This window comes from Dama dama, chromosome 2, assembly GCF_033118175.1.
Source record: "Dama dama isolate Ldn47 chromosome 2, ASM3311817v1, whole genome shotgun sequence".
NCBI classification, from domain to species: domain Eukaryota; kingdom Metazoa; phylum Chordata; class Mammalia; order Artiodactyla; family Cervidae; genus Dama; species Dama dama.
The window spans coordinates 23,210,216-23,282,304 of record NC_083682.1 but is presented as its reverse complement, the minus strand read 5'-3'; the positions used below and the strand labels follow the sequence as shown (position 1 = coordinate 23,282,304).

The 72,089-nt window shown below is 37.3% G+C and overlaps 5 pseudogenes; all 5 read right to left on the bottom strand.

Annotated features, from left to right (window-relative positions):
* Positions 1–23,108: 23,108 nt before the first annotated feature.
* On the bottom strand, positions 23,109–24,422 carry LOC133068106 (olfactory receptor 8B8-like; annotated as a pseudogene).
* Positions 24,423–38,280: 13,858 nt separating this feature from the next.
* LOC133066676 (olfactory receptor 8B3-like) lies at positions 38,281–39,214 on the bottom strand (annotated as a pseudogene).
* Positions 39,215–48,031: 8,817 nt separating this feature from the next.
* On the bottom strand, positions 48,032–48,941 carry LOC133068099 (olfactory receptor 8B3-like; annotated as a pseudogene).
* A 7,508-nt stretch (positions 48,942–56,449) lies between these two features.
* Positions 56,450–57,150, bottom strand: LOC133068098 (olfactory receptor 8B3-like; annotated as a pseudogene).
* A 12,742-nt stretch (positions 57,151–69,892) lies between these two features.
* Positions 69,893–70,826, bottom strand: LOC133066668 (olfactory receptor 8B3-like; annotated as a pseudogene).
* Between the last annotated feature and the right edge of the window lie 1,263 nt (positions 70,827–72,089).

The window sequence follows — 72,089 nt, the reverse complement described above, 5'->3', positions numbered from 1 at the left end:
CATCACAAACAAAAATTTATGAAACTTTGCTTCAATTTATTTTCTCTCTCTACCTTCCACAACATGCTGAGGGTGCTCAATATATGTGTTGATTAAAAGGCTTAATTACACAGGATCATTATCTTTGGGAACACATGAGAATAAATATCTTTTGAAATCGCTTATATGTGGAATCTAAAGTATGGCACAAATGAACTTATTTGTGAGACATAAACACACTCACAGACATAGAAAACAAACCTGTGGTTAGCAAAGGGGAATGGAGGTAGGGGAGGATAAATTATGGGTTTGGGATTAGTAGACATACACTATTATATAAAATGGATAAACAACAAGGCCATGCTGTATAGCACGGAGAATTATATTTAATATCCTGTAATAAACAACAAAGGAACAGAAAAATAAAGAACATACGATTAAAAAAAAAAAAAAAAAAAAAAAACATGTTTCTGAATTGGGAAAATTAGATAAAATTTAAGAAAAGAGAATCAGAGTTTCCAGGATAAAACTCAAAGTAACCAGATTAGCAAAGACCATGAAATTTAAACATCTCCAGGTAGATGCTCTGAATTTGTCCAAACAGAATTAAGACTGAAAGTGGAGGTTTTTGTTATTCAAACCAAACCAAAACTCCATGAAAGGGAGAGAGGTGGGACATTTTGGATTGAGATTCACTTTGGGTTGAGTACTACAGTTTTTTAATAGGCCCACACATAAACTGAGCAAAATTCTTTTTTAATCCCAAATAATACTAAAATCATTATCAGAAAGAAGGGTTGTCCAGAGGTCAGAAGCAAAAAAGATTGTTCTCCCTTTCCAGATATTTGTGCTGATGTTGAGACTAAAGTTGCTGGTCTGTCAAGTCAACAAAGCCCATTATTGGTTTATGCTTTGATGGAGTCCGGTAGAATAAGAAAAGCAATATAAATGCACTAACTCTTCACTTATTTGGAGATATTTATCTAGTAACTTACAACTTACCAAGAAACTGAATGTAAGTAAAACTACTTTGAAAAGTGAAAGTCATTCAGTCATGTCCAACTCTGTGACCCCATGGAGTGTACAGTCCGTGGAATTCTCCAGGCCAGAATCCTGCAGTGGGTAGCCTTTCCCTTCTCCAGGGTATCTTCCCAAACCCAAAGATCAAACCCAGGTCTCCAGCGGGTTCTTCACTAGCTGAGCCATAAAGGAAGCCCAAGAATACTGGAGTGGGTAGTCTATCCCTTCTCCAGTGGATCTTCCTGACCCAGGAATCAAACAGGGTCTCCTGCATTGCAGCCAGATTCTTTACCAACTGACCTATCAGGGAAGCCCCAAATACCTTGAAGACACCAATATAAATGTCACAATATCATTTAACAAAATTTATCCATTTGCCAATCCACTTAGGTTTCTCTTAGTGCCCTGTTATTCTTTTCCTTAAGAAATACTTCTAACAAATGTGGATGAGATCAGATTGAAGGCAGAATTTTAAAGGAGGGGAGGGTAGACACGAGAAAGAAGGCTCAGGATAGCAAGAAGAGCAGTTTAACAGCAAAAAAGGAGGCCTCCAGAAGAGTGCTTAAAAAAAAAAAAAAGGAAAAAATCCTCAAACTGCATAGGTATATAGGACTCGAGAAAATTTGAATGTATCAAAATGCAGATACATGCACAAAATAGTTCATGTGCATAAAAATAATTGCCCTGAATCACCAAAAGAAAGTTAATTTTTAATACCTTTAACTCAAAATGTCAGGGAAACATGAAATGCAATATTTAATATTCCTATCAAAGTAATTCAGTAAATGAAGCAAGAATAGTAAGATATTTATATATGTGAGATTTTTACTGGAAGTGAAATATTATTATGCCAAATGAAATGAAAGTGAATAACTACTATATATGTAGGTAATATGCTTCTCTGTGGGGAAACAAAAAAGACAGTACTTTGTTTCACTCCCAATTTTTTTCCCCCATAGCTAGTGGTCTAGGATGCTACTGTTTTTAAACTTTTATAATACAACCAGTAGTGAAGGCAAGAAAGTGCCAGCTCCTATCCTTGGAGACCATAAATGGAAGTAGCATCATCAACTACTCAAGGATGTAACAATATTGCTCCTTATATCCTTCATCAAGTTACCCATAAAAGATTCAGAATTAAAATTTAAATATGTATACAGTATAAGTGTGCTTCCCTGTGGCTCAGCTGGTAAATTATCCACCTGCAATGCAGGAGACGTAGGTTCCATCCGTGGGTTGAGAAGATCCCCTGGAGAAGGGAAAGGCTACCACTCCAGTATTCTGGCCTGGAGAATCCCGTGGACAGTAGCATTTGCATATGTGTATGTCTGTGTGTATGTGTCTGTATGCCTAATTAATTTTTTTTAATTCTAAAGTTTTGTTTCTTTAATTTAACAGAGATACACAAATCTAAGAAAACTCTTCTTGCAAAGGCCTACTTTTCTAAAGTAGAACTATTTTGCTTTGTTATTTTCTTCTCTGAAAGATAACACTAATAACATTTTCCTAAACTAATTTATTGCAGGATCTAGAATACAGAGTTATAGTTATGGGAGAAATCCTGTTCTTATTCTTTCTATGATGTAACTTTATTTGAGAGAGAAGAATAAAATTGTCTTGATACCTGAGTCTCAAATACTACTGGGAAAGTAGATGCCTGTCCCTTTAGGATCTGATGAAGTGGGTATTTTTGTCAAAAAAAGTGTAATTCATAAAGTTTAATCTTTTGGGTAGAGAATGAAGCTTAATTCTTCATAGAATTCAAATATTGTGGAAAGGAGATACTCCTGTTTGTTTCTTTATCCAAAGCAAATGCTATAAAACATCTGCATGATATATATAAGAATAAAATCTTTGTTAATTTCAAATCTTACATGCTATGATTGTATAATGAAACAAAGTCTGAAGAGGGGGCTAAGAGCACTTTGCATAGAGTCTGTGTAACTAAAGCAAGTCACTTACCCTCTCTGAATCTTTGTTTCCTCAACTAGAAAAAGAGTAGCTATGAATATAAAGACTTGTACTGAGATTTGAAAACTTTATCCACTGTGTTACCATTTGTTATTTCTTACACTTACAAAACATGTTCTGAGTTTACTTTACCTGTATATGCCAATGTTCCCCAAAGTAACAGGCACCCTTACCCACGTAATGAAAGTATAGGAGTATTCACCAAGAAAAGCAGTGTTTGTTCCAGGGTCTCATCAAGAAGGGCACTCTCTTTAACCATGAAAAGCAAAAAATTTTTTTAATTATAATTTAAAAATCAAAGCAGTCAGGAGATTCCAGGCATTTCTACAGTGGCTTTGGGAGAATTTTCAAGGGTTTGATGCACATTCAAGGCTATGAATAATAGAAAGTCAGGATTCAGATTTAAGAAGGAGCTCTGTTAGCCACTATGTCAACTCTGCTGTTGCTGTTTTAGGAACATATTGCAGTAAACTGGTCAGAAAAGCACTGGGAGCAACAAGAGGCTGAGAGGAGGTCATTAAATGCTTCTGATCCCCGAGGTTCTGTAGTCCATGGGGTCACAAAGAGTTCAATACAACTTAGCGACTGAACAACGATAACAATATAGCTGAGCATTCTGACCTTTTCATTTCATTGTTAAACTTGAACATTTCATTGTTAAAGTTTAACAATGATGGTTAACAGCCCAGCAACTTAAGTTTGATAATTTAGAGCTGCATTTGCCAGTTCTACCTTGGATAGGGCACCATTTTGCTAGCAATTTCCATATACATAAGAAAGATCATTTAGTGTTCAGTTAAGCCAATGTAACAGATATCAGGACAAGAGGGATTTAGAATATTGGGCTCTGTGAAAATTGTTTGGCTCATTGGAGCATCTGATAGGAAATATTAAAACTGAATTGCAGACATTGGGTAATTAAATCAAGAAAATTATCATCTAGTTTACAGACTGACAAAAAGCAAGTACATTTAAAGCACAGGATTAACCTTTCTCCAGGCAATTTTTCAGAACAGCTGGTTTGTCTTGAAATGTATGTCTTTTTTTTTCAGTCATTGAAAACTTAAATGAGTATAATCTCAAAAAATAAAGGATAGAGTAACATAGTGATTAGAGCTTTAATGCCACTCTAGCCTCAGTCTACGTAGAATTATGCGTTGATTTTACCACTTAAGATTTGTGTGATTTGGGACAATTATATCACTTGTATCTCAATGTCTTCATCTGTAAAACCTGTACCTTAGATTTTTGTAGTTAACAGAGATTAACAAAAAAAAATGGTACACATTAAGTACTGAATAACTATTTCATACTATTAACCTAATATCATGAATAAAAAATGATTAATTAGGCTGTTTAAATAAAACCAATTCAGACATCACTTTGAACTTTTTCTCTGCAGAGAAGTTGATATCCACTCACCTTAAGATATTGGATCTTGATATTGTTTTCAAATATTGTGATGGGGCTTAGAAATACACAACAACTAATTCCCAAAGGTCTACAGATCTCTCAAGATTTGGCCCTATGTGCATTAGGCAATCAATTAAAAAAAAAAAAAAAGAAACAAAAAATAGAAATTAGGTCTCAAAAAGATTTCATCACCCAAGGGACTGGTCTCTGTTAGTAAAACACAATAATAATGCAAACATTGTCTTCTGTAATACCATAGAATTTACAAACTGTTTCATCAAATATTATTCCTCCTAGCAAAATTTTTTTGTCTGAATCTACTCTAGTTGTTCTCAGACAGCCCCAAAGAGATGTGTTGTCTGGGAAAGCTTTTGAATTTTTTCTGATAGTCCATCTGTTTTCTGTTATAAGATTAATAAGGGGTCATAGGGTTTCAAGTACAGTTTTTTCTGGAATAAATTTAATTCTTTTGTGTAGTGTATGATTTCAATATTTTTATTACTTTGGGTCACCAGATCAAATCTCAGCTTCCTAAGCTATGAAATAATGCTAGATAATTTAAGTATTTCTGTAGCATTACAGCAAAAGTAAACTACTGAGGCTTCTAAACAGGTTGAAAGTGAAAGTTGCTCAGCCATGTTCAACTCTTGTGACACATGGACTCTATATAGTCCATGGAATTCTTCAGGCTGGAATACTGGAGTGGGTAGCCGTTCTCTTCTCCAGGGGATCTTCCCAACCCAGGGATTGAACCCAGGTGTCCCACATCGCAGGTGGATTCTTTACCAGCTGAGCCACCAGGGAAGGCCTCCAAACAGGTTAGGTTGCCTTATTAATAGTTCTTTCTTATACTATCATCTTTTAGTGAGATCTTAGTGTTATTGTTAACAATTTGAGGGAGCTATCCCTCTAGTTCTTCTCCACAAAAATGTTCACATAAATTAGAGATAGCTATGTTTGAAGTTATTTTAGAATTTATATGTAAAAACCATCACAGCATTTTTGTGAGGACAAAATTTTAAGATTTTAAAATACTGTTTTGATTTCTTTATTGTTTAAAAATTTATTCAGACTATTTTAAGCTATTTTTAATTGAAAGATTATTACTTCACAATATTGGTTTCATTTCTGCCATTCATTAACATGAATTAACCATAAGAGGGGACATATGCACAGATGATTTTTTGAAATGAGTTTCTAAGATTTTTTTTTACACAAAGTTACTGGTTGCATCTAATCTTTCAAATTTATGTAAAATTATTCATATTTTCAGTATTTTTTTTTTAATTGTATCTGACATTTTAAGTTTGTAACACTTCCTAATACACGATTATATAGTTGCTATTCTGGTCACCACGCTTAATTCTCCCTGCAGTGGGAGGGCCTGATCTTTGGGATCGAGGATCACAACAGAGCACATAAATGCCAAAGAACTGATGCTTTTGAACTGTGGTGTTGGAAAAGACTCTTGACAGTCCTTTGCATTGCATAGAGATCAAAACCAGTCAATCCTAAAGGAAATCAATCCTGAATATTCATTAGAAGGACTGATGTTGAAGCTGAAACTCCAATACTTAGGCCACCTGTTGCGAAGAGCCAACTCATTAGAAAAGACCCTGATGCTGAGAAAAATCAAAGGCAGGAGGAAGAGGGGATGACAGAGGACGAGATGGTTGGGTAGTATCACTGACTCAATGGACATGAGTTTAAGCAAACTCCAGGATATGGTGAAAGACAGGGAAGCCTGGCGTGCTGCAATCCATGGGGTTGCAGAGAGTCGGACATGACTGAGTGACTGAACAACGAAGGAAAAAGGAGAAGAAGGTAAATATTCTTTCCAATCAGGTAATGGCTGGCAAAAGACGAGGTGATTTCACTAATGCTCCTACTCCATATGGAAGGAACCTCCGAGGGCAGAGAATAAGTATCCCCTTATCCTCTTTTCTTGGAGTCCAAATAGTCCCACAATATATTTTACAGATTAATATTCTACTAATAAAAATTGTTGAAGTTCTAATGTGTCTGTTTGTTGTTTGTGCTACTTCCCACTCATACTGAATCATTCCCTTTTCTGTTTAAGCATTTAATTTCCCCTGAGAAAATCCCCTACAGACTGACATATGAGAAATTTCCACCCAGAGAAGTTTTGCATATTTTTTAGGCACCCAGTATTATTACCTAAGATGAAGGAACAATTGAATTCAAAGAAGGGGAAGACATTAAGCAAATATACACAGTTAAGAGATATTTGGAATATTAGTGGGGAAAAGTGGGTTTTTGGGGGGAGGGACTAGAAGGAGGCAGCATACCAAGAGAAAATGCTATAGCTTTGATAGAGGCTAAATTACCAAAGGCAGTGTTATTATGGTATTTACTTTGAAATATACATATATAGTGGCTATTTTTAATTTTTCCATATTATCTTATTCTGATAATTTAATGTAACCTACAAATCTCTACATGGCATATTAGTTGATCTGATTTTGAACAGATATAAGACAGATTTTGTAAAAATAAATAAAGTGTAACTATCCTGGATGATAAATTTAGAAGCATTGGGACTTCTGAGATAGATTTTCAAAATCATTTTCTTTTACCCAGTGAAATACATCAGCAGCATATTTCTAAAGCAACTAGCTATATTTGTCCTTGAGATATATTCTTAGAAATTGCTACCAATGTTAACAAAACATCTCGAACTGTTCTAAAGCTCTTTTAATTTCTTTCTGGTTTTCATTTATCCTCAATAAAATTCCTTGCTTTCTATTTCACTGCACAATTTCTCTTGGGAATGAGAAAAGCAATATGCTTTCCATGTTTTAATATTTGAAAATTGACTTCTTATTTCAAAACAACCTCTAAGACAAATATTCACCTAACTCATTGTCAAATCAAAGTGGAATTGTTTGTTGTCAGAAGTTAACAAATACTTTCATATATCTTATTTATGCCTTAAGATATGAAACTGCAACCACTTTTATAATGGTTTTTAATGAATTCATGCTCTAAAACTACAAAAATAAAATATATATGCATCATTTATATTGATTTTCTGAAATTTTTAAATTAAAAAAATCACTAAGATTAGATGCAAAGATAGACACTGCAGAATTTTTAAGCATTTTAAATATCTCTTAAAATTTTATATTAAGCAGTATCTTCTTCATACTGAATGGTTGAAACACCAACTTTTATGCTTTAGAAGCAAAAAGTATCATAATTTATTTTATATTACAATATAAAGAATATAGAATACTGAATGATTTCCAAACAAAAACAGTGTCAAACACCAGGAATATAAAGATTTAAAAAAAGAAAAAAGTCTGAGTTTTATAGGATTTCATAATCTATTAGAGGTAGCAGAGAAATAATTATTTTTCAAGATTAACTGTGTCAAGTAGTATAATAGGATTAACAAAGAACACTTAAAATGATGAAAACCCAATTGTTGCTAGAAAAGTTGATGGAAACCAAACTGTGAAAGACAGCATTCACCATAGTACTTATTTTCAACACACATCTACACTGACTGCCATTTTATATTTTTTCATCTAATAATTTCTAAAGACTAATAGAAGTTGGCAAAAATTTTGCAAATGTTAATAAAACCAGAAAATAATGAAAGTAGTAAATCACAAAAGCTCTTATTTGCTGCTTTTTCTTTTGTTAACAAATTTGAAACAGTATCTATTTCATATGAATTCTATTACTGACACCAAAGGCATACTGGCACTAAGTCCTCAACTTATTACACATACAGCTTTAGTGTGTAGATAGATATTTTGTGATATTATTCTATTAATTTATTACATAACTTTCAATATTTTCCCCAGAGATAGATATCATCCCACATAGCAAAGACTGAATAATATTAACTTCTCTGTTTTCCTTAATGTTACAATTACATAATTACAATTGTAAAAGCTAAGAGATGAGGGGAGAGGAAATGCTTAGAAACCTCAGAAAGAGAGAGAAAGAGAGAAGGAAGAAAGAAAAGAATGCTAAAAAAGGAAGGAAAGATGGATGGAAGGAAGGCAGAGACACTGAATTAAAGTAGAAAATGTATTCCACTTCCATTTGATTAAGGTGAAGATCCAGTCTTGAAGAAATCCAAACAAAATCAGCAGAAAAATCCAGTCTTAAAAATTCTTCACACAAATTGCTGCCCAAGAAAATACATTTCTAATGGGGTTCAAGATGGGCCCCAAACTTGTATGAATGACTGAAGAAATATTTCCCTGACCCATAGACCCTGCATTAGAAGCTGAGAGGTACATGAATGCTGTTGTCCAGAAGAAAAGTGAAATAATCATTATACCGGAACCTGAGGTACTGAATCAAAGCTTTAGCTCTGCTCTCTGTGGAGCTGACTGATGATAAAAGTATAGGTGAAAGTAGTGCTGGTGAACACCAAAATGTTCATCCTATTAGAAGACAGACTGCAAGCTCATTGCTGCAAGTAGTGGTACAGGAAAGCTGATGCACAAGAAGAATATCACAAAGATGGTGGTTGACAATGTTGACATCATGGAAGTTCAGTCTCGCCATACAAGGAATGTGGGCTCTTGTTCCCCTTGGCAATTTTCCAAATATATTATTGCACAATTCAGTGTATATGATATCTTATACAAGATCTAGCTATTTTGTAGAAATGGGGCCCAACAGAATATCTAATTCAGCATACAGAAAAAGGTGAAAGATGGTATCTTTTATTCTCTATTTTTATATTTACAGAAGTTTTCATTGTTAACTTTTGGGGGGGAAAAAAAAAGATTTTCTTATAGTTTCTTCTTCTGCACTCACCCTGAGATTAGAATACTTCCATGAGTAATCTATGAATATTTTCTACTCCCTCCCTGTCCTCTACTCCTTAATGAACTGCAATCAGACTTCTGCTTCTATCATTTCCATAATGTTAACTTCCAGGGTTTATAGATCCCCAGTGCAGTTCAGTTCAATCACTCAGTTGTGTCTGACTCTTTGCAACTCCATGGACTGCAGCAAGCCAGGCCTCCCTGTCCATCACTAACTCCCAGAGTTTACTGAAACTCATGTGCATTGAGTCAGTCATGCCATCCAACCATCTCATCCTCTGTTGTCCCCTTCTTCTCCCACCTTCAATCCTTGCCAAGATCAGGGTCTTTTCAAATGAGTCAGTTCTTCACATCAGATGGCCAAAGTATTAGAGTTTCAGCTTCAGCATCAGTCCTTCCAATGAATATTCAACACTGATTTCCTTTAGGATGGACTGGTTGGATCTCCTTGCAGTCCAAAGGACTCTCAAGAGTCCTCTCCAACACCACAGTTTAAAAGCATCAATTCTTCTGCACTCAGCTTTCCTTATAGTCCAACTCTCACATTCATACATGACCACTGGAAAAACCATAGCCTTGACTAGATGGACCTTTGTTGGCAAAGTAATGTCTCTGCTTTTTAATGTGCTATCTAGGTTGGTCATAACTTTCCTTCCAAGGAGCAAGAGTCTTTTATTTTCATGGCTGCAATCACCATCTGCAGTGATTTTGGAGCCCAAGAAATTAAAGTCTGTCACTGTTTCCCCATCTATTTTCCATGAAGTGATGGGACCAGATGCCATGATCTTAGTTTTCTGAATGTTGAGCGTTAAGCCAACTTTTTCACTCTCCTCTTTCACTTTCATCAAGAGGCTCTTTAGTTTTTCTTCCCTTACTGCCGTAAGTGTGCTGTCATCTGCATATCTGAGATTATTGATATTTCTCCCAGTAATCTTGATTGCAGCTTGTGCTTCATCCAGTCCATGTACTGGATGTATTCATGATGTACTCTGCATATATGTTAAATAAGCAGTGTGAAAATATACAGCCTGACGTACTCCTTTCCCAATTAGGAACCAGTCTGTTGTACCATGTACAGTTCTAACTGTTCCTTCTTGACCTGCATACAGATTTCCCAGGAGGCAGGTAAGGTAGTCTGATATCCCCATCTCTTTTAAGAATTTTCCAGAGTTCGTTGTGATCCACACAGTCAAAGGCTTTGGCATAGTCAATAAATTGTTGGTCCTTCATTGGACCGGAACCTGGTGGTCCAGAGTCGAAGATGAGAGAGTGAAAGAAGGAAAGAGGCTAATATTCCCTGGGTTACGCAGCCGGCTTCCGCGCTCCAGGGAATCAGCCAGAGAGAGAGAGAGAGAAGGGGACCCAAGCTCTGATGGAGCAAAGGTGTTTTAATCAACATGGCGTGGGCATATATACTGTCTTACAAGGTAGTTATTCTCAGCAAAGATAAAGATTAAAATTCCAGACTTACAAAACACAAGGCAATCCCTATGAAAGAGAGAAAAGCGTAATTATCACCATAATGAGAAACTAACAAAGTAAATGCCTGGATTCCTCAGCCCCAGGAAAGGCGTGCCTCTCCTCTTTATTCCTGAATATTCAGGAATTAATAAGGGCCAAAGATTTCCTGACAGATACAAAACAGCACACAGGAAGCCTCCTGTTAAATGCATCCTGACATTTCCCCCTATTTTATTATATTTGTAAAAAAAAAAAAAAAAATCCTGACCAAATAAGTTTGGTTAGTATTAACCAATGTTATAGAAAGGTGATGATAAACAACAAATATAATTTCCAAGACAATCACCAAAGTTACAGTTCCAGACCCGATGTTGTGGGTAATACTTTGAAACCATCCTCGTGGGCTTAGCCTGGATAATTTGTTCAGCTAAAGTTTCCAAATTAGTGGAAGAGGGCAGATGTTTAGAAAAAGTTTCAAAGATTTTCTTTTGCAGTAATTGTACATTCAGAGAGGCATTATCATGTAAATGAAATTTGATTTGTTCCCAGTTGGAGGTACTATGGTTGAATTGAACAAGAGTAACACAAAATTGGCAATTAATACAAGTTACAGAATGTAAAGACTTATTAAATTGTACATTTCCTATGGCCATAACAAAAGGAAGTGGGAAACAGGCCTGTATAAAATATGACTGATTATAGTGAAAGAAATAGTTACTATGACCACGACTGGTCTCTGTGAAATGTTTAGTCCAAGTTTCAAGTTCTTCAGTGCTGGCAGCAAGTTTCCCGATGTCCCATTGTTTAGGCCCAATTTGTTTATGGAGGACGATGCTAGGAGGAGGGGGGGGGGGGGGTGCCATTCCACCGTCAAGCCAGCCAAGAAGTCCTTTGTCATGGTAATGTTTCAACGTAGTGTTAGTAACGTTTTACATAATATTTTTTGTTCTTTCCCTAATTCTTTCCCTATAGTTTCAGTAGTAAACATGGTACACAGACAGAAAGGGCAGCAATGTCCAAAAGTCTTCTTTTGGAGGTAGGACAAAAGTCCAAGTTTGTCGGCCGGCCGACGTTTATACGTAATTTTCCTGGGCCCAGGCACAGTGGAAGACCTAAAGGAATGTTAATTGGTTTTCCCTCTTCCCCAGGGTATGAGGGTTTCAGGGAGGGGACATATGGGTGAAGTCATTGGTTGATACAATTGGTCTTTTCTCCGTCTATTTTATGACCTGTAATAAAGGGGGGTTGGGTAAGTAAGTTAGTTAATCTGGCTGGAGCAGGGGTCGCACAGGCCAACAGAGCATAGCAATAAGAAGGTTTTCAGGACTCTGAGGCATTCTCTGTTGAGAAATCAGATTTTTAACTTGATTAGTGAGGGTTTTTATTTGTCCCCAAGTGGGGAGGTCGTAGGGTTGATGTCGCCGAGGGCAGTGCTTTTTGGAGATCTTTAGAGCCACCATGGCCCATATTAGAATTTCTTCCTCCTGGGGTTCTTGTTGTTTCATCTCCATTTTGATTGTCAGGGGCCCCCTTGGGTCAAATTTTCCAGAGAGAAAGCCATGTGAGTTCGTTGGATCCGTCTGGGGAAATACAAGCATATCCCTTTCCCTGTAAGATTAATTTCCCAGATTTCCATTGTTTAATGAACCCATCTTGATATCAAATGGGCAGAGGAAGAGAAATGTCCTTCAATTCCTCAAAATGTCTTTCTGCTCTTATTAAAATATTTCCCTGTGATAGGTTTAAAAACTTTAAAACAAATAAAGCTGTATTAATAATTATAGGTTTAGAAAATATCTTATGTTGGAATCTAGTAAAGTCTGCTTTAGATAAGGAAGACAGTAGTGTACCTGTGTATCCCCCTTCTTTAATTTTTTTTTTTTTTTTTTTTTTTTTTTTTTGTAATTTTAGTGTGTGATGTGTTCGTTCGACTATGTGTTGTGTCTATGGATAATAAGGAATACCTGTAATATGTTTATTAGAAAAAGATTGTAAAAATTGTTTAAAGTATCTAGAAATATAGGCAGGGCCATTGTATGTTTTAATAGAACTAGGAGTTTATGGTGGAGGTTTCTATATTTTTTAATATAAAAACTGAATATATAGAGTCAGAGACTATATTAATGGGGTAAGGATGTAGGCAAATAACTTGAATAAGAACATATAATTCATTTTGTTGATCAGAATGAAATTTAGTATAAAAGACTTTATATTTTTTAAGAGACCATAATGAAGCTTTGGCGTTTTTAGTCCCATCTATATAAAAGAAATGTGAGAAATAATAAAGTCAGTGTTTTTGAAGAAATTCCACAGCTTACCAGAAGGATAATGAAATGATATTTCTCCAAAATATTTTAGAAAAGCTAATTGGAAATCGGTAGAAGTTTGTAATGTGTTCTCAAATTGAGATTTATTTGTAATAAAGTTTTATTAAAGTATAAAGGAGCTAGAGAAACCTTCTGACATAGGCATCAGAAGGGGGCAGAAAGAGTGCCCCTCTGTTAGTCTTTAGCCAGATGTCATATAACTACTAGCAGTCTGCTAATTAGAGAAAGGAAATGTCTCAAAACTGAAGAGAATAGCACCAGGCCGTCACCCACAACATGCATTTTGAGATAACCTTGGCACCAGGTGAGTTGTCCTGGGCCACAAAATGATTGATATGAATCTTGAAGAAAGGCAGGTTTCCATGCAAATACAGTTTCATTAACATAGCTTAAGAGAACATTTGCATGAGTAAAACATACCAGTTTGTCAAGTAGGTTCTGAGCCATTAGGCGGAACCGACTTGAAGACAGATTCTGGGGTAAACTTATAGCACATTAGCATAGCTTAAGACAAACATTTCCATAAGAAAAATGTATTGGTTAACTCAGGGTTTGAGAATAGTTAATGTCAAGTGAAATCAGGTGTCATTGTGGCAACACAGTATTTTAAGAGAAACCTCCTTTTAAATTTGTATAGAGAAAGAAAAGAAAAAAAAAGGAAATATCTCTAGTTTGCTTCCTCCTGCCACTTAAGAGGGATAAAAAGGTCTGACACTTGCAGCCTATTTTCTCCATTTGGAGACCCCTGGCCTTCCTGCCTGTTAAGTCAAACTAGATCGGCCAAGTAAAAGACTGAAGGTTTGTGGGGGCATGGGCCCAAAAAGTCCAGTAGGTATTCTAGAGGGGACTGCCTGAGGGTAAAGGAGAAAGTCATTTAGGGCTGGTATACGACGTCAGCACTGCCGGATGTTGAGGGTTTGAGGGAAAATGTGGAATTTGCCCCTGGTTTTTGTTGAAGGGGACCTGGGGGATCTCCTGCGTGGAGTTTCCTGGAATAGGTTTCCCTTCAATATCAAATTTATATTTACACTCTTTGGCCCAATGCATTTCTCTACGGCAGCGAGGGCAGATTTTTGGAGGTTTTTTATTAGCTTTCTTAGGACAGTCCCTTTTTAAATGGTTTTTATCACCACACGTAAAGCATCCTTCATTTTCTTTTCTTAAGGAAGCAACCATTGTTTCAGCTAGCATTTACATCTTTTGAGTTTCTGGTCTTATATGGTGACAAACCTTCAAATAATCAAAAATAGTCCCTGTCTCACGAATTGGAGCTATAGCCTTTTGACATACTTGATTTGCATTTTCATAAGCAAGTGACTTTTTTTTTTTTAGTTGTCTTTTAGCTTTTTTTTTTTCTTTTTTTTTCCAAACTAGAGACTTTGGGATTTGTGCCCGCTGGCAGGGGAGGAGCACTTGGAGCTACCGGGCAGGGTTAGTAGGAAAATTCCGAAATATCTTCAGTTCAGTTAGTTCAGTCGCTCAGTCTTGTCCGACTCTTTGCGACACTATGAATTGCAGCACGCCAGGCCTCCCTGTCCATCACCAACTCCTGGAGTTTACTCAAACTCATGCCCATCGAGTCACTGATGCCATCCAGTCATCTCATCCTCTGTCGTCCCCTTCTCCTCCTGCCCCCAATCCCTCCCAGCATCGGGGTATTTTCCAATGAGTCAGTTCTTCACATCAGATGGCCAAAGTATTAGAGTTTCAGCTTCAGCATCAGTCCTTCCAATGAATATTCAGGACTGACTTCCTTTAGGATGGACTGGTTGGATCTCCTTGCAGTCCAAGGGACTCTCAAGAGTCTTCTCCAACACCACAGTTCAAAAGCAACAATTTTTCGGCGCTCAGCTTTCTTCACAGTCCAACTCTCACATCCATACATGACCACTGGAAAAACCATAGCCTTGACCAGACGGACCTGTGTTGGCAAAGTAATGTCTCTTCTTTTTAATATGCTATCTAGGTTGGTCATAACTTTCCTTCCAAGGAGTAAACGTCTTTTAATTTCATGGCTGCAGTCACCATCCACAGTGATTTTGGAGCCCCAAAAAAAAATAAAGTCTGACACTGTTTCCACTGTCTCCCCATCTATTTCTCATGAGGTGATGGGACCAGATGCCATGATCTTAGTTTTCTGAATGTTGAGCTTTAAGCCAACTTTTTTACTCTCCTTTTTCACTTTCTTTTTTTTTTTTTTTTTTCCTTTTTCACTTTCATCAAGAGGCTTTTCAGTTCCTCTTCACTCTCTGCCATAAGGGTGGTGTCATATGCCTATCTGAGGTTATTGATATTTCTCCCAGCAATCTTGATTCCAGCTTGTGCTTCTTCCAGCCCAGCGTTTCTCATGATGTACTCTGCATATAAGTTAAATAAGCAGGGTGACAATATACAGCCTTGACATACTCCTTTTCCTATTTGGAACCAGTCTGTTGTTCCATGTCCAGTTCTAACTGTTGCTTCCTGACCTGCATACAGGTTTCTCAAGAGGCAGGTTAGGTGGTCTGGTATTCCCATCTCTTTCAGAATTTTCCACAGTTTATTGTGATCCACACAGTTGAAGGCTTTGGTGTAGTCAATAAAGCAGAAATAGACGTTTTTCTGGAACTCTCTTGCTTTTTTGATGATCCAGCTGATATTGGCAATTTGATCTCTGGTTCCTCTGCCTTTTCTAAAACCAGCTTGAACATCTGGAAGTTCTTAGTTCACGTATTGCTGAATCCTGGCTTGGAGAATTTTGAGCATTACTTTACTAGTGTGTGAGATGAGTGCAATTGTGAGGTAGTTTGAACATTCTTTGGGATTTTCTTTCTTAGGGATTGGAATGAAAACTGACCTTTTCCAGTCCTGTGGCCACTGCTGAGTTTTCCAAATTTGCTGGCATATTGAGTGCAGCACTTTCATAGCATCATCTTTCAGGATTTGAAATAGTTCACCTGGAATTTCATCACATCTACTAGCTTTGTTCATAGTGATGCTTCCTAAGGCCCACTTGACTTCACATTCCAGGATGTCTGGCTCTAGGTGAGTGATCACACCATTGTGATTATCTGGCTCGTGAACATCTTTTTCGTACAGTTCTTCTGTGTATCCTTGCCACCTCTTCTTAATATCTTCTGCTTCTGTTAGGTCCATACCATTTATGTCTTTTATCAAACCCATCTTTGCCTGAAATGTTCCCTTGATATCTCTAATTTTCTTGAAGAGATCTCTAGTCTTTCCCATTATGTTGTTTTCCTCTATTTCTTTGCATTGATCACTGAGGAAGGCTTTCTTATCTCTCCTGGCTATTCTTTGGAACTCTGCATTCAAATGGGAATATCTTTTCTTTTCTCCTTTGCTTTTGGCTTCTCTTCTTTTCACAGATATTTGTAAGGCCTCCTCAGACAATCATTTTGCCTTTTTGCATTTCCTTTCCATGGGGATAGTCTTGGTCCCTGTCTCCTGTACAATGTCACGAACTTCCGTCAACAGTTCATCAGGATCTCTGTCTATCAGATCTAGTCCCTTAAATCGATTTCTCACTTCCACTGTATCTTATGTTGTTCTAATTGGACCTTTTGTAAGGCTTCATCATCTAATTCATATTCATGTAATAAGTGTTCTGCCTGTTGCCAAATATCAGGAGGGCTAGAATTACCTTGAAATGGCAGAATCACAGCTTCAGTGAGAGCCCATAGCGGCCAGAAATCTACTGGAATATTTTTCCCCTGTCTGATGGCTCGTTCAACATTTTTTTTTTTGACCCGATGCCAAATTCCTAAATCAAAACTACTTTCATCAGGGAAGCAAGGGTTACATTCAACCACTGTCTGAAGGCAAGTCTCTATTTGCTGGCATGAAACCAAAAATCCCTGAACTTTAAATAAGTGATAAAGTAAAGTAGAAAGGTGAGGGGGCTTTCCAGCTGATTGACCCACGTCTTAGTACTTACCGGCCTCAATAGGCCCTCTGGGTTCACTCTGTCTGAATCCACGTATGCCAAGCCCCTGTTTCTGGGCACCACTTGTTGGTCCTTTATTGGACCAGAACCTGGTGGTCCAGAGTCGAAGATGAGAGAGTGAAAGAAGGAAAGAGGCTAATATCCCCTGGGTTATGCAGCCGACTTCCGTGCTCCAGGGAATCAGCCAGAAATAGAGAGGGGGGGGGGGGGGGGGAGAGGGAGAGAGAGAGAGAGAAAGACACAGGGACCCAAGCTCTGATGGAGCAAAGATGTTTTAATCAACATACCGTGGGCATATATACTGTCTTACAAGATAGTTATTCTCAGCAAAGATAAAAATTTAAATTCCAGGCTTACAAAACACAAGGCGATCCCTATGAAAGAGAGAAGAGGGTACTTATCACCATAATGAGAAACTAACAAAAGAAATGCCTGGATTCCTCAGTCCTGGGAAAGGCATGCCTCTCCTCTTAATTCCTGAATAATCAGGAATTAATAAGGGCCCAAGGATTCCTGACAGATCCAAAACAGCACACAGGAAGCCTCCTGTTAAATGCATCCTGACAAATAAAGCAGAAGTAGATATATTTCTGGAACTCTCTTGTTTTTTCAATAATCCAACGGACGTTGGCAGTTTGATCTCTGGTTCCTCTACCTTTTCTAAATCCAGCCTGTATATCTGGAAGTTCACAGTTTCATACTGTTGAAGACTGGCTTGGAGAATTTTGTCTTACTTTGCTAGCATGTGAGATGAGTGCAATTGTGCGGTAGTTTGAGCATTATTTGGCATTGCCTTTCTTTGGGATTGGAATGAAAACTGACCTTTTCCAGTCCTGTGGCCACTGCTGAGTTTTCCAAATTTGCTGGCATATTGAGTGCAACACTTTCACAGCATCTTGTTTTAGGATTTGAAATGGCTCAACTGGAATTCCATCACCTCCACTTGCTTTGTTCCTAGTGATGCTTCCCAAGGCCCATATGGCATTGCATTCCAGTATGTCTGGCTCTAGGTGAGTGATCAGACCATCCTGATTATATGGGTCCTGAATATCTTTTTTGTGTAGTTCTTCCCTGTATTCTTCAACAGCCCCACTCTTCAACAGAAAATTGGATTAAAGATTTACTGACATGGCCCCACCCATTAGAACAAGACCAGGACCCAGAGATACCACAGAGACTGAGACAACTGTGTTTGACTGTCTCCTGAGGAGGTATGTTTCAGCAGTGAACTGCTGCAGGGGCAGGGGCTCTGGGTGCAGCAGACCCATGTATGGCATAAGCCCTTTTGGAAGAGGTCGCCATTAAGCCCACCATAGAGCTGTCAGACCTTACACAGTACTGGGGTAACAGACTCTTGGAGGTCACAAACAGAACATTGTGCACACCAGGTCCCAGGAGAAAGGAGCAGTGACCCCACAAGAGACAAACCCAGACTTGCCTCTGAGTGTCCAGGAATCTCAGCGAAGGCGTAGGTCAGTCCTGCCCTGCTGCAGGGTTGGGAACACTGAGCATAGTAGTGCATCCATGTCACCTTTGAAGGAGGTCGCCATTATCTTCATTACCTCCACCACAGTTTGGCCTCAGGTCAAACAACAGGGAGGGAACACAGCCCCACCCTTCAACAGAAAATTGGATTAAAGACTTACTGAGCATGACCCCACCCATCAGAACAAGACCCTTTCCACCTCAGTCAGCCTCTCCCATCAGGAAGCTTCCATAAGCCTCTTATCCTTCTCCATCAGAGGGCAAACAAACTGAAAACCACAACCACAGAAAACTAGCCAGTCTGATCACATGGACCAGTCTTGTCTAATTAAATGAAACTATGAGCCATGCCATGTAGGGCCACCCAAGACAGACAGGTCATGGTGGAGAGTTCTGACAAAATGTGATCCACTGGAGAAGGGAATGGCAAACCACTTCAGTATTCTGGCCATGAGAACCCCAAGAACAGTATGAAAAGGCTAAAGGATAGGATATGTAACTCCACAGGTTGGTAGGTGCTCAAAATGATACTGGAAATCAGTGGAGAAATAACTCCAGAAAGAATGAAGAGATGGAGCCAAAGCAAAAACAACACCCAGTTGTGGATATGACTGGTGATGGAAATAAAGTCTGATGCTGCAAAGAGGAATATTGCATAGGAACCTGGAATGTTAGGTCCATGAATCAAGGCAAATTGGAAGTGGTCAAACAAGAGATGGCAAGAGTGAATATCAACATTTTAGGAATCAGTGAACTAAAATGGACTGGAATAGGTGAATTTGATGATGATCATTATATCTACTATTATGGGCAAGGATCCCTTAGAAGAAATGGAGTAGCCATCATAGTCAACAAAAGAGTCTGAAAAGCAGTATTTGGATGCAATCTCAAAAATGACAGAATGATCTCTGTTCATTTCCAAGGCAAACCATTCAATATCACGGTAATCCAAGTCTATGTCCTGACCAGTAATGCTGAAGAAGCTGAAATTGAATGGTTCTATGAAGACCTACAAGACTTTCTAGAACTAACACCCAAAAAAGATGTCTTTTTCCTTATAGGGGACTGGAATGCAAAAGTAGGAAGTCAAGAAACACCTGAAGTAACAGGCAAATTTGGCCTTGGAGTACAGAATGAAGCAAGGCAAAGGCTAATAGAGTTTTGCTAAGAGAACACACTGGTCATAGCAAACACCCTCTTCCAACAACTCAAGAGAAGACTCTACACATGGACATCACCAGGTGGTCAATACCGAAATCAGATTGATTATATTCTTTGCAGTCAATGACAGAGAAGTTCTATACAGTCAGCAAAAACAATACTGGGAGCTGACTGTGGCTCAGATCATGAACTGCTTATTACCAAATTCAGACTTAAACTGAAGAGGGAAAACCACTAGACCATTCAAGTATGACCTAAATCAAATCCCTTATGACTATACAGTAGAAGTGATAAATAGATTTAAGGGATTAGATCTGATAGAGAGAGTGCCTGAGGAAATAGGGACAGAGATTCCTGACATTGTATAGGAGACAGTAATCAAGACCATCCCCGAGGAAAAGAAATGTGAAAAGGCAAAATGGTTGTCTGAGGAGGCCTTAAAAATAACTGTGAAAAGAAGAGAAGCCAAAAGCAAAGGAGAAAAGGAAAGAATTTGAATGCAGAATTCCAAAGAATAGCAAGGAGAGATAAGAAAGCCTTCCTCAGTGACCAGGGCAAAGAAATAGAGGAAAACAATAGAATGGGAAAGACTAGAGATCTCTTCAAGAAAATTAGAGATACCAAGGGAATTTTTCATGCAAAGATGGGCACAATAAAGGACAAAAATGGTACAGACCTAATAGAAGCAGAAGATGTTCAGAAGAGGTGGCCAGAATATAGCCAGTGCAAAGGTTATCTAAACTCTCTGCAGCTCTGAATACTACTGACTACTCTTTCCTTCTTGAAATACCTAGTTAACTTTCTTGATACCATGAAACTGCTTATTATTAAAGTTTATATGTGCCCACATATCTCCTTGTCCAGAGATAATTTTAGAATCACAGAACATTAGAAGTGGAAAGCTCTAAATTACTAGTTAACCAAACAGTAGCATAATCATTTGAAAAGAGTTTTAAAAGTGCATAATCTTGAGCCCTGATGACAGATCCATTCCAATACAGTGGGTCTTGAAATGGAAAAGAAGATAATAATATTAATTATTATTCTGAGTGGCTCCAACACACACCCAAATTAAGAATGATTAAACCAGTTCAGTCCTATTGGCATATGAGTCAAGAAATTGAGACACAGTGATTGCAAGATTTTTTTAATAGAACATGTTATTGTCCAGCCAAGACTCTTATTTTTCAGATTATTAAACTGAGACTCTAAAAGTGAAATGATACTACTATGTAGGGTCAAATCCAGGACTATACCTCATTTACTGTAGCTTGAATCCCAAGCAAATAAATAACAACCTTCACAAAAATCCTTTTAAGTTGATATTATTATTTTTCTAATTTTGGAAATGAGGAAATAGATATTCTGAAATGTTAAGTAAGTCTTTCAGAGTCACATATTTAGCAAATGACAGAACTGAATTTTAAACACAGGTAGTAAAAATTTAAACCAGAAACTGTAAGCTTACTCACCCTAATGGGCTTCTAGGAGTCTGTCCAACTCATAACTTCATTTCCTGACTCTTAAACACACAAAACAATCTACATAAAAATAAATCAATCTTTGTTTTCCATCACTGTGCATTAAGAAAAGCACCATGGAAGTTAATTGTTACAAAACTCATTCCAGAAGGAAGTGGTAATAATTCTTTGACTCACCTTCTCCCCAAATATCTCTTCTTTATGACTCAAAATTTAAAATCAAATTGAAGGACTCACTTATTCCAGACATAAATTACTGAGCCTTACCAAATAAGTTAAGCCCTAGAGATATAACTGAGAAGACACCCAAGGTGCTTTCCCTCACAGGGAAGACAGATAATCAGATGATTAGAAAAGCATGTGAAAATTGCTCTCATTACTCCATGTCAGGCCTGACTGCTACACTCTGGGAAATTAAAAAAAAAAAAAAGAGTACCTAAACTTTACAAGGTGGGTTACACAGGTTTCCATTCAACTGATACCTAAAATATCAATAGAAAATAAAGTGGGTTATGAAGATAATAAGAGCATGCTAGAAAAAGGAAAGTACATAGAATATAACCAGGGAGGAAGCCTCATTGTTCAGTGAGCAAAATGAGTTTTCATGGAAAGGTAGGAAAAAGAAAACAAGAGAAACCCTTTATGTTCTCTATAAGTTATCATGTGATTCTCTTCCCAGTTTTGAAAATCCAAGTTGAATAAATAAACATGTCTTACTTTACATATTCCTTTGTATTGAACTGAAATTTTTCCTGCAAATAAATATCTCAAAATTTTCTTATCTTTAAATACATAGAGTGAGATTGAATATTTAGGAAAGAAATTTCAGTACAGTGGAATATGTACCACAACAGGGTAAGCATATGCCTGAAGGTCATCTACCCATCTTTCTGTCCAGGAAAGACCTCCTGGAGTTCTGGATAACCTAATACCTGAAGGATAAACAGGCTGTGTAAGACAAAGGACTTTTTCTTTGTACATGAAGGTGTTCCAGGCTAAGAAAAGAGCTTGTGGAAATGTATCCAAAGGAACAAGGGTTTATTTAATTTGGGAAAGTTCAGTATAACTTTAGCAGAGTACTGGGAAGAAGCAGGGAGGAAGGAGTTGCAGTGACAGTAGATCAGACTGGAGAGGTGAACAGGGTTCAGACCAAAAGATCCTTGTTTGTTCTACTATGGAAATTTGGTTTTACCTTGAAAGAAATTCCAGTGAACTGAGTAAACCAAGGTAAATGTGATATTATTGGAAGCAAGGAAGGAGCATTTCAGTTGCAGTGTGGAGAATGGATTTTAAGGGGAAAGACCAGAAAGGGAGAAGCCAATTGGAAGGATGGTGTCTGGATAGAAATGAGAAATGTTTATGAGAAGAATAAGATTTATTAGCACTTGATAAGTTGGGTGTGGAGGACAAGTAAAGAGAGGGGGATCAAGGAAGATACCAATTTGGGATTTGAGCAATTTAAGTAGATGGTGCCATTCACAATGACAGAGACCAAAAGAAGAGAAGAGAGCTTGGTAGGCTTGGTGATGTTTCTGTGATTAAGTTGATTCTTACAAATTAAGTTCAGATGCCTATTGAGCATTCTAACAGAGATATTAGGCAGTTAAACAGGTTTGAAGTTCAAATGTGACTTCAATCTGTGTTTTCTGTGTAGAAATTTTCTCTAATCAGAACATTCTTATCTGCTATGAACTAGTCAACTTACATTCAAAAGGTGTGAATATTCTTTCTGATTTTTAAGAGGAAAACACTGGGAGGGAAGATAGAGATATATGAAGAAGAGAAAGGAAGAAGGAATACATTTCACAACTGTGAGAAGCCTGATTCTTTGCTATAAATATTAAGTTGCATCAATTTCTTCCCAATAATCCTATAAAGTAACAGGATGCCAGTATTTTGCAGTGTTCAGCTCAAACCTTCTATGTCAAAGCCTTTCTATTATACCTCTTTCTATTACACCTCACTTCTTCCTGTGTGAAAAAACTCTATACAGAAACAAAAATAATTTTGAAAGAAAACTGTATTGTATTATAATAACTAATACTGCTCCAGCTCAGAAAGATATTTTTCTACTCAAGGTTTTTTTCAGGGCAACATTAACCTCCTTGTACCTGACTGTAGATCAGAGGATTAAGCATGGATACCACAATGGTATAGAATATGGTGGACACTTCCTTCTGGTTCATGGACAAAACAGAAAAAAGATGAAGATGCATGAATGCCCCTGGCCCAAAGGAAACAGGAATATGTGAGCTACAAGTACTGAAGGCTTTGGACCTTCCTTCCGTGGAACTGATGCAGAGGATACTGGAAATGATAAAAGCATTTGAGACAATGATGGCGAGGCCAGGCACAGCAACATCCAAGCTGACAATGATGAGAACCACCAGTTCACTGATGTGAGTGCTGGTGCAGGAGAGCTCCAGGAGGGGGAGGATGTCACACATGCGGTGGTTGATGGTGTTGGCATCTCAGAAGGTCAACTTCAACATGCATCCTGTGTGGGTCCAGGCAGCAATAAAGGCCCCCAAGTATAAAATCACAGCCAGCAGAGATCAGACATGAGTGGACATGGTGACCTTGTTCAGCAGGGACTTGCAGATGGCCACATAGAAATCATAGACCATCACTGTCAGTACATAGCACTCTGGTTTGGCAATGAAGCAGTAGAAAAACAGCTGGGTCATGCATTCTGCATAGGAGATGGTGTTCCTCTTCAACATAAAGTTTACCAACAGTTTGGGGGTGATGACAGAAGAGTAACAGAGATCAATATAGGATAAATTAAAGAATTGATGCTTTTGAACTGTGGTGTTGGAGAAGACTCTTGAGAGTCCCTTGGGCTGCAAGGAGATCCAACCAGTCCATCCTAAAGAAGATCAGTCTGGGTGTTCCTTGGAAGGACTGATGCTGAAGCTGGAACTCCAATACTTTGGCCACCTCATGCAAAGAGTTGACTCATTGGAAAAGACTCTGATGCTGGGAGGGATTGAGGGCAGGAGGAGAAGGGGACAACAGAGGATGAGATGGCTGGATGGCATCACCAACTCGATGGACATGAGTTTGGGTAAACTCCAGGAATTGGTGATGGACAGGGAGGCCTGGCGTGCTGCGATTCATGGGGTCGCAAAGAGTCAGACATGACTGAGCAACTGAACTGAACTGAACTGAACTGAAAGAGGAAGAAGTACATAGGAGTGTGGAGGTGAGAAGTCAGTCTAGTTAGAGTGACCAAGCCCAGGTTTCCTGCAAAGGTGATGATGTAAATTCCCAAGAAGGGGAAGAACAGGGGCACCTGGATCTCCAGATGTTTAGTTAAACCCACAAAGATAAACTCAGTGACTAATGAGCCATTTCCAATATCCATTCTCTTCCAGTGGGATCTGAAAGATAGGTGAATAGAGTCATATTTGAGGCAGAACCCAGATTCTCCATGCAATCCCATGCCCATTCTGGAGCCAAGAAGCCCAGAGACTGCTGAGGCTTAATTATTTTACAGAAATAAATAATAAATGGATCTGTCTCTGCTCATATGGAGAAAGATAAGTGCATGGGAGTCATCAGCATAGTAATACTGGGAGAATGTAAGAGTACAAGAGAATGTAAGAAGAGCAATCATTTCTTACCTTTTCTCCCCTCAATTTGTCGCTAATAATTTTTATTCCTTCACCTGCTAAAGTTTGTATTTGTTAATATTTACTCACCACACTTCATCTACCCTGTGCTAGCTACCAATCCAGATTGGACTCTATGTAGGGGCTGATCATAATCACTTGTCCACAGCAGAGTTGTGGAAACAGAGATTGAGAGAGAACCTTTGGCTTCTCAAGCATACACAACAAGGAAGTCATTAAGTCAGGCCTAGAACCTGGGTCTCCTGCATAAGAAATTCCTTAAAGGGCACAAAGCTTAGAAACACTGCAAACCCACTGATCTCAGCACTACCTTTAATTTCTAATTTCCTCCCCCACAGACCCGTTAGTCATCTCTATACAGGGCCAGAACCACAGGAAGCGGAAAAATCTATTACTTTCCAATGGCTATGGGTTGTGGAAGAAGTAAAAACAAAAAGGATTCAGTGCTCACTCTTCTTTGCCTACAGGCACCAGAACTGTCTTTATGGTTCCTCCTCCACCATGGCTCTCCAAAGAGGAAGAGCTCTTCTGTTGCAGCAGGCAGCAGAACCGAACTCACTCCTCCATCTCCTCCATTCCTGTGGAGGGGCTCAGAGCATTTATAAGTCTCAGAGTTTCTTTTGCTCTGAGAGTCAGTCAGATGAAGATCATGATTTTTAATTAAGGTTTTGCCCAGAGGTGATCATTAAACCACAAAAAGAAATCCAAACAGCATTCTTTGTTTTCAACATAATAATACATATTTTATTCTGAGCTTCAAGGTCTCAGGGATTTGATAAAGAGATTTTCTCAGGAGCCTCTGCATAGTGCAAATCCTTGAGGAAATATAGATTTATGAAATTGTTTACACAATATGAAGATAATTTAACCCTGGTGTCTTTGGAAGCTCAATATTTTACTCAAAATTTCACATTAGGGATTGTACATTCTCCCAGGTAAAAATATTTTCTCTTTCCTTGTCTTTCTTCTAATGCTTCTTTGACTTTTAGATACAATTGCTAACACATAGCTAATGATATTTTAAAACCTATAAAAATATGACATGCACATGCACATCTTCTCACATATACATGTTTTTAGCATTATGGCATAAATGACCATATAATGCCTATTTTATATTTTTAAAGCATAACATTTCCTTTTCCTTAGCACTCTCCTTCCTATATGATCACCTGTCCATCAATCACCCTCAATTATCCATGTTTATTTATAACCAAGAACACCTTTCTATATCTTCCTACTCACTGATATAAAAATAATTACAACTATAAAGACTTTATAAATGATTACAAACCTCATATTTTTGACCCTTTGCTTTTTTCATCTAACAGAACTTTACTAAAATATCTCCAAAAGTCTATGTTGTGAACATATTGTAATACATCAAACCACTCCCCATTGATAGACATCTATAATTTCTATCCAACAGCAATGCTAAAATATTCAACATTGTACATACACTTGATATTCCAGTACTTTTATTTTAATGGGATAAATTCCAGAATGTCTCCCATGGGATTCCTCCTTAAGTTCAATTCATCAGCTAGAGTGGCTCACAGAACACAGGAAAAGTTTATGTATAGTTACCAGCTTATTATAAAATGATCTGATATAGGATACAGATGAATATGCGGATAGAAGAGATGAATAGGTCAAGGTCTGCAGAAAGAGTGTGGAGCTTCCTGCCCTTCTCAGGTACACAGCTCTCCCAGCATCTCCACACTTTCACCAGCCCAGAAGCTCTTGGAATCCCATCATTCTGAGGGTTTATGGTGGCTTCATTGCACAGGCATGATTGATTAAATCACTGACCATTGGTGATTGAACGCAATCTTCAGCCCCTCTCCCCTTCATGGAATTCTAGAAGTTTTAAGAAGAGACTGGAAGCTCCAACCACCTAATAACAAGGTTGGTTCTTCTGGCAACCAGTCAGCATCCTTAGATGAGGCCCCAAAGTCACCTCATTAACATTACAATGTACACTTTTATCTTTGTCATCCCTTGAATTCCAAAGTCTTTAGGAGCTCTGTGCCACAAATGGGGTGGGAGATTGAATGTATTCAATACATTTTATATTATAAATCTGACAATAATAGATATTAATCTAATGTTTGTCACCATCATTAAACTATATATTTTTCTGATCTATTATTAGTCCCCTGGTTTGCTTAAGGTATCTCTCCCCAAACAAAAGTTTTTAAATATCATGCAAAATAAAATATGACTACTTTTATATTCATAATGCATGCATAATTATACTATATATCCCAACTCTGATACAACCACCTAAATTTGAGAAAATATTATTTCTTACTTTTATTACTACAACATAAGTCCTCCTGACTAAATCCTTTATTCATCCATTGCCTCATACAGTCTATTCCCAACACAGCAACCAAGACCATCTTTTTAAAGCATGTTACTGTGTTATAAATTCCTGTATTCCATTTCACTCAAAGTCCCAAGCTTTACAATGGCCTACAGGGACCAACACACTACATCTCTGTCCTTACCATCATCTCTTTCCCTCACTCCTGTCAATAAATAACACCACTATGTTTTTCTCAAGCATGCCAAAGTATCACCTTAGATCCAGCAACCCTATTCCTAGGCATATATCCAGTCAAAACTACAATTCAAAAAGATACATGTTCTCCTATATTCATAGCAGCAATATTCACAATAGCCATGATATGGAAACAATCTAAATGTTCTTTGACAGATGATTGGATAAAGACGTGGTGCATATATAAACAGAATTCGGTGCTGTGTGCTTAGTTGCTCAGTCGTGTCCAACTCTTTGCAGCCCCTTGGACTGCAGCCCACCAGGCTCCTCTATCCATCAGGATTCTCCAGACAAGAATACTGGAGTGGACTGCCATGCCCTCCTCCAGGGGATCTCCCCAACCCAGAAATCTAAATCAGGTCTCCCACATTGCAGGTGGATTCTTTACTGTCTGAGCAACCAGGGAAGCCCATGAATTACTGGAGTGGGTAGCCTATCCCTTTTCTAGGGGATCTTGCTGGCCCAGAAATCAAACCAGGGTCTTCTGCATTGCAGGTGGATTCTTTACCAGTTGAGCTACCAGGGAAGCCCACAATATAATACTACTCAGCCATAAAAAGGAATGAAATAATGCCATTTCCAGCAACAAGGATGGAATTCAATGATCATACTAAGTGAAGTCAGACACAGTGATATGATACCATATGGTATCACTTGTATTAAAATCTACAATACAATACAAATGAACTTATCCACATAACAGAAACAGACATAAAGAACAGGCTTGTGTTTGGAAGGGGGGAGGACTGGTAGGGTAAAGATGGAGTGGGAATTGGAGTTACCAGGTGCAAAGGTTTATATATAAATGGATAAACAGTAAGGTCCTACTATATGACATAGGTGACTATATTCACTATCCTGTGATAAACCATAATGGAAAAGAATATTTTTAAAAATGTGTGTGTGTGTGTGTGTGTGTATAACTGAATCACTTTCCTATACAGTAAAAATTAACACAGCACTGTAAATCAACTATGTATGTGTGTGTGATAGTCACTCAGTCATGTCCAACTCTTTGCAATCCCATGTACTGTAGCCCTCCAGGCTCCTCTCTCCATGGAATTCTCCAGGCAAGAATACTGAAAAGGGTTGCCGTTCCCATCTCCAGGGGATCTACCTGACCAGGGATTGAACTCGGGTCTCCCGCATTGCAGGCAGATTCTTTACTGTCCAAGCCACCAGGGAAGCCTATACTTCAATAAAAAATAAATTATTCCATTTGAAGAGTTTGTTAAGAGCTGCTAGTCAAATAATATATTTCTATTTTAAATGAAACAAAATCAATGGTAATAAATGTGGTTGGATTTATAGATGAACACAACATATCTGCTTCATGATTCACCTCTAAAGGAAACTGGCACTCTGATATTTTCTTATGTGAAACTCTACTGCAGAAGGAAGAGAAATATAGAAGACAAGTATGGTTGATTTTCATTCCCTGTTTAATCTCCTCTTCATTTTGATTATGTCACATGTAACCTTGTATATCTCAGGAAGTTAATTTTTTAAAGATGGATTGTATTATGACTACAGTTCTGTCCTTAGGGATGTCAATCAAGATATTATCAATAGTTCTAAATCAAAATGAGTGATGGAAAATAGTTGAAATTAAGTAATGTTTTAGAAATAGAAGTTATGAGTATTGATTAAAAGCAGTCATAAGGGTACTTAATGGTGCTTAAATAAAACCCTAACTTTGAAAGTCATGTTTTTTTCTTTCCATTGCATAGGTTTTAAGGATTTTACCAATGCTTACATGTTTGAATAAAATAACATATACTGATCCTAAGAGGAGAATTCCTGATTTAATTCTGATGAAACTCAGTACTTACTTAAAACTCCCAAAGAATTCTAATCTGCCAAGAAAGACAACCCAACAGGAATCAATCATTAAGCCACTGTATTAAACTTCCGGTAAGCATATATCACACTTGGCAGCAACATACTTGTAGCTCAGCCACTAATTATTCAAATATTATTCAAATAATACTAGTTGAGCAAACATGATATACTAGAAACTAAGGATATACCAGTTAACAAAGTAATGGTATACCCCTAAAGATCTTACATTTTGGTAAGGAATGAAGGTACATGCTGGGCAGAGAAGCCCCAATCTTCAGTTGGGAACTGGTGCTCTTCATTCAAATATCCATTTATTTGAGTTCATTTCACTTAAATATATAACTGAATAATACACTCAGATTGTAATACAATAGTATGCATTTAGACACCAATTCTACATTTGAAATGTAAACTTGTCAGTGAGATAGATAGATTGATAGCCTGTAGTTAGTAGTTAATTAATCAGTTCAACTACCGAATGGCTGGCAACTGTCCACAGGAGTCAGGACTATATCCAGTGGCCCCATAAGAATAAAAGTAGACATCACTTTAGGGAAACTAAGGTGACAAGACTTGTATCTGCTGAGACTTGAACATAGTAGTGATTTTGCTGCCTGTCGAGACAATAGAGGACCAGCTTGGTGGAAACCTCAGCATGTTCCATCCACCAAGCCCACTGAGGATGGATCTCTCTTATTTACTGGTGGGAATCTGTAAAGCCTTACTTCATTCAATTTTCCTCTCCACTGCCTTGAAGAGAGGAGATGGCATTGAACCATATGTGTGTATATTTTTTTGTGCATACATTTGGTAAAAAAAACCCACCCACTTGTTTTGAAGAAAAAATATCTGCTTCTAGTGGTATTATATTCGGATGAACAAACACCTGTAAAAAGATAATTACAATACAACATGATACATGCTACAGTAGAAGAAAATACCAATGGGATGTAAAGCAGTCTCAGAAAATCAGATTCTGTTTTCTTCTGGGACCAGTAAGTAATAGAATAAAAAAAAGAAGGAGACAATGGGTCCAAGCAGAGTAAGAAGTAGAGAAGAAAGGTTATAGTTGTACCAACAACAAAATAAGTGTTCTCAGGTGTGATGGATGACATTTCACTCCACACTGTACGCAGATACTTTTCTGGCACATGCTGCAATCTCTATAATGAGCTCCAATTCCAAAGGAAGATTTCATTAAGCAGGAAATATCACGTCACTGGTGCTAATTTCCATAAATAAGCTTTCCATAGAAAATAATGAGGGGTTTAGAATTGGAGGGAAAATTAAAAGCTCTCCACCCCATTTTAACATATATGAAGAGCACATCATATGAAATGTTGGGCTGGATGAAGCACAAGCTGGAATCAAGATTGCCGGGAGAAATATCAATAACTTCAGATAAGCAGATGACACCAACTCATGGCAGAAAGTGATGAGGAACTAAAGAGCCTCTTGATGAAGGTGAAAGAAGGAAGAGAGTGAAAAAGCTTGCTTAAAACTCAGCATTCAAAAAATGAAGATCATGGCATCTAGCCCCATCATTTCATGGCAAATAGATGGGGAAACAATGGAAACAGTAATAGACTTTATTTTCTTGGGCTCCAAAATGACTGCAGATGGTGACTGAAATGAAAAGATGCTTTGATGATTAAAAGATGATCTAATGATGAAATTAAGAGATGCTTGCTCCTTGGAAGAAAACCTGTGACAAACTTAGATAGCATATTAAAAAGCAGAGACATTACTTTGCCAACAAAGGTCTGTCCAGTCAAAGCTACAGTTTTTCTACTAGTCATGTATGGATATGAGAGTTGGACTATAAAGAAAGCTGGGTGCCAAAAAATTAATGCTTTTGAACTGTGGTGTTGGAGAAGATTCTTGAGAGTCCCCTGGACTGCAAGGAGATCCAACCAGTCCATCCTAAAGGAAATCAATCCTGAATATTCATTGGAAGGACTGATGTTGAAGCTGAAGAGTCAATACTTTGGCCACCTAATGCAAAGAATTGACTCATTAGAGACGACCCTGATGCTGGGAAAGATTGACGGCAGGAGAAGGGGACGACAGGTTAAGATGTTTGGATGGTATCACTGACTCAATGGATAAGAGTTTGAGCAAGCTTAGGGAGATGGTGAAGGACAGAGAGGCCTGGCATGCTGCAGTCCATGGGGTCACAAAGAGTCCTCTAATTTAAAATAATAGAAAATTATATAATATGGAAAGAGAAGTAAACCCTCTTTACTCTAAACTTAAGCACAATGATATATAACATACCTAAAGTCCAGGCAATAGGATTGTGCACTAACTTTTCTCTCTCCACAGACAGGTGGAAATTCTTAATTGTGTTGGGAAAGAAGAGACTCTTCCCTGGACTGGTCTGGGTAACTTTATATGTGTTCACCTTCCTCTGCTGGTTTCTTCTATGTGGCACATTCTGTACGAAGATTGTTTCACATACTTGGGCCTTTCTTCTCAGTCTTTATCTGTGGATTAGGTTAATGTTCAAGAGAGCGCTAATCAATGTTTTGTAACCTTAATTTATCATGAAATTTAACATAAATGCATAAATAAAGGGATATAAAGTACATAATTCACATATCTTAATACAATGAACAGTATGTAGCCAACATGCAGATCTATAAAAAGACTACTGCCAGTCGCCCAGAGACACCTGCGGGTTCTGTTCTTCCATTCTCCATCTGGTCTCTACTGCAATCTTTTTCTGGCTTTGTTTATACCTTCCTCATCTACATAGGGCCTCACTGTCATCTGCATCAAAGCCTACAGAAAGGCAAAGAAAACCCAGAAAGGGCACACCTTGACCCCAGAATGGTGCTGACAACTTAGAGAGCGCAGACGTGTGCCATATCTCACTGGGAGAGAGACAGAGAAATGTATATTCTGGGAGAAGAGGTGAACAGCTATCAGTTTTGGCCACACTGGGCTAATTATATCGGTGCCTAACGAATCTCACTGGTTTGAAGGTTAAATAAGATGTTGAAAGTAAGAATTTAGTGCTGAGCTGAACCTGGGGAAACACTTATATCAATATTGAATACTATAGGCTACCTTTATGTGTTTCCATTTATTGCAAAGGCCTGTATCAAATGAAGAGATGCTCACACATTCTAAATTGGGCAATAAAGATGTTAAATATGAAATATAAAAAAGAGTTTCTGGATATTTTTCTTATTTGAGTATGTTGCCCTAATTTGTGCTCAGAGGCATTTTTATTCAATAAACTTGCTGTTTGTGTTTGCTGATTTTTTTAAGTATAGTAAATTTTGTACAATAATTTTAAAACAACCATGAGAGGTTTAGAATCAAAACACCCAAGACCTAGTCACATCTGTACCACTTATTAATTGTGATTTGGAACAAGCCATGAACATCTCTGAGAATTAGTTTCATAATCTAGGAGATGGACGTTTTCTATGGCCACTGCTGACTTTTTCAAATTTGCTAATAGACTGAGTGCAGCACTTTCACAGCATCATATTTTAGGACTCAATATAGCTCAATTGGAATTCCATCATCTCCACTAGCTTTGTTTGTAGTGATGCTTCCTAAGGCCCACTTGACTTTGCATTCCTGTATATCTGGTTCTAAGTGATCACACCACTATGGTTATCTCAGTCATGAAGAAATTTTGTACAGTTCTTCTGTGTATTCTTGCCACCTCTACTTAATATCTTTTGCTTCTGTTAGGTCCATACGATTTCTGTCCTTTATTGTGCCCATCTTTCCATGATATATTCGCTTGACCTCTCTAATTTTCTTAAAGAGATCTCCAGTCTTTCTTATTCTATTGTTTTCCTCTAGTTCTTTGCATTGATCACTGAGGAAGCCTTTCATATCTCTCCTTGCTATTCTTTGGAACTCTGCATTCAATGGGTGTTTCTTTCCTTTTCTCCTTTGCCTTTTGCTTCTTTTCTTTTCTCAGCTGTTCGTAAGCCCTCCTCAGACAACCATTTTGCCTTTTTTCATTTCTTTTTCTTGGAGATGGTCTTGATCACTGCCTCCTGTACAATGTCATGAGCCTCCATCCATAGTTCTTCACGCACTCTATCAGATCTAATCCCTTGAATCTATACTTCCACAGTATAATCATAAGGGATTTGACTTAGGTCATACCTGGATGGTCTAGTGGTTTTCCCTCCTTTCTTCAAGTTTGAATTTGGCAATAGGCAGTTCATGATCTGAGCCGCAGTCAGTTCCCGGTCTTGTTTTTGCTGAGTGTGTAATTTCTCCATGTTTGGCAGCACAGGATATAATCATTCTGCTTTCGGTATTGACCATCTGGTGATGTCCATGTGTAGAGTCTTCTCTTGTGTTGTTGGAAGAGGGTGTTTGCTATGACCAGTGCATTCTCTTGGCAAAACCCTATTAGCCTTTGCCCTACTTCATTTTGTACTCTAAGGCCAAATTTGCCTGTTACTCCGGGTATTTCTTGACTTCCTACTTTTGCATCCCAGTCCTCTATAGGAAAATGACATCATTTTGGGGTGTTACTTCTAGAAGTAATGTAGGTCTTCACTGAACCGTTCCTTCAGCTTGTTCAGCATTAATGATTGGGGCATAAAGTTGGATTACTGTGATATTGAATGATTTGCCTTGAAAATGAAGAAAAGTCATTATGTCATTTTTGAGATTGCATCCAAACACTGCATTTTGGACTCTTTTATTGACTATAAGGGCTACTTCATTTTCTCTAAGGGATTCTTGCACACAGTAGTAGATACAATGATCATCTGAGTTAAATTCACCCATTCCAGTCCATTTTAGTTCACTGATTCCTAAAATGTCAATATTCACTCTTGCCATCTCTTGTTTGATCACTTTCAATTTACCTTGATTCACAGACCTAACATTCCAGGTTCCTATCCAACATTGTTCTTTACAGCATTGGACTTTACTTCAATCACCAGTCACATCCAAAACTGGGTGTTATTTTTGCTTTGGCTCCATCTCTTTATTCTTTCTGGAGTTATTTCTCTACTGTTCTCCAGTACCATATTGGGCACCTACCAACCTGAGAAGATCATCTTTCAGTGTTCTATCCTTTTGACTTTTCATACTGCTCATGGGGTTCTCAAGTCAAGAATACTGAATCCCAAAGAAAGTCAATGCCAAAGAATGTTCAAACTACCACACAACTGCACACATCTCACACGCCAGCAAAGTAATGCTCAAAATTCTCCAAGCCAAGCTTCAACGGTACATGAGCCATGAAATTCCAGATGTCCAAGCTGGGTTTAGAAAAGGCAGAGGAACCAGATGTCAACTTGCCAACATAGATTGGATCATCAAAACAGCAAGAGAGTTCCAGAAAAACATCCACTTCTGCTTTATTGACTATGCCAAAGCCTTTGACTGTGTGGATCACAACAAACTGTGGAATATTCTTCAAGAGATGGGAATACCAGACCACCTTACCTCCTGAGAAATCTGTATGCAAGTCAAGAAGCAACAGAACTGTATGTGGTACAACAGACTGGTTCCAAATCAGGAAAGGAGTATGTCAAGGGTGTATATTGTCAATTTGCTTTTTTAACTTGCAAACAGAGTACATCATGAAAAATGGCGGGCTGGGTGAAGCAAAAACTGGAATCAAGATTCCAAAGAGAAATATCAATAACCTCAGATATGCAGATGACACCATCCTTATGGCAGAAAGTGAAGAGGATCTAAACAGCCTCTTGATGAAAGTGAAAGAGGAGAGTGAAATGACTGGCTTAAAACTCAACACTCAGAAAATTAAGATCCTTGCATCCAGTCCCATGACTTCATGCCAAATAGATGGGGAAACAATGGAAACAGTGAGAGACTTTAAGTTTTGGGGCTCCAAAATCTGCTGTTTGTGACTGCAGCCATGAAATTAGAAGATGCTTGCTCCTTGGAAGAAAAGCTATGACAGCAAAGAAAACCTAGACAGCATACTAAAAAGCAGAGACATTACTTTACCTACAAAGGTCCATCTAGTCAAAGCTATGATTTTTGTGATAGTCATGTTTGGATGTGAGAGTTGAACTATAACGAAAGCTGAGCAGTGAAGAATTGATGCTTTTGTACTGTGATGTTGGAGAAGATTCTTGAGAGTCCCTTGGACTGCAAGGAGATCCAACCAGTCCATCCTAAAGAAAATCAGTCCTGAACATTCATTGGAAGGACTGATGCTGAAGCTGAAACTCCAAGACTGTGGCCACCTGATGCGAAGAATTGACTCATTGGAAATAACCCTGATGCTAGGAAAGATTGAAGACTGAGGAGAAGAGTACAAGAGAGGATGAGATGGTTGGCTAGCACCACCAACTCCAAGAATGTGAGTTTGAGTAAGCTTTGGGAATTTGTGATGGACAGAAAAGCTTGGCGTGCTGCAGTCTATGTGATCACAAAGATTCAGACACAACTGAGCAACTGAACTGAACTGAGAAGATGGAAGCCAAGTTCCCCTTTGCTATTTACCTCAAAGTTCTCCCAGGAGTTACGCATATACTGACAGAGGTAATAGTAAAGAGAAAACTACAACACTAGTTCTAAGAGCAATGGTAACACCCTATTCATTCTCTTTATTATTATTAGAAGTGGATTAATTCAGCTTGATGTCAGAGAGACTTTAAATATCCAAGGTGACTCCATCTTCCTACCACTCACTGAGGGACCTGGAAATTCCACCCTCAGAATGTAAAACTTCCCCACCCAGAGAGGAATTCTAAGATACAAAGGTATATATTTTGTACAGCAAAGCCTTGCCTATAAACCACCTACTTCATCTGATGCTAAAATGAATATACAATGAAACGTCATAAAGATGGAGAAAACAGCAAGTGTGCCAGACTAAGGGGAAAATGGCATGTCTATCTTCAACATGGGCATTTGCTGACATAATCACTTTTGGGGAATAATTGTAACCATGTAAGATCTATTTTTGGATCTACCCACATGTAGGATATAAGTCTGTTGTTTAGTCACTACATCATGACCAACACTTTTGGGGCCCCATTGACTGTAGTCACCGGGTTTCTCTGATATGGGATTTCCAAAGCAAGAATACTGGAGTGTTTTGCCAAAGTCTACTATATTGTAAATGAAAATTTAAATGTATACCTGTCTCTTACATTTCTTCGTTTATGTGTGCTAGACTCTTCACAGTTACAAAATGTGTGTGGTGTTTTATTCTGTTTTTCTTTTACGTAAACAATGAATAGTTGAAGCAATAATTATTATTTCTTCCTGAAATCAGCAAGCATTTCTAGTTCAACCATTGTTCTTAGAAGGTGAAACCAGGAACCAAGTACCTGGAAGTGCTTGCAAAGATGGCAAGTGCATTGCATGCCCTCCAGTAGGTTTTAGGCAATAATTTCACAAAACACAAGATTTGAAGGCAATCTGTGTATGTCTGTCTCTGTGTGTGCTTGTTTGTAGGGAGGTTGTGTAAAAGAGTGGAGCATGCAATGAATACAATTAGTAAATTTTCTTTCTGCTTTCTATAATTGCCTAAAGAGTCCATGCTTTCACACTGAATTGGGTGGAAAAAAGAAGTGTTAGTGACTCAGTCATGTCCGACTCTGACCTGATGGACTGTAGCCTGCCAGGCTTATTTATCCATGGAATTCTCCAGACAAGATTATTGGAATGGGTTGCATTTCCTTCTCCAGGGAATCGTCCCAATCCAAGGATCAAACTCATTATAATCTGAGCCACCAGAGAAGCTCTCCTATTACACAGACACAGGAGAAACTCGGCTTGCCTGTTTAACTCTCAGCTGTACAATTTCAATAGAATTATATTTTCTCTCATAATTTCTTTAGTGCATAACACAAAAAAGCAAGCACTATAAAGGACAGCTCTGTGTTATACATGTAAACACTCTACCTTGATTCCCCGCTTTTCTTAGTGAGGTCCAAATAGACACTTGGTGGCTCAGATGGTAAAGAATCTGCCTGCAATGCAGGAGATGTAGGTTCAATCCTTGGATTGGGAAGATCTCTGGATGAGGGCATGGTAACCCACTCCAGTATTCTTGCCTGGAGAATTCCATGGACAGAGGAGCCTGGTAGGGTATAGTCCATAGGGTCACAAAAAGTCGGACACATCTAAGTGACTAACACAAAGAAATACACAGAGCTTGAGTTGATAATTAAAGTGAGAACTAGGTTATTTCTTATAAAACTTTGCTAAACACAATGTCTACAATGGTAAGCCAATTTTAAAATTACTTTTTCCTTAAATAATCTGAAAGAATGAAATCTAATTTTAAAGAAAGCTTATTGTTTTTAAAAATGAAATGTTTGATTTTTATTTTGAGGCTTCTCAAATGAAAGATTTTTGACCAACTTTTAACACAATTTTGGCACCTCAAATAGTGATAAAATATATAATGGAATAAATAGGCCTCTGTAATGCCTACAAATATTCCTAAACTGTGTAATTATTATTTTTCTTATTTATATATACTTTAGCGGCAGAAATATACTAAGATTAGTGGACTTAAAATCAGAAAGCTAAATTTGGTCTAGACTTTTTCTTTAAAAAGATATATAACTGCAAATAAGGCAATAACTACATTAAACTTTATTCTCCCAAACAAGCAATAAATATATATTCACAATCCATTATGTACAGGACTGGGTGTGCAAAAGTAAGAAAACCCTTTGCCAAATGAAGCATAATATGAAGTGTTTACAGATGCAAAATGGGATATACTAAACAGTCACTATAGAACCTTCCATCTCAGGCATTAAAGGAGAAATAAATATTCTTTCTCAGTGAAGGCTAGAGAGACAAGAAAATCAAACATTGATTCATGTTTCCAATGGCAACAGGCAGATAAGACATCTTTAACGACATTGTGTCAGTCTAATGTTCCCTGATTTCATCATCTATAGAACAGTCTTTTATTTCCAGAGAGAAAAACATTCAAAATAATAATGAAAAAAACCCAGAGATAGTACTTTTCTTCTTACTAGTATTAGTAAGTGGGAAAAGAGGAAAGGAAATTGTGCAAACAGTGAGGAAAGAGAGAAGACCTACTCTATAAAAACTGAAAATAAATTAAGAGAAGATTCAAATTTTCTTCAACATGGTGAGAAAGAAAAAAAAGAAGATTGTCAATAAAATTATTCTAAACACAGAAAATTCCTGCCCTGTTACTAACTGCACAGAGAGATAGTTTCTAATTAAATTTGTCTTCTACTCAGAGTTTTTCTCAGAGCAGTTTTCACATCTTTATTTCTCAAGCTGTAGATTAAAGGATTCATCACAGCAACCACATTGGTGTAAAAGAGAGAAGAGATCTTTCTCTCATTCATAGACCCAGCAGAAGACGGTTTGAGATACATAAATATACATGATCCAAAGAACAGAGAAACAGCAATGATGTGGGAACTGCAGGTATTGAAAGCTTTGGACCTGCCCTCTGTGGAGCGTATGCGGAAGATGTTGGTGAGGATGAGGCCATAAGAGACAATGATGGTGAGATTGGGTACAATGATATTAATACCTGCCACAATGAAAAGTTCTAGCTCATTGACATAGGTACTTGTGCAGGAGAGCTGGAACAGAGGGAGAATGTCACAGAAATAATGGTTGATGGTGTTTGCATCACAGAATGTCAGTCTCAGCATGCATCCAGTGTGAGCCATGGCACAAGAAAATGCCACCAAGTAGGAACCAAGAATAAGGCTGGAACACACTTTAGGGGACATAACAACATTGTACAAAAGCGGGTTGCAGATGGCCACATAGCGATCATAGGCCATTGATGTCAGCACATAGATTTCAGAAATACAAAAAAAAACAGAAAAAATAAAGTTGAGTCATGCACCCCAAGTAAGAAATAATATTCTTCTTTGATGTGAAATTAATCATCATTTTGGGTGTAAACACAGAAGAATAACAGAGATCTATGAAGGACAAGTTAAAGAGGAAAAAGTACATGGGGGTTTGTAGGTGTGAATTTAGCCCAATTAGAATTATCAACCCCAAATTCCCCATCACAGTGACCACATACATTACTAGAAACAGGAGAAACAGGGGGAGTTGGAGATACGGTTGGTCTGTTAATCCCAACAGAATGAATTCAGTCACAAAAGAGTCATTTCCAGGAGCCATACTTCTCTAAGGGCATCTGTGGATTCAGGAGAAAATAATAAGATTAGAAAACACTTCAGTTCTTGCCATAATATTTCATCTTACAATAGAGTGTATACACTGTCAATGCATGAGCTTAGACCTTACCTAGATGCGTGGAATTTACCTTTACCATTATCATGATACAGAGTGAAATGGACTTTCACTTTATCATAGCTTTTATAAGCTAATATAGCAAAGGCATCACAAACTTAGCCTATAGTGGGAAGACCACAGGCAATGATGATGCTGGAAAAACTAAGGGAGAAGAACTGTTGATCAGAACAGGGTTGTGTGAGTTTCCTCTCAACGTGTCCTCATTCACCTCAACTCTTCCCTTACCAGTAAAATCGGAGGCAGTGTTCCTAGCAACCTGGTGCCAGCTTCTAATGCAGATTAGTCTGGACTGGTAGGAACAAGAACACTGTTTCTAATACAAAATGAAGACACCAGAATCCTCCTGAGGTTAAGTTACTTTCCCTGTTAGAGAGTAAAAGCTACAAAGGTAGAAGACAGAGTTCCACCTACTTAGAGGAGACTTCCTGATTGATATACTCTTTGAGCCCCTGAATGACTCTGAATATTCTCTGACCAATCCCCTGAAGAGATTTTCCCACAAGCTTCACTTGAGTCTCAGAACTACACAAGATGGGAAAGAATGAACATATTTAGGTCCCTGGATTTTCGTCTCAAAACAAGGATTATATGTTGTAAATTGAATTTAGAAACTTACCCTCCTTAGTTCAGAAAACCTCAGGGCTGGTTCTCTTATCAGTGGTCTCTATCCAGTTGATAATGGAAATGCATTTTCAGATTCTTGAGGCTTAATTCCTTTGATTCTAAGGGAGACAACCTGACTTAAATCAGCATATTCCTTGGAAATTTTTCTTTACTAATATAATATCTGATAATTATTTTCAGTGCCTTCGAGCAGCAGAGAAAAATAAACCTTTTTATTATTACACTTGCTACCTGATTAGACACAGAAGATTTAATGTGCATGTAATGATGTTATGCATTTGGTTAAAAATAGGCTAGAAGCTTGTTCAGTCTTTTCCCCAGGGTATAGATTATATGTATAAATGGGAATAAAGCAATTATATATCTTGGATCATGAGCTATCTTTTGTTTCTTGGGGGATCACTGTTTTACTCCTTTTCATTTTAGGTATTATACATCCCTCAGTATAAATCTGAAGTAAATTCTCATCTCCTCATTACTTTCACCTCAAAGGAAAAACTACTTAATTATTTCATTCCCTTTTTATTCCCAGTTCCCCAATGTACATATTCTCTGTAAGGCTCCTATTTCCGGGTTACCTTATTTCTTTATTGAAATTTTCAAGTGTTGCAGTAACTCATTTCAATTCTTCTCTCTCTAGAATATCTGTGAAATAATTTACAATGTCGTATACTCCTTCTATGGGGCTTCCCCAGTAGCTCAGCGGTAAAGAAACTGTCTGCCAGTGCAAGAGACACAGGTTTGATCCCTGGGTCAGGAAGATCTCCTGGAGAAGGAAATGTGCAACTTCTTCCAGTATTCTTACCTGGAAATTCCATGGACAGAGGAGCCTAGTGGTTTATAGTCCATGGTGTCACAAAAAGTCGGACATGACTTAGCAACTCAACAATATATTCCTTCTATAGTTTATACTTTTAAAAAACTTACTTGAAATTTCTACCTGATTCTCCCGCTGGGTCATTTTCTGTAACATTTCGGTACCTGAGATTATCAATTTCTTCTCATCACAGAAAAGAATAGGGGCTATGGAGTTAGAGAGAGTGTTGTTAATCTTAAATTCCTACTTACAAACTATAATTCTTTGGGCAGGTGACTTCTCTTTCTGTTCCATCCTGTAAAATAGTGGTGGTAGAGACAGCTTCTGTTTCATTGGACTACCATGCTAATTTAATGGAAAAAGCCTAAGTGAACTGGTTAAGAAAGTACCTGGAATATGGTAAATAGTCAAAAATGTCAGCTGTCATTATCTATGCACATAAATTCCACTAGGTTCTCCACCATAACACTCAACAGAACTTTTTGCCACTTGAATACCTGTGTTCCTCTAGAAACTGTAAATTCTATAAAGAAAAACATTTCTTTTATTTTGTTTACTATATGGTTCCCAGATCTAAGACAATGCAGAGTACATAGAAGAAACTCAATAAATATTTCTGAAAATCATGTTATTTTTCTCTAAGATCCATCAGAAAATATTCAACATTTCTCTTACACCAAATCACAACATCTACAATCACAACATCTCAACCACAATGACCTCCACCCATGTCCTTTAGCCACCACACAATTTCTGGCTTTTGATGTTTAAACTGAACTACTGTAGTACTGAACTTCAATGGCTTCTAATGATTATTTTAGCATTTTCCAACATACTTATTCTTATTTAGCCATAAACATTGTCATGAAGCTCACTCTTATTTAGCTATATACACCGAAATCAGAAATCATTGCTCTCTCTCTCTCTAGTTCAGGTACCTTCAATGATTCTCCATTACCCACTTGAAAATTCAAGCAGTGTAATAAAAATATACTTCTCAAAATTATGATTAAATATTGGTTAAAACCAGATAAGAAATTGAATCAGAGTCATCTTTGATGAGAAGCCATGAAAAGACCAATTTGATTTATGAAGTCTTTTGCACAAATTAACCATTGTACAAAATTTAACCTTCTTAAAACCGTAAAAAAGAAAATTAAAGAATGTTTACTTTTCTGAGACAATGCAGTTGCTTTGGGAAATTAGATCTATTTTAGAAATATATATGTGTGTTTGTATGTGAAAAATAAACATTTATCAGTTCAGTTCAGTCGCTCAGTCCTGTCTGACTCTTTGCGATCCCATGAACTTCTCAGCACGGTAGGCCTCCCTGTTCATCACCAACTCCTGGAGTCCAGTCAAACCCATGTCCATCAAGTCAGTGATGCCATCCAACCATCTCATCCTCTGTCATCCCCTTCTCCTCCTGCCCTCAATCTTTCCCAGCATCAGGGTCTTTTTGAATGAGTCAGCTCTTCACATCAGGTGGCCAAAGTATTGGAGTTTCAGCTTCAACATCAGTCCTTCCAATGAACACCCAGGACTGATCTCCTTTAGGATGGACTGGTTGGATCTCCTTACAGTCCAAGGGACTCTCAAGAGTCTTCTCCAACACCACAGTTCATTTTCTTTTCTTTTTTTTTTTTCATTTATTTTTATTAATTGGAGGCTACACCACAGTTCAAAAGCATCAATTCTTTGGCACTCAGCTGTCTTTATAGTCCAACTCTCACATCCATACATGACCACTGGAAAAACCATAGCCTTAACCTAAGTCTATATTTATATACACATTGCTTACATTTAGTGGAAGGAGGGGAAAGATTATCATTTAACAATATAAGAGCCTTCTCTTATTAGTAGGAAAGCATCAAACTCTCAAAAAAGTAGTTCCCCACACACAAAAGAGTGATTTGTGCTACCAAAATTAAGTGATTTTTTTTCATAACAACTCCAAAGAGAGAAATGGAAAAGACCAACAGGAACTGAAATTCTAATGAATAAAAATTAAGAGTATGGCATCTAAAATTTTGGAGTTTTTTGAAATTTTTTCATAGCTCCCTTCTTGTTTAGAATCTTTCTAATATATTGTATAATATTTAAATCGACTAGTCAACTAAATTAGGTAAGAGAAGGTATGATACATGATATAGCTTTTTGAAAAACAGTCCAATGTAAAGAAAAAAGTACTAATTATGTGAACAGAGGTTAGAAATACCCCCAAGAAACTTTACAAATGCTTATGATATTAATATTAAATAAGAGAGACTAGACTCTCTTCAAGGAAATCCTTGTACCAGTCCTGGCTCTCCATCTCAAAGAAAGTCTGATTATACACAATCACGATTCCAGTGGAAGTTATGATGTATTAAGAGCTGACTAAGCAGACTGTGCTTCTGAGACACTAAGTAAAGATAATGAAGCAGAAAGAAGACCTGTCAATCCATGTGATCAGTGGTCAGTTTTCATGTCCTCTTCAGAACCAAGTGTCCATAGTTGAGAGCCCTTTCATTTCCTCAAAAAATTCCATAGCCAGAAATTTATGAACAAATAAAAGAATGAAAAATGCATGCAGAAATGTGTCGTAACAAATCCCGCAGTGTAACAGTACATGCGTTATTTGAAAAGACGTGCGGTAATCTGGGGTTCACTCTATTTAGGGTGTAAACTATCCTATCAATGAACCACTTACAGGAAAGATCTTGCCTCTGAGATTCATTAGATCATAAATTCTCCAAACAGTCTACACATAATAGATGACAGATGAGGAAAAAGAACATTGGGTCTAAAGACCTTCTTTTCCTAAAAGGGAAAAGAAAACTTTCTTACAAATATTATCTGTCCTAAAAGTAACAATATTCTTCTGAATCAAAACTACCAGAGAGTGAAAAATCAAACTCTGATAACTCTCCCTGTGAATTAAGAAAGAATGTTATTTGTCTCTGAGTAGGTCCTTGTCAGAGAACGTGGATTTTATCATTTGGAAATGTTTTGGAAATATTTTTAAATGTTTTCAAGATAATCTAAGTAGCCAGCTCCCATTGGTGGGAAATTTTGACTTGGATAAGACTTGAATTCATTTTAAAAATTGCTTTAGCAAATTTCCCAAGTGAGGCCTCTTAAGAAAAATTTTAAAAATCAGATTAAGATCCTTGAAATATATGGCTAACATTTTTAATTGCAGAAATATTTATAATATTATGGGAGAACAAATTGGCAATTATTTTGCAAGCTACTTTCACATCTTATCTTACTCTAGGAAGACTTTGAGTTCTTCAGAGGAATGTTAATAGGTCCTCTGGAAAGCAGTTCTTTCTCTAATTTAAACTTTTTATTTTCTATTGGAGTGTAGCTCATTCATAATATTGTGATAGTTTCAGTTGACAGTGAAAAGACTCAGCCATATACATTCATTTTTCCCTTCTCCCCCAAACTCCTCTCCCATCCAAGCTGTCATATAACATCAAGTAGAGTTCCCTGTGGTATACCAGAGGTTATCCATTTTAAATATAGCAGTGCATACATATCCATTCCAAACTCCCTATCTCTTCCTCCCTTCCTTTCCCCCAACAACCATTAGTTCATTCTCTAACTCAATGAGTCTCTTTCTGTTCTGTAAGTTTATTTGCATTATTTCTTGTTAAATCCTGAATATAAGGGATTTCATATGATATTTCCCCTTCTCTGTCTGACATACTTTGCTCAGTATGACAACCTCTAGGTCCATCCATGTTGCTGCAAATGGCATTATTTCATTCTTTTTTAATGGCTGAGTAATATTCCAATGTGCGTTTGCACCACGACTTCTTTATCCATTCCTGTACTAATGGATATTCAGATTGCTTCCATGTTTTGGCTGTTGTAAATAGTGATGCAATGAACTTTGGGGTGCATGTTTATCTGTTCAGATTATGTTTTTCTCTAATATATGCCCAGGGGTGGGATTGCAGGGTCATATGGTAGATCTATTTTGTTTTCTAAGGAACTGCCACACTGTTCTTCATAATGGCTATACAAATTTACATTCCCACCTGCAGTGTAGAAAGGTTCCCTTCTCTCCACACCTTCTTCAGCATTTATTCTTTGTGGATTTTTTTGATGATAGCCATTCTGGCAAGTGTGAGGTAATACTCAACTTAAAGTTAGTAGAAGTAAAGAAATCCTAAAGATAAGAACAGAAATAAATGCAGTAGACAAAGAAAACAGTTGCAAAGATCAATGAAATGAAAACATGGTTTCTTGAAAAGATAAACAAAATTGATAAACCTTTAGAAAAACTTATCAAGTAAAAAGGGAGTGGACTCAAATCAATAAAATTATAAATGAAAGATAAAAAGTTACAAATGACTTCACAGAAATACAAAGAATCATAAGAGACTATTATGAGCAACTTATGGCAATAAAATGGACAACCTGGAAGAAATGGGCAAATCTTATAAAGGCACAGTCTCCCAAGACTGAGCCAGGAAGAAATAGAAAATATGAACAGACCAGTCACAAACAGTGAAATTGAAACTGTGATTAAAAAACTCCCAACAAACTAAAGCCCAGTACCTGATAGTTTCACAGGCAAATTCTACCAAACATTTAGAGAAGAATTAATACATATGTTCCTGAAACTGTTCCAAAACATTGCAGAGGAAGGAAAATTTTCAAACTTATTCTATGAGGCCACCATTACCTGAAACAAAAGCCAGACAAAGATACCACAAAAAAAAAGAAAATTATAGGCCAATAGCATTGATGAAAATAGATGCATAATGCCTCAACAAAATCCTAGCAATTTGAATCCAACAATATTTTGAAAAGATCACACACCATGATCAACTGGAATTCATCCCAGGTATGCAAAGATTTTTCAAATTCTTCAAATCAATCGATGTGATACACCACACCGACAAATTGAAGAATAAAAACAATATGATCATCTCAATAGATGTGCAATAAACTTTTGACAAAATTCAGCACCAATTTATGATTAAAAAAAAAAAACTCTCCAGAAATTGAGCATAGAGGGTACATGTGCATGTGTGCTAAGTCATGTCTGACTCTTTGTGACACTATGAACTGTAGCCCACCAGGCTCCTTGGCCCATGGGATTCTCCAGGCAAGAATACTGGAGTGGGTTGCCATTTCCTTCTCCAGAGGATCTTCCCGACCCAGTGGTCGAACTTGGGTCTCCTGCATTACAGGCAGATTCTTTATTACTGTGCCACCAGGAAAGCCCATAGTAATTAGGGACTAACAGAGACCCTTAGGCTTCTGAAAGTCTGTTTACCTGGTTTTGAACCATGGACCTTTGGCATGTGAGGCGAAAGTGATAATCACTATACTACAGAAACAAAGACTAGAGGGTGCATATCTCAGTATAATAAAGGCCATGTACAATGACCCACTCCAGTATCCTTGCCTGGAAAATTCCATGGGCAGGAGTCTGGTGGGCTACAGTCCATGGGGTCCCAAAGAGTAGGACACAACTGAGTGATTCTGCAGAGCCGTTCAAGCATTTTAAGGTATCCATTTCCCCATATTTTCTCAAAAGGTAAGTAATCCAAAAATCTATTCAAGAAAAGTCACAACTTGAGTTAGTCACCAAATATTTCTTTCAAATTATCATTTCTTAACAGCAATTTAAGGATTTTATACCTTAAAATCCATGAGGAAGAGCCAGCAAAAGCAGAAGTGATTTAGTTTTGCCCAGGTCACACAGTGTTGGAGGTTGATGAGTTTAATTTTTTAATTAGCAAATAAGTTTTTCATTCTATTCATTGAAATCCTGTGATCTCTTTCATATTTCTAGGTCTTCCAGAAAAAAGAGGGAATCATAAAAAAAAAAAAAAAAGGTTTTTATTTTCAAAAGTTTATTTCCTAGATTCCTTATCTCTAATTTGAGCTTTAATCAATAATAGTTATTTTATCTTCAGGAAAAAAAAAAATGTTTTCTAGCTTTTTCCTCACATGTAGCCACAACTTTTCTACTTTCATTTCAAAAAACACTATTATCATAAGCTCACTGTGTATCATAAATGTATGAAAGCATTATTGACTAAACATTTAATGTACTGGATGGAATAGGTTAAAAAAAACCACACATATTTAAATGTAATTCCTAAGCCTCATTAGAAATCCCCACAAAAACCTCTTATTTATTGGCAATGTGGCCTGCTGAACCTTGGCCTCATGACAGGATTCTGGACTCTTTAATCTCCCAAGCCCTCTTCCTTGAATTACAAACACTTGAAAGTGTTCCATTTATTTTTCTTAGTTTATTGGAAAAAAAATATCCTTACTTAAACCAATCATCTCCCCACTATTCACATCCATAAGGCTTCCTATTGCCCAACAACGAGAACAAAATTAATTATTTTCATAAACAAACAAAAAAAAAACTAAAAAAACAAAAAATACTCATCCTGAGAAAAATTCATGTACCAGCCCAGAGAAAAAGCACAGTCAAATGTCAAATTAGGATGTTTTCCTCTGTGCCATGTTTACTGAAACAAAAAATAATGAGATAAAGCAGAAGCAAAGTATACTGAGATTAGTAGACTTTAAATCACAAAACTGAATTTAGTCTAGACATTTTCATTAAAATATATACAACTGTAAATAAAGCAATAACTACTGTGAGTTATACTTTCCCATCCAGGCAGTATATGTTAATAATCTGTTATGTGCAGGACTGGGTGTGTAAAAGTAAGAAAATTCTTTGTCAAAGAAACCAAAATGTGCACTGTTAACAGAAACAAAATTGTTTATACTTAGCCATTATGTAACTTTATATCTCAGGGATTAAATGAAATATACTCTTTCTCAGGGAAGACTGGAAGGAAAAGAAGAGAAAACATTGTCTGATTCATGCTTCCAATGGCAGATGGCAGATAAGACAACCATAAAGACACGACATCACACTATGTTCCCTGATTGGATCATCCATAGACCAGTCTTTTATTTCAACAGGGAAAAAGTTCAAACTGATAGAAAAAAACAGATTTAATAATTTTTTTTGAAGAGTATTAATAAATGGAAGAAAGTGAGGAAAGGAAATTGTGTCAGTTTTAAGAAAAGGGAGACCAATTCTAAAAAAGCAGAAATAAATTGTGAGATGATTCAGATACCCTTCCACATGGTGAAAAAGAAATAAGAAGATTGTCAACAAAGTTACTAAGATGAAACACAGAAATTTTCTGTCCTTGACAAACTTCACAGAGAGAAATACTCTGTCTATTCAAAATTATCTCCTACTCAGGTTTTTGCTCAGAGCAGTTTTGACAATTTCTCAAACTATAGATTAAGGGGTTCATCATAGCAACGACATTCATGTAAAAGACAGAAGAGATTTTTTCCATATCCATAGAACCAGCAGAAGATGGTTTAAGATACATGAATGACACTGATCCAAAGAACAGAGAAACAGCAGTGATGTGGGAAGTGCAAGTGCTGAAGGCTTTGGGCCTGCCTTCCGTGGACTTGATTTGGAGGATGTCGGTAAGGAAGAGACAATAAAAGACAGACTGTGAAACTGGGCACAATGATGTTGATGCCCACCACAATGAAAACGACCACTCACTGACGTAGGTACTTGTGCAGGAGAGCTGGAGCAAAGGGTGGACATCACAGAAATAATGGTTGATGGTGTTTGCATCACAGAAGGTCAGTCTCAGCATGCATCCAGTGTGAGCCATGGCACCAGAAAATGCCATCAAGTAGGAAGCAAGCATAAGGCTGGAACACACTTTAGGGGACATGGCAGCATGATACAAGAGTGGGTTACAGATGGCCACATAGCGGTCATAGGCCATTGATGTCAGCACATAGATTTCAGAAATGACAAAAAACAGAAGAAGTAGAGCTGGGTCATGCACCCCATTAAGAGATAATGTTCTTCTTTGATGTAAAGTTAATCATCATTCTGGGTGTAAACACAGAAGAACAACAGAGATCTATAAAGGACAAGTTAAAGAGGAAAAAGTACATTATGGTATGTCGATGTAAATTCAGCCTAATTAAGATTATCAAGCCCAGGTTCCCCATCACAGAGACCATATACATACCTAGGAACAGGAAGGAAAAGTGAAGCTGGAGATCTGGTTGATCTGTTAATCCCATCAAAATGAACTGAGTCAAAAAAGACCCATTTCCAAGAGCCATTCTTCTCTAAAGGACTCTGTGGATACAGGAGAAAGGGTTCCATTAGAGAACAACTCACCTCATCCAGTGTCCCATTCTACAAAACAGTATACACACTGTGAATGCCTGACACTATCCTGACCTGATCCCATACAGTCTGCCTTTTCCATTATCAGGATACAGAGTGAAGTGGACTCGCCTAATTAGAGTTTCAATAAGAAAATATAGCAAAGGACATCACAACCATGCTATAGAGGGAAGGCAAGAGCTGCCATATGCAAATATACCTTCTGGAAAAACCCAAGGAAAAGAAAGATGGACAAGGATGCAACTCTTCTGCTCTCTTCTCCACATTCCCTCATTCCTGTGAACTCTTCCCTCACCAGTACAACTGGAGGCAGTGACCCTAGCAACCTGGCGCTGGCTTCTCATGCAGATTAGACCTAATGTGGCAGGAACCAAGAGCACTGTTTCTAAATCAAGATGAGGGGACCCGAGTCTACGAGAATTAAGTTACAATTTGTCACAGAGTAAAAATCATAAAGGAAGAAGAGTGAGAGATCTACCTACTTAGAGGAAACTTCCTGACTGATATGTCCTTTGAGCCCCTCTAATATTCTCTGATTCCTCTCCAACAGATGCTTCCAGTAGTTTTCCTTGAGTCTCAACTGCACAAAATGAGAAAGAATGGACATATAATAGGTCCCTGGACTTTGATAACAAAACAAAGAATGAGTATTGCAAATTAAATTCAGAAACTCACCCAACTTTGATCTTAAAACTTCACTCCTGGCTCTCTTACCTAGGTCTTTTTTTTTTTTTTTTTTTAATTGAAGGCTAATTACTTTGCAATATTGTGGTGGTTTTTGCCATACATTCACATGAATCAGCCATGGGTGTACATGTCTTCCCCATCCTGAACCTCCCTCCCACCTCCCTCTCCATCCCATCTCTCAGGGTCATCCCAGTGCACCAGACCTGAGCACCCTGTCTCAGGCATCGAACCTGGACTGGCAATCTATTTCACATATGATAATATACATGTTTCAAAGCTATTCTCTCAAATCATCCCATCCTCTCCTTATCCCACAGAGTCCCAAAGTCTGTTATTTATATCTGTGTTTCTTTTGCTGTCTCACATATAGGGTTATCGTTACCATCTTTCTAAATTCCGTATATATGTGTTAATATACTGTTTTTCTTTCTGACTTACTTACTCTGTATAATAGGCTCCAGTTTCATCCACCTCATTAGAACTGACTCAAATGCATTCTTTTTAATAGCTGAGTAATATCCCATTGTGTATAGGTACCACAACTTTCTTATCCATTCATCTGCTGATGGACATCTAGGTTGCTTCCATGTCCTAGATACGGTGTTGCAGTGGACACTGGGGTACACATGTCTCTTTCAGTTCTTGTTTCCTTGGCATGTATGCCCAGCAGTGGGATCGCTGGGTCATATGGTAGTTTTATTTCCTGTTTTTTTAAGGAATCTCCACACTGTTCTCTGTAGTGGCTGTACTAGTCTGCATTTCCCCCAACACTGTAAGAGGGTTCCCTTTTCTCCACACCTTCTCCAGCATTTATTGTTTGTAGGCTTTTTGATAACAGTCATTCTGACCAGCTTGAGATGGTACCTCACTGTGGTTTTGATTTGCATTTTTCTGATAATGAGTGATGTTGAGCATCTTTTCATGTTTGTTAGCCATCTGTATGTCTTCTTTGGAGAAATGTCTGTTTTGTTCCTTGGCCCACTTTTTGATTGGGTCTTTTATTTTTCTGGAATTGAGCTGCAGGAGTTCCTTGTATATTTTTGAGATTAATTCTTTGTCAGTTGCTTTCTTTGCTATTATTTTCTCCCATTCTGAAAGGTGTCTTTTCACCTTACTTATAGTTTGCTTCATTGTACAAAAGCTTTTGAGTTTAATTAGGTCCCATTTGTTTATTTTTGCTTTTATTTCCATTTCTCTGGGAGGTGGGTCATAGAGGATCCTTCTATGATTTACGTCAGAGAGTGTTTTGCCTAAGTTTTCCTCTAGGAGTTTTATAGTTTCTGGTCTTACCTTTAGATCTTTAATCCATTTTGAGTTTATTTTTTTGTATGGTGTTAGAAGGTGTTCTAGTTTCATTCTTTTACAAGTAGTTGACAAGTTTTCCCAGCACCACTTGTTAAAGAGATTGCCTTTTCTCCATTGTATATTCTTTCCTCCTTTGTCAAAGATAAGGTGTCCATACGTGCATGGATTTATCTCTGGGCTTTCTATTTTGTTCCATTGACCTATGTTTCTAGGTCTTTACCCTGTTGGTTCTGCAAATGTCATTTCACATTCCCCAGGCTTGATCCTTTTGATTGTAGGGGAGAGGAGTAGACATTAATTCACCTATGCCATGGAAATCTTTCTGAACTTCTGTAATTTCTGATATTTTCAGTGTTTTCATGCGATAGAAGAAAATAATACTTTTATCATACTTGTTACTTAATTAGGCACAGAAGATTTAATGTGAGTGTAATGATGTAATGCGTTTGGTGAAAAACAGGTCTGAATCTTGCTCGTTCCTACCCAGGGTTTAGATTATATATATAAAATGGAATAAGGAAATTATGGATCTCAGTTCATGATCTGTATAGTTCCTTAGGGACTCACTCTTTTAATCATTTTTTATTTTCTCTAAGGATTGTATATCCCTCAGGTAGATCCATAGTGAATTCCCATTTCCTCATTATCTACACCTCTGAGGGGAAAGCTACCACATTGTCTCATTCCCTCTTTATTCACATTTACTAAATGGACATGTTTCTACAAGAGATCTACTTTGAGGTTTCTTATTTATTTATCAGAAATTCTTCAAATGTTGCAATGACTCATTTCAGTTGTCCTCTCTCTGAGATGTCTCTGAAATAATCTCTAATATAGTACATCCCTCCTATAGTTTATACTTTTAACATACACCTGAAATTTCTACCTGACTCTTCTACGGCTCATTTTCTGTAATATTTCAGTAACTGAAGTTATCAATTTCTTCTCATCATAGAAAAGAGTAGAGGCTATGCAGTTAGAGAGAGTGTTGTGAATTCTACCTTTCTTCTTCCACTTTTTACAAACTACATCACTTGGGAAAAGTTACTTAATCTCTTGGGTTTACCTATGTAGAATAAGGAATGTCAAAACAGCATCTTTTTTTTTTTTCTTGAGCTGTTGTGTTAAATAAATGAAAAAAAAATAAGTAAAATGGTTGGAACACTGTCTGGCATATAATAGTCAATAAATGTCAGCTGTTATTCATGTTCTCATAACTTTCAGTAGATTCTGTTTCATAACATTCATCAGACTTTTTCCCTTTAACTTGTGTTCTCTATAAACTGTAAATTCTATAAGGACAAAAACTTATTTTATCTTGCTAAGTGTTTAGATCCTGAAACTAAGAACAATGCAGAGTACACAAAAAGAATTCAATGAGTACTTCTGAAACTCATCTTATTTTTGTCTAAGTGCTTTAAGAATACATTCAAAACTTCTCTTATGCTAAGCTATAACAACTACAACCACAATGACTTCCATCCATGTCCCTCAGCCTCCACCCAACTTCAGAATTTGTCTTTAAACTGAACTAGTGTAATGCTGAACTATAGTGACTCCTAACTATTATTTTAGCATTTTCCCACATATTCACTCTTATATGGTCATGAACACTGCTCCTTGAATAAGGTCTGAAAGCACAGATCTGTCCTTCCCTAGTTCAAGAATTTTCGATGTTTCTCTATACACTTGAAGAATGGAGCTATGTAATAAAAATGCAAGTCTCAAAGCTATGATTTAGGCTTGGTCAAAACTAAATAAGAAATTGAGTCAGCATTATCCTTGATGAGAAGCCATGAAAATACCATTTTGATCGATCAAAGTATTTTGCACACATTTCATATGGTACAAAATTTTAACCTTCTCAAAGACATAAAAAAGGAAGTTGGATAATGTTTACTTTTCAGAGACCACTCAATTCTCTTGGGAGATTCAACCCATTTTAGAAATATATATGTGTCTGTGCTAAAAATAAACCTACATGAGTCTATATTTAAACACACTACTTATATTGAGTGGAAAAAGGAAGAATATCATTCTATGATAAAAGAGAGTTCTTTTATTGATAGAAAAACATCAAAATCTCAAAAATAGTCTTCAAAATGTTCCAAAGAAAGAAGGCCTCCACAAACAGGACAATGACTTGTGCTACCCCAATTATGGGATTTGTTTGTTTGTTTTTAGTATGGTGATTTATTCACTAAGTCATGTCCAACCCTTATGACCCCTGTGAACTGTAGCCTGCCAAGTTCCTCTATCCTTGGGATTCTCCAGGCAAGAATATTAGAGTGAGCTGCTATTTCTTTCTCCGGGGGATCTTTCCAACCCAGGACTTGAACCCAGGTCTCCTGCAAGGCCAGCAGATTTTTTCACCTACTGAGCTACAAGGAAAACGCATTTTTAGTAAGGCAACCTTTAAATGGAGAGCTGGAAGAGACTGTTCGGCACTGATGAATGATGATGAATGAAAAGTCATCATTTCTGATAAATGAAAATTAAAACTATGTCATGTGAAATTTTAAATATAGGCTTCTTTGAAACATCTTAGTTCTTCATCCCATGTTTAGAACCTTTTCAATACATTATATAATATTTGAAATCACTAGTATAGCTAAATTAAGTAAGAAAAGGAATATATACAGTGTAGCATTTTGGAAAAGAATCCACACTTGGCACCAACACAGAGAAAGCTCCATCCTGGTTCACGGGCACAGGAGAAATCCAGGGCTTACGAGGTTGACTCTTAGCTTTAATACCTTCAGCAGAACTGCAACTTCCCTCAAAACCTGTCAGTGCCAATCACATAATTCAAGAAAGCAAAAACTACTAAGGGTAGCCGTGTTATGAATGCCAAATACTCTGACTTGATCTCCCCTCTTAAAAGAAGTACAAATATGGAAATACACAGTTCCATTGCTAACTAAAACATGATTAAGTTGCTGAACAATCAGCAAAGTTGCCTCTTTTAAAACATTACCACCTGCAGTTTTCACAAAATGTATTCTAAGTTACTTAAAATTTTTCTTTTTTTTTTTTCTTTCCTGCTGTACAGTTTTTTTTCTTTTTCATTTGTTTTTATTAGTTGGAGGCTAATTACTTTACAGTATTGTAGTGGGTTTTGTCATACATTGACATGAATCAGTCATGGATTTACATGTATAAGTTACTTAAAATTTTTCAAATTAACTAATGGTGCAAATTACTCATTTTAAAAAGCAGTTCTTCCTAGATGCCCATCAGCAGATGAATGGATAAGGAAGCTGTGGTACATATACACCATGGAATATTACTCAGCCATTAAAAAGAATTCATTTGAATCAGTTCTAATGAGATGGATGAAACTGGAGCCCATTATACAGAGTGAAGTAAGCCAGAAAGATAAAGATCATTACAGCATACTAACACATATATATGGAATTTAGAAACATGGTAATGATAACGCTATACGCAAAACAGAAAAAGACACACAGATGTACAGAACAGACTTTTGGACTCTGTGGGAGAAGGCGAGGGTGGGATGTTTCGAGAGAACAGCATGAATATTATCTGTAGTGAAACAGATCACCAGCCCAGGTGGGATGCATGAGACAAGTGCTTGGGCCTGGTGCACTGGGAAGATCCGGAGGAATCGGGTGGAGAGGGAGGTGAGAGGGGGGATCGGGATGGGGAATACATGTAACTCCATGGCTGATTCATGTCAATGTATGACAAAACCCACTGCAATGTTGTGAAGTAATTAGCCACCAACTAATAAAAATTTAAAAAAAAATTTTTTAAAGCAGTTCTTTTATGTAAATGAGCAGGTTTCATATTAATTTTGAGGGTCTTGTAATGAAAGATTAGTGACCAGGCTCAACTCACTCTTGGGGATCCTCAAATTGTTATAAAATACCTAACAGAGTGGATGCAGTTCTACTCTCTAGGTTTCCAAATGGCCCAATTACGTTCACTTGTTGAGAGGCACATTCATTTCCACTCAAAAAACAAGTTTATATAGGGAAACACTAGTTTAAATATGCAAAACTCTAACCAAGATCAAACATTTTATATGAATAGAAATTGTTAAGAGAAAATTGATCATGTTCATATTGCAGTCAGGTGACGGAATATGAGTGGTCATTGAAAACCATCAGCTAAGGATTTCTCTGTGCTGAACATCTAAAAACAAACCAGTCAAAAATCAGCTTTGAGAAATTTCAAAATGCACAAATACTGACTGGAGATTAAGAAAGTTTTAAATAAAGAAAATTATTCAAAATACATTAGAAAATGTTTACATTGTCACTGGTACAGCATATTGAGGAGTTTTAAAATAGCACATATTTGCCTTAAAAAATAATCCAGCATCATCTCTCATAATTTGTTTTATTCACCAAATATTTCTTTCATATTGTCATTATCCTCCAAGCTGTGATTTGATGTTTCTGTATCTAAAAATCTATGAGTGTAGCACACAAAAGCCAAAAAAAAAACCCCAGAAATAATATAGTTGTTCAAAGGTCATCTAGCCCTGTTGGTTTAACATTTTAAATCATAAATAACTTAAGCTTTCACCTTATCTAGAGAAATCTGGTGATCTCAATAATATTTCTAGGGTCTTCCAACAGGAGTGAGTCCCTTGGTAAGCATTTTCACTATCCAACACGTCTCGGTGTAAGTTACTTCCTTTCTTAATGCAATTACTCCTCACAATTTATCTCCTATAAACTGATGCCCTCTATCTACCTATTTTTCTTTCTAAAGTTGTGTTGAGTTTATGTAAATCATTATCCACTCTTGGTTTCACTTTCCCATCCATGCAAAACATGTCTTTTGATGATCAGCTATGTGTCAGTTTGACTTACAAAAGTAAAAAATAAAGCTCTTTGCCAAGAAGTTTACACCAAACATTTACAGATGCAAAATGGATTATCCCTGATGGACTTAGAAACTTCAATCTCTGGCATTTAAACTAGGTATATTCTTCCCAAGTGAAATATGAAAGATAAGGGTAGAAACAGAGTATTTTATTCATCCTTATTGGAAGTGACAGATAAAAACACCCCCAGTGATATGTTTTCAGTCTAGTGTAATGAAATGCAGTATTTGGAGAGTATTCATCTTTCCCAGTGGAAAAAAATTTCAAAATGACAAAGAAAATAAAAAGAAAATATTTACTGTTTAATGATTTTACAAAGAAGGAAATAGAGATGATATGTATTGTAAAAACAGTGGGGAAACCAAATACTTACCAAAAATGAAAATAAATTATTCAAACAGGACTCAAATTTATTTAAGGTATTAGGAAAAAAAGGTAATAGAAAGAATATGGTAAGAAAGCTGTGACTAAAGTTGAACAGAATCTCACTGTCCTGTAATTCATGCATGGTGAGTGTTTCTAATCAAAGCTGTCTCCTCCTCAGGGTTTTTCTCAGAGCAAGTTTAACATCTTTGTTCCTCACACTGTAAATTAAGGGGTTGAGGAAGGGAACAGTCTTAATGTAAAAACAGAAGAAATTTTACCCCCATCTATAGACACAACAGAAGGTGGTTTGAGATACATAAATGTCCCTGATCCAAAGAAGAGAGAAACAGCAATGACGTGGGAACTGCAGGTACTGAAGGCTTTGGACCTTCCCTCTGTGGACTTGATGTGGAGGATGTTGGAGAGGATGAGACCATAAGAGACAAAGATTATGAAACTGGGCACAGTGATATTGATGCCCACCACAAGCATTTCCAATTCATTGATGTAGGTACTTGTGCAGGAGAGCTGAAGCAGTGGGTGAATATCACAGAAATAATGGTTGATGGAGTTTGCATCACAGAAGGTCAGCCTCAGCACGCATCCAGTGTGAGCCATGGCACCAGAAAATGCCATCAAGTATGAACCAAGCATAAGGGTGGAACACACTTCAGGGGACATGATAACGTTATGCAAAAGTGGTTTACAGTTGGCCACATAGTGGTCATAGGCCATTGATGTCAGCAGATAGCATTCAGAAATGACAAAAAAAACAAAAACAAAAACAAAAGTAGAGCTGAGTCATGCATCGCATGTAAAAAATAATGTTCTTCTTTAATATGAAATTAACTAATTAACATTTTAGGTGTAAACACAGAAGAATAACAGAGGTCTATAGAGGACAAGTTAAAGAGGAAAAAGAACATGGGGTTGTGTAGATGTGAATTTACACAATTAGGATTATCAAGCCCAAATTCCCCAGCACAGTGACCATATACATTCCTAGAAATAAAAAGAATAGGGGGAGTTGGAGATCTGGTTGGTCTGTTAATCCCAGCAGAATGAATTCAGTCACAAAAGAGTCATTTCCAGTCTTCTCTAAGGGAATCTGTGGACACAGGAGAAAGTGTTCCATTAGAGAACAACCCAGCCCTTGCCACATCATCTACAAGGCAGGGTAAACACTGGGAATGTCAGTGTTTACTGGGAATGCCAGGGTAAACACCTGGTCCCACAGAATTTGCCTTTACCTTTATCAGGATACAGAGTGATGTGGACTTGTATAAGCTAAATGCAGCAAAGGAAATCACAAACTTCAGAGTTAAGGCCAGTGCTGCTCTATGCAAACATAACTGCTGGGAAAACAAAGGTCAAGAAGAATAGATCAGGACAGAGTGACCTAATGTCTCTAAACATTCTCTGATGACCCTCTAACACCTCCAGTTACACCTGAGTCTCAGGTCTGCACAAAATGAGAAAGAAAGGGCATGTATTAGGTCCCTGTACTTTCATCTCAAAACAGGGAATAAGTATGTAAATTGAATTCAGAAATTCACCCTCCTTAGTTCAGAAAAAAAAAAAAAAACTTCTGGGCTGGCTCCCTTATCCTTGGTCTTTACCCAGTTGGGACTGGAAATGCAATTTCGGATTGCTGAGGCTTGATTTCTTTGATCCTGAGAGGTACCAGCCTAGATATATGCCTGAGAAGTCTTTCTGAACTACTATGATTTCTAATAATTATTTCAGTCCTTTCAAGCAGTAGAGAAAATAAAGCCTTTTAACTATCACACTTGATACTTTATTAGACACAGAGGATTCAAAATGAGTGAATTCAAATGATGAATGTGAATTCAAATGAATTCAAATGAGTGAATTCAAATGAATTCAAAATGATGAATGAATTTGGCTAGAAGCTTCTCAGTCTTTTGCCCAGGGAGTAGATCACATGTATAAAAGGGAATACAGAAATAATATATCCTGGATCATGATCAGCCTTTACTTCCTTAGGGGTTCATTCTTTCACTCTTTTTCATTTTAGGTATTGCATATCCCTCAGTGTAGAACCAAAGTAAATCCCCATCTCCTCATTACCTTCACCTCTGAACGGAAAGCCACTATGTTGTTTCATTCCCTTTTTATTCAGTTTACCAAATGGACATATCTTTTGTAAAGCTCCTGTTTCCAGGTGTCTGTACTTCTTCATCAGGAATTTTCAAATGTTTCAGCAACTCATTTCAGTTCTTCTCTCTCTGGAGTATCTCCGAAATAATTTGCAATGTTGTATATTCCTTCTACAGTTTATACTTTTAAAAAGTCAGTAACTGGACTTATCAATTTCTTCTCATCAAAGAAATGAGTAGGGACTGTGGAGTTAGAGAGAGGGTTGTGAATCTTAATTTACTTACAAACTATAATTCTTTGGGCAATTTATTTAATCTTTTAGTTCAAAGTTATAAAACTGGATGGTAAAGATGGTAACCTTTCATCGTCCTGCTGAGTTAATTAAATGAAAAAAGTCTAAGTAAAATGGTTGAGTCAGTGCCTGGCATATGGTAAATAGTCAATACATGTCAGCAGTCATTCATTCTCACCTAAATTCTACTAGATTCTCCATCATAACACACATAGAGTTTTTCTCCCCTGAATACCTGTGTTCCTTGATAAACAGTAAATTCTACAAGGAAAAGTATTTTTCCTATCTTGTTACTGTTTGGCTCCTAGATCCAAGCACAACGCAGAGGACATAGAGGGAACTTAATAAATATGTCTGATAATCATGTTATTTTTGTCCTAGAGTGTTCAGAGTGTATTCAACATTTTTCTAATGCTAAACCATAGCATCTGCAACCACAGTGACCTCCACCCATGTACCTCAGCCACCACACCACATCTGGCTTTTTGTGTTTTAACTGAAGTACTGTAATGTTGAACTATACTGACTCCTAATGATAATTTTAGTACTTTCCAACATACTCCTATTTAGCCCTAAACACTGAGGTCTGAAATCATAGTTCTGTCCCTCCCTAGTTCAAGTACTTTCAATGGTTCCACATTACCCACTTGAAAATTGAAGTAAGAATTAAAAGTATAATTCTCAAAATTATGACTAATCTTTGGTTAATTTCTTCCTAAAGGAGAAATTGAGTCAGTTATCTTTGATGAGAAGCCATGAAAGTACCATTTTGATTGATATATGTACTTTGTGCAGATTAACCTTTGTACAAATTTTTCACCCCAAAAATCTAAAAAAGAAAATTGAAGAATGTTTACTCTTCTTAGTCCATGTAATTGTCTTGTGAAGTTCAACCTATTTTATAAATATATGTGTGTTTGTGTGTGAATAATAAAAATATATGCCTATATTTACACTTATTGCTTATATGTACTGGAAGGAGGGGTAAGAATATCATTCTGTAATAAAACCCTAACCCTAACCCTAACCCTAACCCAACCCTAACCCTAACCCTAATCCTAATTAGAAAAAAGGTAGTAGAAAAGCATCAAACTTGTTAGTAGAAAAGCATCAAACTCTTAAAAAAGGTCTTCAAACTGCTCATAAAAAAGGAACTCCTCCACACAAAACAGTGACTTGTGCTATCATGATTATGTGACTTATTGATTTATTCATTTGCATGGCAATGCCAAAGAAAGAGAGATGGAAAAGACTAATAGGCACTAAATTTCTGATGAATCAAAATAAAGATTATGCTATTTGAAATTTTAATTTTTGGTTTCTTTGAAACTTTACATAGTCCTGTATCACTTATTTAGAATCTTCCCAACATATTGCATAATATTTAAATTTATTAATCTAAATAAATTAGGTAAGGGAATGTACGATACATGATGGAACATTATGGACAAGGATCCAATATAAAGAGAAAATTATTAATTATATGAATTGAGGTTATAAATACCTCAGGAATCTTCACAAATGTTTATGATATTAAAAAAGAGACACTAAACAACAAACTGTGGGAAATTCTTAAAAGAATGAGAATACCAAGCCACCTAACCTGCCTCCTGAGAAACCTGTATGCAGGTCAAGAAGCAACAGTTAGAACTGAACATGGAGCAATGGACTGGTTCCAAATTGGGAAATGAGTATGGCAAGGCAGTACACTGTCACTCTGCTTATTTAACTTATACGCAGAGTACATACATCATGCAAAATGACGAGCTGGATGAAGCACAAACTAGCATCAAGATTGCAGGGAGAGACATCAATAAGCTCAGATATGCAGATGATATCATCCTTATGGCAGAAAGTGAAGAGGGCCTAAAGAGCCTCTTGATGAAAGTGGAAGAGGAGAGTGAAATGGCTGGCTTAAAATTCAACATTCAAAAAACAAAGATCATGGCATCCAGTCCCATCGCTTCATGTCAAATAGATGGGGGAACAATGGAAACAATGACAGACTTTATATTTTTGGGCTCCAAAATCACTACAGATGGTGACTGCAGCCATGAAATTAAAAGACACTTGCTCCTTGAATGAAAAGCTATGACCAACCTAGGCAGCATACTAAAAAGCAGAGACATTACTTTGCCCACAAATGTCCATATAACTAAAGCTATGATTTTTCCAGTAGCCATGTATGGATGTGAGAGTCAGACCATTAAAAAAAGCTGAGCACTGAAGAACTGATGCTTTTGAACTGTGGTGTTGGAGAAGACTCTTGACAGTCTCTTGGACTACAAGGAGATCCAACCTGTCAGTCCAAGAGGAAATCAGTCCTGAATATTCATTGCAAGGACTGATGCTGAAGCTGAAACTCCAATACTTAGGCCACCTTATGCGAAGAGCTGACTCATTAGAAAAGATCCTGATTCTGGGAAAGACTGAAGGCAGGAGGATAAGCAGATGACAGAGGATGAGATGATTGGATGGCATCACTGACTCAATGGACATGAGTTTGAGCAAGCTCTAGAGATGGTGAAGGACAGGGAATCCTGGCATGCTGCAGTCCATGGGGTCACAAAGAGTCGGACTCGACTGAGAGCCTGAACAACAACAAAACTCTCTTCAGTGGTGTCCTTATATGGGACCTGGCTTTACATCTCAAAGAATGTCTGATTATAAGGGCTTCCTTGATAGCTCAGTTGGTAAAGAATTGGCCTGTAATGCAAGAAACTCCAGTTCGATTCCTTGGTCGGGAAGATCTGCTGGAGAAGGGACAAGCTACCCACTCCAGTATTCCTAGGCTTCCCTGGTGGACAGCCTGATTTTATTTTATTTTATTTTTTAAAGTTTCCAGAATTATTTTTTTTTCATTTATTTTTATTAGTTGGAGGCGAATTACTTCACAATATTGCAGTGGGTTTTGTCATACATCGACATGAATCAGCCATGGAGTTACATGTATTCCCCATCCCGATCCCCCCTCCCGCCTCTGTCCCCATCCCATCCCTCTGGGTCTTCCCAGTGCACCAGGCCCGAGCACTTTCTCATGCATCCCACCTGGGCTGGTGATCTGTTTCACTATAGATAATATACATGCTGTTCTCTTGAAACATCCCACCCTCGCCTTCTCCCACAGAGTCCAAAAGTCTGTTCTGTACATCTGTGTCTCTTTTTCTGTTTTGCATATAGGGTTATCATTAGCATCTTTCTAAATTCCATATATATGTGTTAGTATGCTGTAACGTTCTTTATCTTTCTGGCTTACTTCACTCTGTATAATGGGCTCCAGTTTCATCCATCTCATTAGGACTGATTCAAATGAATTCTTTTTAACGGCTGAGTAATAGTCCATGGTGTATATGTACCACAGCTTCCTTATCCATTCATCTGCTGATGGGCATCTAGGTTGCTTCCATGTCCTGGCAATTATAAACAGTGCTGCAATGAACATTGGGGTGCATGTGTCTCTTTCAGATCTGGTTTCCTCAGTGTGTATGCCCAGAAGTGGGATTGCTGGGTCATATGGCAGTTCTATTTCCAGTTTTTTAAGAAATCTCCACATTGTTCTCCATAGTGGCTGTACTAGTTTGCATTCCCACCAACAGTGTAAGAGGGTTCCCTTTTCTCCACACCCTCTCCAGCATTTCTTGCTTGTAGACTTTTGGATAGCAGCCATCCTGACTGGCATGTAATGGTACCTCGTTGTGGTTTTGATTTGCATTTCTCTGATAATGAGTGATGTTGAGCATCTTTTCATGTATTTGTTAGCCATCTGTATGTCTTCTTTGGAGAAATGTCTGTTTAGTTCTTTGGCCCATTTTTTGATTGGGTCATTTATTTTTCTGGAATTGAGCTTCAGGAGTTGCTTGTATATTTTTGAGATTAATCCTTTGTCTGTTGCTTCATTTGCTATTATTTTCTCCCAATCTGAGGGCTGTCTTTTCACCTTGCTTATAGTTTCCTTTGTTGTGCAAAAGCTTTTAAGTTTCATTAGGTCCCATTTGTTTATTTTTGCTTTTATTTCCAATATTCTGGGAGGTGGGTCATAGAGGATCCTGCTGTGATTCATGTCGGAGGGTGTTTTGCCTATGTTCTCCTCTAGGAGTTTTGTAGTTTCTGGTCTTACATTTAGATCTTTAATCCATTTTGAGTTTATTTTTGTGTATGGTGTTAGAAAGTGTTCTAGTTTCATTCTTTTACAAGTGGCTGACCAGTTTTCCCAGCACCACTTGTTAAAGAGGTTGTCTTTTTTCCATTGTATATCCTTGCCTCCTTTGTTGAAGACAAGGTGTCCATAGGTTCGTGGATTTATCTCTGGGCTTTCTATTCTGTTCCATTGATCTATATTTCTGTCTTTGTGCCAGTACCATACTGTCTTTACTGTCTTGATGACTGTGGCTTTGTAGTAGAGTCTGAAGTCAGGCAGGTTGATTCCTCCAGTTCCATTCTTCTTTCTCAAGATTACTTTGGCTATTTGAGGTTTTTTGTATTTCCATACAAATTGTGAAATTCTTTGGTCTAGTTCTGTGAAAAATACCGTTGGTAGCTTGATAGGGATTGCATTGAATCTATAGACTGCTTTGGGTAGAATAGCCATTTTGACAATATTAATTCTTCCAATCCATGAACACGGTATGTTTCTCCATCTGTTTGTGTCCTCTTTGATTTCTTTCATCAGTGTTTTATAGTTTTCTATGTATAGGTCTTTTGTTTCTTTAGGTAGATATACTCTTAAGTATTTTATTCTTTTTGTTGCAATGGTGAATGGTATTGTTTCCTTAATTTCTCTTTCTGTTTTCTCATTGTTAGTGTATAGGAATGCAAGGGATTTCTGTGTGTTAATTTTATATCCTGCAACTTTACTATATTTGTTGATTAGCTCTAGTAATTTTCTGGTAGAGTCTTTAGGGTTTTCTATGTAGAGGATCATGTCATCTGCAAACAGCGAGAGTTTCACTTCTTCTTTTCCTATCTGGATTCCTTTTACTTCTTTTTCTGCACTGATTGCTGTGGCCAAAACTTCCAAAACTAGAGTCTAACCTCTACTCTAGATTTTTAATCTTTGTTTTTCAGTATATGATATAAATTGTGGACATTTAAGAATCCAATATTCAGTTCCCATTTTTATTCAGGAGTGTGTTGATTACTCTCTCCCAATCTTGACTCTCCGTTTTCTACCTCAGAATACCTCTATTTCCTCCTTTCCCCTTCTCTTCCCAATCCAATTCTGAGAATCTTTGTGGGTGTCTGGGCTACGGAGAACACTCTGGGAACAGACAACTGCATAGATCTGTCTCTCTCCTCTTGAGTCTCCCTTTTTCTCCTCCTGCTCATCTCTATCTCCCTCCTCCCTCTCCTCTCCTTCATGTAACTCTGTGAACCTCTCTGGGTGTCCCTCATGGGGGAGAATCTTTTCACCATTAACCTAGAAGTTTTATTGTCCATGCTGTATAGTTGGAGAAGTCTTGAGACTACTGGAAGAACAAAACTGAAATCCAGAGGCAGGAGACTTAAGCCCAAAACCTGAGAACACCAGAAAAATCCTGACTACATGGAACATTAAGTAATAAGAGACCATCCAAAAGCCTCTATACCTACACTGAAACCAACCACCACCCAAGAGCCAATAAGTTTTAGAGCAAGACATACCACGCAAATTCTTTAGCAACACAGGAACATAGCCCTGAACGTCAACATACAGGCTGCCCAAGGTCACACCTAACACATAGACCCATCTCAAAACTCATTACTGGGCACTCCATTGCACTCCAGAGAGAAGAAATCTAGTTCCACGCACCAGAACACCGACGCAAGCTTCCCTAGCCAGGAAACCTTGACAAGCCAATCGTCCAACCCCACCCACTGGGTAAAACCTACACAATAAAAAGGAACCACAGACCTCCAGAATACAGAAAGCCCAGGCCAGACACAGCAATCTAAACAAGATGAAAAGGTAGAGAAATACCCAAAAGGTAAAGGAACATGAAAAATGCCCACCAAGTCAAACAAAAGAGGAGAAGATAGGGAATCTACCTGAAAAAGAATTTAGAATAATGATAATAAAAATGATCCAAAATCTTGAAAACGAAATGGAGGTACAGATAAATAGCCTGGAGACAAAGATTGAGAAGATGCAAGAAATGTTTAATAAAGACCTAGAAGAAATTAAAAAGAGTCAATTAAAAATGAATAATGCAATAAATGAGATCAAAAACACTCTGGAGGGAACCAAGAGTAGAATAATGGAGACAGAAGATAGGATAAGTGAGGTCGAAGATAAAATGGTGGAAATAAATGAAGCAGAGAGGAAAAAAGAAAAAAGGATCAAAAGAAATGAGGACAACCTCAGGGACCTCTGGGACAATGTGGAACGCCCCAACATTCGAATCATAGGAGTCCCAGAAGAAGAAGACAAAAAGAAAGGCCATGAGAAAATACTCGAGGAGATAATAGCTGAAAACTTCTCTAAAATGGGGAAGGAAATAGCCACCCAAGTCCAAGAAACCCAGAGAGTCCCAAACAGGATAAACCCAAGGTGAAACACCCCAAGACACATATTAATCAAATTAACAAAGATCAAACACAAAGAACAAATATTAAAGGCAGCAAGGGAGAAACAACAAATAACACACAAAGGGATTCCCATAAGGATAACAGCTGATCCATCAATAGAAACCCTCCAGGCCAGAAGGGAATGGCAGGACATACTGAAAGTAATGAAAGAGAATAACCTACAACCTAGATTACTGTACCCAGCAAGGATCTCATTCAGATATGAAGGAGAACTCAAAAGCTTTACAGACAAGCAAAAGCTGAGAAAATTCAGCACCACCAAACCAGCTCTTCAACAAATGCTAAAGGATCTTCTCTAGACAGGAAATGCAGAAAGGTTGTATAAACGTGAACCCAAAACAACAAAGTAAATGGCAACGGGACCACACCTATCGACAGCCTAATTTTAAATAAAAACATTTAACTCAAAGTTGTGATGTATTAAAGACTGACTAACCTGACTGTGTTCCTGAAACTCTGAATACTGAATGGGTTGTCATTCCCTTCTCTGGGTGATCATGCTGACCCCGGGTCTCACACTGAAGGCAGATTCTTAGCATCTGAGCCAGTTGGGAAGATCCTAAGTAAACATAAAGAATCACAAAGAGGACCTGATAATCCATGATTCATATGATCAGTGCTGTTTTCACGTTCTCTTCAGAGCCAAGTGGCCATGTTTGAGTGCCTTTTCATTTCCTCAAACAGTTTCATAGCTGAAAAGTTTTGAAAAGATCAAAAGAAGAGAAACAGGACTCAAAAATTCATTCTAGCAAATTCCACAATGTAAAGCAATCTGCATTATTTGAAGGAAAGTGCAATAATCTGGAGTTTATCCTATTTGGGGTGCCTACAATCCTATCAACAACCCACTAATAAGAACATTTTGTTGCCTCTAAGATTTGTTAGATCATAAACTCTCTAAAAAGTCTACAACATAATAAATAATACACAAGAAAAATAACACTGGCTCTAAAGATTTTTTCCTAAAGGGGAATGCCTTCATACAGATTTCATCTGTCCTAAAGTAAAAATGTTCTTTTGAATCAAAACTACTACAGTGTGAAAATTAATCTCTTGATAACACTGTCTGGGAATTAAGGAAGAAAGTTATATGGTCCAAGTAGGTCCTTGTCAGAGAATGGGAACTTTATCATTTGGAAATATTTTGAAATGTTTTCATGATTATCATGTAAACAGCTGCCTTTGGTGGAAATTTTTGACTTGGGTAAGATTTGAATTAGAAGAAAAATTTGCTTTAGGGAATTTCCCACATGAGGGCTCTGAAGAAACTTTTTAAAAATCAGATTGAGATCCTTGAAATATATGTCTGATATATTTTAACTGCAGAAAACTTTATAAATTATAATACTATAGGATAACATATTGGTAATTATTTTCCACTCTATTTTCACTATCTTTTATCTCATTAGAAGAAAGCTTTGAGTCCTTTAGAGGAATAATAATAGGTAAAGGAAGCAGTTTTTCCAGAAATGAGTTCAGGAGAAAAAAGTGTAAATAAAGCCTCTTCCTTTTACCTCTCTACCCTCTCTCTTACTTTCAGGATGGTCATAAGTTGTAGCTTGAAAACATTATGACACCATGTCTACCTTTGTTTTTAACCAATGGAAATAAAACAATTTTAAATAAATATATTTTAAACAGTGATGTAAGCAGTGTAGAGAAATGAAGTGAAAGAAAATGAACAGTTAGAGCATAGATATGAATTCACTGCGTTTACATAGACACATGAGAGTCCAAAAATAAGCCATTCCATTTATGTTCACTTGATTTTCAACAGGATGCCATAATTATGTGATTGAGAGAGTAGTCTTTTCAACAGAAGTTACTAGAATAACTAAGTCCATTTTGAAAGAATGGATTTGGAACACTCCACAAAATAAGAAAGTTAACTCAAAATAAACCTTATATCTAAATAAGAAAGGTAATATTATTAAACTCCTAGAAGAAATCATCAGAGTAAATCTTTGACTTTGGGATGGACAATGGTTCTTTGATATAACTAATAAAGGACAAATGAAAAAAAGAAAAAGAAGTGAATGCTGAGCATTATGAAATTAAAACTTGAAGTTTCAAAGATATCATCAAGAGAATGAACAGAGTACTAAGAGTATGGAAGAAATACTTGTAAATGATATAACTGATAAGTACCTAGTGTCCAGAATACATTCAAATCCAAACACATGCAATTTTTTTTTCCATTTTTAAACATGTTTCTTCTGGGTTTTGAAATATAATCTGCTTCCCTGATGGCTCCGATGGTGAAGAATCTGCCTGCTATGCAGGAGACCTGAGTTCAATCCCTGGGATGGAAAGATCCCTTGGGGAAGGAAATGGCTACTTACTTCAGTATTCTTGTCTGGAGAATTCCATGGAGCTTTTGGGTACGGTCGATCAGGTCGCAAAGAGAAGGACACTACTGGAGAGCCTAATATTTTCACTTTTTTCATATGATATTGTGTAAGTTTAAAGTGTACAGTATAATTATTTGATTTATATGCATAAATAAAAACATCCATCATATGATATGCATACCAAAAAAAAAAAAAAAAACGGGAAAAAATATCCTTTTTTCTCTGTGATGAGAACTCTAAGGATTTCCTCTCTTAACAACTTTCATATAAAACATACAACAGTGTTATTTATATTTATCATATTGTACATTACATAGAGTACTTTTGTGTCTTAAACTGGACATTTGTCCTGTCTTCATCCACTTCCCCTTCCCTCCAGATCCCCGCCTTTGGTAACCATAAATGTGATCTATTTTTCTATACATCCGCTTGCTTGTTTGTTTGCTTTTAAGGTATACTTTTCCAACAACATTAAATTAGTTTCTAATGGGTAATAAGATGATTTGCTATTTCTATACTCTTTGAAATTAACACCAATATGTCTTGCTACCAACTTTCAGCCTACAAAGATGCTACATTATAATCAACTACATTCCCCACACTGTTCATGCCTATCATATTTTTATTTTGTAACCAGAAGATTATGCCTCTTAAACTCTCTCACCAATTTCTATCCTGTCCCCTCTTCCTTCCCTCTGGCAACAATCTTTTATTCTCTGTATCTGTAACACTTTCTGTTTGCCTATGGCTAATCTTTTCCGTTTTGTAGATTCCAAATATAAGTGAAGTCATACAGTATTTGTCTTTCCCTATCTGACTTATTTCACTTTTCACTTTGCATTCTATGAGTTCATTTATGTTTTCTCAAATAGGAAGATTTCATTCTTTTTCATGTATAAGAAATGTTCCATTGTATAAATATACACCACATCTCCTTTATCCATTCACCTATTACATCATCAGGTCTTTAGGCATACATAACTTGGCCATTATAAATAATGCTGCAGTGAACTTCAGGGTATGTATATATTTTTGAATTGGTGATTTTGTTTCCTTTAGGTAAGTGCTCAAGAGTGGAGTGGCTGGATTGTGTAGTAGTTCTATTTTTAATTTTTGAGGAAACTTCATACTGTTTTCCATTGTGTTTACATGCCAACGGTGCATGAGAGTTCCCTTTTCTCCACCTCTTCACCAACAATTGTTGCTTGTTGTCTTTTTGTTTGCCATTCTGACAGTATTGCAGTATCTCCTTGGATTTGATTTGCATTTTCCTGAAGATTAGTGAAGCTGAGCATTGTTTCAAGGGTCTGGTAGTCATCCATATGTCTTTGAAAAAGTACACCTCTGCCTATTTTTCAGTCGGGTTCTTTGTTTTCTAGATGCTGAGTAATACAGATTATTTGTATATTTTGGATATTAGCCTGTTATCAGACATATTATTTGCCAGTATCTTCTCCCATTCAGTAGACTGATTTTTCATCTTGCTGAGTTTCTTATGCTACACGTCTTTTCAGTTTGATGCAGTCCCTTTGGCTTAATTTTGCTTTCATTTCTTAGGTTGAGGAGGCATGTCCAAAAAACTTTTCTGATACTGCTATAAACTTTTCTGATACCCACCCTGAGAAAAAGCCATATACCACCCAAGGATGAAGTCAACTTTCAAATTACAGTATTTTCTCCTTTCCATGTTTACTGAAACAAAAACAATGACATAAAGTAGAAGCAAAATACTACTCTGAACTTAGCTCTCTCATCCAGGTAATATATTTTAACAACCTGTTACATGCAGGACTGGATGTGCAAACTAAGAAGACTGTTTTCCATAAGCATACTGTGTAATGTTCAGAGAAGTAAAGCTGTTTATACTTAACAGTCATTATGGAACCTTCCATCTCAGGCATTTAAGGAGATACATTCTTGCTCAAGGAAGACTGAAAAGATGGGAAGAGAAAATAATGTCTGCTTCATACTTCCAATGGCAAGAGGCTGATAAGACATCCCCAATGATGCTATTTTACCCTAACATCCCCTGATTTCATCAACTATAGAGTACTTATCTATTTCCAGAGGGGAAACATGTTCAAACTGAGAAAAAAAAAAATCAGAGGTAATAAATTTTTCTAAATAATATTAGTAAATGGGAGTTGGTGACAAAGTCTGCAACTTGTTAGGTAAGAGAGAAGTCTGGCTTTACACAGAGTGAAAATAAATTGAGAGATGACTCAGATTTCTTTCTACCTGGTTAAAAAGAAACAAAAAAATTGTCAACCAAATTATTATGATTAAACACAGAACCTTTCTCCCCTGTGACCAACTGCACAGAGAAATACTCTAGTCTATTCAAAATTTGTTTCTACTCAGAGTTTTTCTCAGAGCAGCTTTCACATCTTTATATCTCAAGCTATAGATTAAGGGGTTCATCATGGCAACTACACTGGTGTAAAAGAGAGAAGAGGCTTTTTGCTTATCCAGAGATCCAGCAGAAGATGGTCTGAGATACATAAATGCACATGATCTAAAGGACAGAGTAACAGCAATGATGAAGGAACAGCAGGTACTGAAAGATTTTGACCTGCCCTCCGTGGAGCTGATGTGGAGGATGCTGAAGACAATGAGACCATAAGAGACAAAGATGGGCAGACTGGGCACAGTGATGTTGATGCTCACCACAGTGAAAAGTACCAGCTCATTGACGTAGGTACTTGTGAAGGAGAGCCAAAGCAGAGGGTGAATGTCACAGAAATAATGGTTTATGGTGTTTGCATCACAGAAGGTCAGTCTCAGCAGGCATCCAGTGTGAGCCATGGCACCAGAAAATGCCACCAAGTAGGAAGCAAGCATAAGGCTGGAACACACTTTAGGGGACATGGCAGCATTATACAAGAGTGGCTTACAGATGGCCACATAGCAGTCATAGGCCATTGATGTCAGCACACAGCATTCAGAAACAACAAAAAAAAACAGAAGTAAAAACACAGCTGACCATGCACCTCATGTGAGAAATAATATTCTTCTTCAATGTGAAGTAAATCAGCATTTTGGGTATAAACACAGAATAACAGAGGTGAATGAAGGACAAGTTAAAGAAGAAAAAGTACATAGGGGTATACAGATGTGAATTCAGTGCAACTAGGATTATCAATCCCAAATTTCCCAGCACAATGACCATATACATTCCTAGAAACAGAAGGAACAGAGGAAGCTGGAGATCAGGTCAGTCTGCTAATCCCAACAGAATGAATTTGGTCACAAAACAGACACTTCCAGTAGCCATTCTTCTCAAAGGGAATCTGTGGATACAGGAGGAAAGTGTTCCATTAGAGAACAACTCAGCTCTTCTAACAAAAGATCTCATCCTACAAAAGAATATTTTTGTTGTTGAGTTGCTAAATCATGTCCAACTTTTTTGTGACTCCATGGACTGTAGCCCGCAAGGCTCCCCTGTCCATGGGATCTCCCAGGCAAGAATACTAGAGTGGGTTGCCATTTCCTTTTCCAGGGGATTTTCCCAACCCAGGGATTGAACCTGTGTCTCCTGCATTAACAGACGGATTGTTAGCACTGAGCCACCAGGAAAGAGTACACACACCGTGGATGTCTGACACTATCCCAACCTAGTCCCATACAATCTGCCTTTACCTTTATCACAATATGGAGTGATGTGGAGTTGCCCTTAATTAGCTAAATATAGCAAAGGATATCACAGACAGCCTACAGAGGGAAGACCAGTGATACCATAACACAACCATACCTACTGGAAAAACCAAGGTAGAGGAGGAGTGGATTAGTACACTATCATTCTACTCTCATCTCAACATTTCCTCATTCACTTGAGCTCTTCCCTCACCAGTAGAATTGCAAGCAGTGACCCTAGCAACCTGGCGCTGGCTATAAATACACATTAGCCGTCATGTGGTCAGAACCAAGAATTCTGTTTCTAACCCAAGAAGATTGTCTATGAGAATTAAGTAACTTCCCTTGTCACAAAGTAAAAGCCATAAAGGTAAAAGAATGAGAGCTTTATCCTCTTACAGGAAACTTCCTGACATGTTTTGAGCTCATGTCTTGGAACATTCTCTGATCCCTTTCCAACAGATTCTCTGGGTTCACTTGAGTCTCAGAACCACACAAAATGAGAAAGACTAGGCATATATTAGGCTCCCCAACTTTTGTCTCAAAACAAGGAATAAATATTGTAAATTGAATTAGGTATGTAAGTTGAACTCAGAAACACCCTTCTTAGTTCAGAAAACCACAGAGCTGGTTCCCTTATCATTGATTGTCACTCTGTTGGTATTGAAAACATAACTTCAGGTGCTTGAGGCTTGATTTCTTTAATTCTAAGAGGAGACAGCCTAGACATATGCCTAGGAAATGTCTATGATCTAGTGTGATTTCTGATTATATTAAGTCCTTTCAAGCAGTAGAAAAACTAAAGCCTTTAATTACACACTTGCTAGTAATTAGACACAGATTAAATGTGAGTATAACGATGTAATGCTCTTGGTTAAAAACTGGGTAGAAGCTAAGTCTCTTC